Source organism: Vipera ursinii (assembly GCF_947247035.1).
Source record: "Vipera ursinii genome assembly, chromosome: 2".
Taxonomy (NCBI): Eukaryota; Metazoa; Chordata; class Lepidosauria; order Squamata; family Viperidae; genus Vipera; species Vipera ursinii.
In genome coordinates, this window is record NC_139513.1 from 16,292,777 (window position 1) to 16,348,138 (window position 55,362).

Sequence of the window (55,362 nt, forward strand, 5' to 3'; positions counted from 1 at the left end):
GGTCCAAGGGACTCTCGAGAATATTCTCCAGCACCACAATTCGAAGTCAACAGATAGATTAGATGTCTCTTAATGACTGCCTCGTTTGCCAAGCAGAGTTCCCTTAGCATCGAAAAAGTAACTTTACGACTGGTCCTCATAGTTAAAACCGGCCCAGCCTCCTGTGGTCACGTGCTCACCATTTGCATCGTTCACAGCTGGCTTCTGACGAGCAGAGTCATGGGGAAGCCAGCATCAAATTGCAAGTGGCACTCACATGACGTCTTGCTTAACAAAGCACATAATTTCACAATGGAGTTGTCAGTATCAATTGTGGTTTTTAAGCGAGGACCGCCTGTATTTATTTAACTTGTTCCTCCTGAATGCCAGTCAGGTTGCACACGTTTTGCATCCTTCCTTCTCTCCTATATTACAAGATGAAAAAGTTTGGGGCATAATTCCTCCAGAAGGGAAGGGATCCACTTCTAAGATGGGCCTATCCTGGCTTTCATATCACACCGGCACTTTCTTGGTGTTCCTTTGCTTCCTGAAAGAAAGAAGACGTCTCTGGTTAGTTAGCATTTCTATACTGATCTGGTGTCTAAAATCCAAATATCTGCTATATTTGCAGGCATGTCCCTGTGGGAGGTAAGCAACAACAACAAAAAAAAAATCAAGATGGTGGTCATGACATCGTTATTCAACCTCATTCCCTTTTTACATGGGTTGTGGCACATATTAAAAGACTTAAGGCAGGGGTAGGCAACCTTGGCTCTTTTATGACTCGTGGACTTCAACGCCCAGAATTCCTGAGCCAGCCATGCTGAGGGGAAAAGGAGAGGCTTCCATGCTAAGCTATGCTGGCTCAGGAATTCTGGGAGTTGAAGTCCACGAGTCATAAAACAGCCAAGGTTGCCTACCCCTGGCCTAGGCCACTTTATGACTCGTGGACTTCAACTCCCAGAATTCCTGAACCAGCCATGCTGAGGGGTAAGGGAGAGGTTTCCAAGCTGAGCCATGCTGGCTCAGGAATTCTGGGAGTTGAAGTCCATGAGTCATAAACGAGCCAAGGTTGCCTACCCCTGGGTTAAGGGCATCAGTTGCACTCACCGCTCCTATTCTTGACATGTTCACCTCTCCGCAGATGCCTCTGCTTACTGGCAAAGCATCCAAAAACTCAGATAAAGGGCTGTTGACATGATTAACATCAGTGGGATTCTTATAATGGCCAATCGTGTGTCCAAGAGATGTGATATCCTACGGAGCGAAATCCTCAGAAGCAAACATCTGGCTGCAGACGAAGCCTCAGCTCTTAGAAACAACTCCATTTCTGTCCCAAAGGTGCTTTTTCAAGAGACAACTGGACTCTCTTGTTTCTGTTTGAATATTTTTCTTGTGCAGAAAGCTTCTTCAGCTCAGTCAGCTGCCCACTTCTGTACCGAGAGCTCTGATGCTATTCTGGGATGTAATAATAATAATAATAATAATAAGTTGGAAGGGACCTTGGAGGTCATCTAGTCCAACCCCCTGCTCAGGCAGGAAACCCTATACCATTTCAGACAAATGACTGTCCAGTCTCTTCTTAAAAACTTCCAGTGTTGGAGCATTCACCACTTCTGGAGGCAGGTTGTTCCACTGGTTAGTTGTTCTAACTGTCAGGAAGTTTCTCCTTAGTTCTAGGTTGCTTCTCTCCTTGACTAGTTTCCATCCGTTGCTTCTTGTCCTGCTTTCAGGTGTTTTGGAGAATAGCTTGACTCCCTCTTCTTTGGGGCAGCCCTTGAGATATTGAAACACTGCTATCATGTCACCCCTAGTCCTTCTCTTCATTAAACTACACATACCCAATTCCAGCAACCATTCCCTATATGTGTTGGAGCCGTTCTCCCAGCTCAGAAGTCAGGGCCCCAATTTCTCCTGCCACCGCTGGAACCACTTTGGCCTTTACTTTCCACATCCTCCCGAGTTCTTCCTTCAGGCCCTGGTAACCATTTCACATGCTCCTTCTCCTTGATGTTGCTGTCACTTAACACCATTACATCTATCACCACCTCCGGTCTTCTGCTCCTTGTCTACTGCCCCAATGACAGGTTGATTGGTTTGTATCTGCTTGTCCATCTGCACTTGAAAACCCCACAAGATCCTGGTACTGTTATTCTCCATGACCTTCCATAGAATCTCCCAGCTGGACTTGGGAGGATCTAGCCCATACACTGTGCAGATGTTCCTGTACACAATAGAATTCTTTATTGGCCAAGTGTGATTGGACACACAAGGAATTTGTCTCCGGTGCGTAAGCTCTCGGTGTACAATGCCAGCTACTTGGTTGTGCCATTAAGTATTTGAGTGTGGGGATAAAACGAAATGAAATAAAGTGGAAATATAAAGACAGAGGAAAAACAATCAAAAATAGCTAAAATATAGGTAGAGATACACGAAAGAGTTAAAGGGGAAAATCAACCATTGAGGAATAGAATGGAAACCTCGTGATATAAATACCTTTAAATCAGCTGCTGTCTCCGCCTCATTCTTCCTCTCTCCTCCAGCAGGTGGCACCATCGAGAGTGGCGCCCCAGAAGCCCAATCCTTGCATGCTGCCTCAGCCTTGTCAAAACCGTGCTGCGGGGTGAAGAAGCCCAGCCCTGAGATCTGTGGGCTCAGGCAAGGCTCAGGAGGGGAGCCGCCCAGGTGGCCCATAAAGAACGAATCGGAGCTGCTCCCCGGTGGGAACGACGTCACCGACATCAGCCAAATCAAGATCGTTCAGGTCGAGAAGAAGCACGTGTGCCACGACTGTGGGAAAGCCTTCCAGTATAAATTCGAGTTGGTGAAGCACCGACGGACCCACACGGGGGAGAAGCCCTTCGAGTGCCTGGCCTGCGGGAAGCGGTTCTTCCAGAGCACGCACCTCAACGCCCACCGGCGCATCCACACGGGCGAGAAGCCCTACGAGTGCCCCCGGTGTGGGCGGAGCTTCAACCGGCGCTCCACCCTGACGGAGCACCTGAGGATCCACACCGGGGAGAAGCCGTACAAGTGCCTCCAGTGCGGGGAGAGCTTCCGCTGGAGGCCCTACCTGACCAAGCACCAGAGGGTCCACCTGGGAGAGAACACCTACAGGTACTTCGACAGCAGAGGTAGCCTCTATGGCACCTCTTCCTTCCCAGAGCATCAGGAGGACAATCAGCCAGGTAAGCAGGTGTTAGCCCTTCAAGGTAGCTTTCCCAGGTTAACCGGACAGGAAACACAACTAGATACATCCCAAAGGTGCTTTTTTTCCAGGAGGCAACTGGGCTTCCTTGTTTTTCTTTTAAGACGTTTCACTTCTCATCCAAGAAGCTTCTTCAGCTCTGACTGGATGGTGGGGAGTGGAAGGATTTATACTCCTTGTAGAGAGCTGGTCATTTGCAGTCTTTTAGAGAGTCGTTGAGGCCACTTGGAGGTTTATCTGTATCCTCGGGATCACCTGAGGAGTGCAGATGGGTGTGGAGCCTTCTTGGCTGCAGGATGTTTTTCTGCCCTGTGTCCCTTCAGTGTTGAAGACAGGTGCAGGCTGATGGGGTTGAGTCTGTGTGGTCTGCATCTCAAACTGAAGCGCAAATGGTTCCTGTAGTCTGCAGTGTGTCATGGTTCCGACAGATGAAACTCTTTCAAAGAACTTCGAGGCATTGTTTACCTTAAAGAATCTTTTATTCGAGAAACAGAGCATCGGCACTACATAGTCGAAGCCAAAAATTGAATTTCCCCCTCCATACACACACACACACATACACACAAAGAGTATCAAAGCACTATTCCCTCCTTCAATTAACAGCTGCAAATCACATTCCCCAATTAGCTTGAAGCGAGCTCGCCAAATCTTTTATCAGCTCTGGGCTCAATAACCTTGATTCCCAGGGCTGAGTACTGATGTTACGTCTCGTTTGTATCCCCCCACTCCCAGCATCATCTAACTCTGGACAACCATTAGATGGCAGCAAAGTATTAAAGTGTTTTGTATCTCTCTGCTGCCATCTAGTGGTCATCCAGAGCCACTCAGCTTGTACTACTGATCTGATAGCACTGCTCTGGGACTCTAGTCTAGGAGCTACAGAAGAAACTTTTGTGTTGTTGAGTGTTTGGTGTTCTTTGAGCTTGGTTGCTTGCTTGCAGATGTTTCTTTACCTGACTACATAATATTATTAGTGCCAAGGAGTATGGAATTTAGTCCATGTTTATATGCAGTAGCTTGCCCTACCAATGTTTGTTTTTTCCTTGGTACTTCCTTGATCAGGGTTTGATTGTTTGTTTTACATACTTCTGTACTTTACCACTGTTTACTTGAACATTAGTTTAAAAAGAAACCCTCTATGAATTTTAGCCGTGTTCCGTGTTCTTGGGAAAACCTTGCTAAAACATTAACAAAAGACTCTTAGATGAAACCAGATTATAAAATTTCAAGTGTTTGGTTTCCATCTACATCATTCCTCACCCTGCTGTCTGTCCAAAATCTGAACTTAAAGAGTATCCAAAATGTTCAACCGTTATTGGTCCCAAACATCTGGAGGATATCAAATGCAGCACGATAAACAAGCACAAATAATAAAATCATTTATCCCAATGACTGAACATGACCGATGCAATCGTGGAAGAATTTGTCTCCCCTGCCAAACCCCAAGTGAGATTTGTGAGTGTTTCGCAAGGACAGAATAATGAAAACTGTGGAGGAAACTGGAAAACTGAAGCAAGGGATGAAATAGAGGAAATCTTATATATATATATATATATATATATATATATATATATATATATATATATATATATATATATGTGTGTGTGTGTGTGTGTGTGTGTGTGTGTGTATATGTATATGTATATGTATATGTATATATATGTATATATGTATATGTATATGTATATATGTATATATATGTATATACGTATATATATACGTGTATATATATATATATACATACAGGGAGTGCAGAATTATTAGGCAAATGAGTATTTTGACCACATCATCCTCTTTATGCATGTTGTCTTACTCCAAGCTGTATAGGCTCGAAAGCCTACTACCAATTAAGCATATTAGGTGATGTGCATCTCTGTAATGAGAAGGGGTGTGGTCTAATGACATCAACACCCTGTATCAGGTGTGCATAATTATTAGGCAACTTCCTTTCCTTTGGCAAAATGGGTCAAAAGAAGGACTTGACAGGCTCAGAAAAGTCAAAAATAGTGAGATATCTTGCAGAGGGATGCAGCACTCTTAAAATTGCAAAGCTTCTGAAGCGTGATCATCGAACAATCAAGCGTTTCATTCAAAATAGTCAACAGGGTCGCAAGAAGCGTGTGGAGAAACCAAGGCGCAAAATAACTGCCCATGAACTGAGAAAAGTCAAGCGTGCAGCTGCCAAGATGCCACTTGCCACCAGTTTGGCCATATTTCAGAGCTGCAACATCACTGGAGTGCCCAAAAGCACAAGGTGTGCAATACTCAGAGACATGGCCAAGGTAAGAAAGGCTGAAAGACGACCACCACTGAACAAGACACACAAGCTGAAACGTCAAGACTGGGCCAAGAAATATCTCAAGACTGATTTTTCTAAGGTTTTATGGACTGATGAAATGAGAGTGAGTCTTGATGGGCCAGATGGATGGGCCCGTGGCTGGATTGGTAAAGGGCAGAGAGCTCCAGTCCGACTCAGACGCCAGCAAGGTGGAGGTGGAGTACTGGTTTGGGCTGGTATCATCAAAGATGAGCTTGTGGGGCCTTTTCGGGTTGAGGATGGAGTCAAGCTCAACTCCCAGTCCTACTGCCAGTTTCTGGAAGACACCTTCTTCAAGCAGTGGTACAGGAAGAAGACTGCATCCTTCAAGAAAAACATGATTTTCATGCAGGACAATGCTCCATCACACGCGTCCAAGTACTCCACAGCGTGGCTGGCAAGAAAGGGTATAAAAGAAGGAAATCTAATGACATGGCCTCCTTGTTCACCTGATCTAAACCCCATTGAGAACCTGTGGTCCATCATCAAATGTGAGATTTACAAGGAGGGAAAACAGTACACCTCTCTGAACAGTGTCTGGGAGGCTGTGGTTGCTGCTGCACGCAATGTTGATGGTGAACAGATCAAAACACTGACAGAATCCATGGATGGCAGGCTTTTGAGTGTCCTTGCAAAGAAAGGTGGCTATATTGGTCACTGATTTGTTTTTGTTATGTTTTTGAATGTCAGAAATGTATATTTGTGAATGTTGAGATGTTATATTGGTTTCACTGGTAAAAATAAATAATTGAAATGGGTATATATTTGTTTTTTGTTAAGTTGCCTAATAATTATGCACAGTAATAGTCACCTGCACACACAGATATCCCCCTAAAATAGCTATAACTAAAAACAAACTAAAAACTACTTCCAAAAATATTCAGCTTTGATATTAATGAGTTTTTTGGGTTCATTGAGAACATGGTTGTTGTTCAATAATAAAATTAATCCTCAAAAATACAACTTGCCTAATAATTCTGCACTCCCTGTATATATATATATATATTGTGGAATGGAGAAGATGGATTGAATATATTCAGAATAAATATGGGACTAAAAAGTTTCATTTAGCATTTGAATAAGTAGTGGTTTTATATGATGTATTATTAGTTATTTGTTATTTGTTAGTAATATAATTATGACTATGGAGAGTTAAAGTGCGATAGAATTTAATATTTTATTTTTGTTGTTAGCATATTTTAGCTTATGTTTGTAAGTCTATACCCTGTATTCAGCTCTGGGAAGTCGGGGAGGGGGGAGGGGAGGGTAAGGGAGGGTTCGGGAGAGGGGAGGGGGAGGAGGGAGTTTTTTTCTATTTAAAAAATGTATTGTAAAACTTTTCAATAAAAAAAATAGAGGAAAACTTGAGCAGCAGTGTTCTAGCATCCACGCCATTTTCTCTCTTTGTCTCTTTGCAGCACTTCTCTTCTTGCTGTGTTTTTAAATTCTGTTTTCCCTCCTTGCCAGAATATTTAACCGCCAACCCAGATTTAATCGCCCAGCGAGACCCATGGTGGCTCCAGCAGTCAGAGGAAAGGGAGAACAGAGAGAGTCGGAGTCGAGGCAAAGGGCGAGTTGGGCCATCTTGGATCCTCTCTGAGGGAGAATCTGAAGGCCGCGGTTCACCCACTGCTCCCCCTTACAATGGGGCAGGACCCAGAGATGCTTGTGAGTTGTTGTTTTCTTTGTATCCTTCCAACCAACAGTTGGATCATAACTGTGTCTGGAATCTGGACGGCTTCACTTTAAGATGGGGAGGGGATCTCCAGAGCAACGCTAACTACAGGCGGCCCTTGACTCACGACCACAATTGACTCCAAAATTTCAGTTGCTAAGTGAGGACTGTTATTAAGTGAGTTTTGCCCCACGTTAAGTGAACGGCTGCAGTTGTTAAGTTGGTAACACGGTTGCTAAGTGAATCAGGCTTCCCCATTGACTTCGCTTGTCAGAAGGTCGCAAAAGGGGATCGCGTGACCCCCCCAGGATACGGCAACCGTCATAAATGCAAACCAGCTACCAAAGCCTCTGAATTTTGACCACCTGACCATGGGGATGCTGCGACGGTCAGTAAGTGTGAAAAATGATCATAAGTCTCTTTTTTTCAGCGTCATCGTAACTTTGAATGACCACTAAAGGAATGGTTGTAAGTTGAGGAGTGCATGTAAGCCAGCGGCCCAGCCAAACCGCACCTCCCAAGCATTTAAAATAACTCGCAACAGCAACAAGGCTAGCCAGGCTTCCCAGCCCAAATGCTTGAGGGAAACAACGTGGTTGTCAACAGTTTTAGAAAAGACCTATAGCCATGGTGGCAAACCTATGGCACGCATGCCACAGGTGGCACGCAGACCCATCTCTGTAGGCACACACGCCATCGCCCCAGTCCTAGGCCTTCAGCTGGTTTTATAAAACCTTTTCACTTTAGACCTCCACCGCCGTGTGCAAAAAAAAAAGTTTCAATCAACTTCTAGCAGGAAAAAAAAGATCTTGCAAAGTTGGAATTGATTGATAGAACTTTTTAGTCCCACCCAGTCTGCCATTACCATCGGGGCCACGCCTGCCCAATGGGCCACACCCACCCAATGGGCCATGGCCACCCGGCACCCGACGATACACAAGTGGGTTTTGGGTTGCAGTTTGGGCACTCGCTCTCTAAAAGGTTCGCCATCACTGACCTATAGGGTGCAGGGGGGGGCATCTGGGTCCTGAGGAAATATTTTTCTGCAAGCCAGGTGCTGCCAGCGAAGGCTGGGTGACATCGTTTAATAGCGAGGACCTCAGAGCTTGGCCTCTCTGCTACGTTTGGTGGGTTGAGCAGAAATGATGGGAGGAAGTCAGTCCCACGAATAGACTGGCCCCATGCCACCTTCGCCAGGAGGTTCCCCCCTAGTTCTTGCGCTGAGCTAATGGTTAGACCACAGGTCGGCAACCTGCGGCTCCGGAGCCGCATGCGGCTCTTTGAGCCGTCTCTTGCGGCTCCCAGCCGCCCGGTGCGCACGCACCTCTTCCAACGGGCAGTGGTGCGCGCGCACCTCTCCAAATGGAGAGTGGCACCGCCCGTTTGGAGAGGTGCACGCGCACCTCCCCGAATGGGCGGAGGTGCGCGCGCACCTCCCCAAACCTTTGGAGAGGTGCGCGCGTACCTCTGCGCGAATGGGCAGCGGTGCCGCTCTTTCAGGAAGCCCGCCGCGGCCCGTCTGTGAAGCTGCCGAAAGCGGCAGCTTAGCAGACGGGCCGCGGCAGCTTCCGCAAAGAGCGGCGCCCCTGCCCATTCCGAGAGGTGCGCGCGCACCTCTCCGAACGACCGGAGGTGCGCGCGTACCTCCGCGCGAATGGGCAGCGGTGCCACTCTTTCAGGAAGCCCGCCGCGGCCCGTCTGTGAAGCTGCCGAAAGCGGCAGCTTAGCAGAAGGGCCGCGGCAGCTTCCGCAAAGAGCGGCGACCCTGCCCATTCCAAGAGGTGCGCGCGCACCTCTCCGAACGACCGGAGGTGCGCACGTACCTCCGCGCGAATGGGCAGCGGTGCCACTCTTTCAGGAAGCCCGCCGCGGCCCGTCTGTGAAGCTGCCGAAAGCGGCAGCTTAGCAGAAGGGCCGCGGCAGCTTCCGCAAAGAGCGGCGACCCTGCCCATTCCAAGAGGTGCGCGCGCACCTCTCCGAACGACCGGAGGTGCGCGCGCAACTCCGGTCGTTCGGAGAGGTGCGCACGCACCTCTCGGAATGGGCAGGGGCGCCGCTCTTTGCGGAAGCTGCCGCGGCCCGTCTGCTAAGCTGCCGCTTTCGGCAGCTTCACAGACGGGCCGCGGCGGGCTTCCTGAAAGAGCGGCACCGCTGCCCATTCGCGCGGAGGTACGCGCGCACCTCCGGTCGTTCGGAGAGGTGCGCGCGCACCTCTCGGAATGGGCAGGGGCGCCGCTCTTTGCGGAAGCTGCCACGGCCCGTCTGCAAAGCTGCCGAAAGCGGCAGCTTTGCAGACGGGCCGTCGCCATCAGGCAACCGGGAACCGGTTCCATCTCATTTTTTAAAAAATGGCAGCCGCGTGCGTCCGCGCATGCGCAAAAAACCTTTTTGCGCATGCGCGTGCATGGACACACGCACGCGGCTCCCTCTTTTTTTAATTTGTGATGGAACCGGTTCCCAGTGGCTCTTTTTCTTTTTTAGGTTGCCGACCCCTGGGTTAGACAATGGAGGCTGTAACCACATGCAGGTAAACACCTCGCTTACCGAGTGTCTTGTTTTGCGATCATTCAAAGTGACAGTGGCATTGGGAAAAAAAGACAACTTCATGGCCAGTCCTCACATTTATGACCCACGCAGCACTCCTGCAGTCACATGGTCAACAGTGAGGCACTTCACAACCGGCAGGTATTTATGAACATCTCAGCATCCAACAGTCGCGGGGTTGCCATTTGTGGGCTTTGCAACTGGTTTGCAACAAGCAGAGTTAACAGAGAAGCTGGCGATAAAATCGGAAGTTGTGACAATGTTGTCTCGCTTAATAACCCATCAAATTTGCAGACGACACCAAGCTGGCAGGAATAGCCAGCACTCCAGAAGACAGGCTTAAGATACAGGAGGATCTGGACAGACTCGAACATTGGGCGCTATCTAACAAAATGAAATTCAGTGGTGAAAAAAATAAGATTCTACATTTAGGCAAGAAAAACCAAATGCACAGGTATAGTATACGTCAGGGGTAGGCAACCTCGGCTCTTTTATGACTCATGGACTTCAACTCCCAGAATTCCTGAGCCATCTTGGCTGGCTCAGGAATTCTGGGAGTTGAAGTCCATGAGTCATAAAAGAGCCGAGGTTGCCTACCCCTGGTATAGGTGATACCTTGCAACTGTAGCAACTGTGAGAGGGATCTTGGGAGTCCTAGTGGACAATCACTTAAATAGGAGCCAGCTGTGTGCTGCAGCTGCCAAAAAAGCCAACACAGTGCTAGGCTGCATTAATAGAGGGATAGAATCAAGATCACGTGAAGTACTAATACCACTTTACAATGCTTTGGTAAGGCCACACTTGGAATACTGCATCCAGTTTTGGTCACCACGATGTAAAAAAGATGTTGAGACTCTAGAAAGGGTACAGAGAAGGGCAACAAAGATGATTAGGGGAGTGGAGGCTAAAACATATAAGGAACGGTTGCCGGAATTGGGTATGTCTAGTTTAATGAAGAGAAGGGCGAGGGGGGACATGATAGCAGTCTTCCGATATCTCAGGGGCTGCCCCAAAGAAAAGGGAGTCAAGCTATTCTCCAAAGCACCTGAAAGCAGAACAAGAAGCAACGGATGGAAACTAACCAAAGAGAGAAGCAACCTAGAACTAAGGAGAAATTTTCTGACAGAATAATTAATCAGTGGAACAACCTGCCTCCAGAAGCTGTGAATGCTCCAACACTGGAAGTTTTTAAAATAGACTGGACAGCCATTTGTCTGAAATGGTATAGGGTTTCCTGCTTGAGCAGGGGGTTGGACTAGATGACCTCCAAGGACCCTTCCAACATTATTATTATTGTTGTTGCTGCTGCTGCTGTTGTTGTTATTATTATTGACCAGAATGATTCACTGGCTGCAGCGCAAGTGAGATCATTAAATCTGTCATGGTCCCATGATAATTAGCCTAGTGATTATGATCGCTGAGCAAATGACTACTTATTATGGACCATAAATTTTTAGTTGAGACTATCCATCCATTCAAGACATTTGAACATCTGAATGTTCTTTCTTACTAGGTGGCAACGTGAGAGCCGAAGATCTGGCAGAAAATCAACCACAGAGTGGCCTTGAGATAGTCCGTGATGTCTTATCACGCAGCTCTGACAGAGATGCTTCCTTACAGCCTGGGATAGTTTCAAAAAGCAAGAACGCTTGAGGGGGGAAAATGGATTGAATCTGGTTAGTAGGATCAATGGATTCCACTTAAAAACACACACCATCCTATTAGGCTTTGTGGCTTCTTTCTCCAAGATGGCGGCCTTCCACCTGAGTGGACTTTATTCTCGTGAATGGCCCAGCTGGCTGGAGAATTCTCTGAGCCAAATGGATACTCAAGTTGAACAAGTTAGTTTATGGCTGTAGAAACACTCCCAAGGGGTTCTGGGAAGTTTTTTTATGAGCTGGAAAGGGAGAAAGGCATGGCTTTGGGATCTACTAAGCTGTTTTGTCTTTTGTGTGGCAAAGTCCTATATTTACCGGTCTACTATAGAGAGTGTCCTCTCGTATGGTATTGTGGTTTGGTATGCTGGTCTGACAGCCGCAGATAGGAAAGTATTACAGAGGGTGGTGAGTACAGCACAAGACATTGTGGGCTGTCCCCTGACACCAATGGATGACCTCGCCAGGGCTCGTTGCCTTGGAAGAGTGAGGAAAATTCTCAGGGATGACTCACACCCTGGACGGTATCTCTTTACTCTCCTACCATCGGGTAGGAGATACAGGCGTATAGCCAGCCGCACCAACAGGCTGAAAAACAGCTTTTATCCATGGGCTGTTAGGCTTTTGAATGAGAAATAACTTTTGTGAATTTTATGCAGAATTGACTTGGGAGGCCGGTGTGTGGTGTAGTTGGTTCACATGGTGTAGTAAGATGGAGGGTTTGTTGTCACTGTGTATTGGTGGGGGGGGGGTGGGAGCACGAAGGGAGGCTCAGCTAATCTCAATGTACACATAGTTGTACTTTGACAATAAAGGTTCATTTCATTTCATTTTGTGAGTGTATTTAAAAACTCTGCTTCAGCCATCATCTTGTACAATGCTGACAGGAACTCATATCTGATTGTATGCTCCTTCATGCAAACAAAGATGGGAACATATAGAAGGCTATCCTTTAGTCTAGGCAAGTCCAAGGTCAAAATAAGCCTGTGCTGAAACGTAGCGATGAGGTAAATTCACAAGAACTTGGTTGGGCAATTAATTTTGATAAGGGACTGTTGTGGAGGGCCGAATCAATAGGGCTGTTTGTGAGGGTGCGTAAATATACATGTGTACATTTTTGTAAAAAACAGTTGCTTTTGAAATAAAAGTAATCCACACAGGCCAGACAGGAAAAGCCAAAGGACCAGATGTGGGGCCGTAAAATACCCAGGTGTGCCCAAGAGGCAGCAGGTTGATTCCACATGACCGCGTGTCGGCCTCTCAGCAACCAGCTTGCATTTATGGCCACTTGCAGCGTCTTGCAGTCATGTGGCCCCATTTTGTGACAGCTTCGCCAAAAAACGGACATTTACTTCTGGTTGCTGGCAAAGCTGGTCCGTAATGAACCATCAGTCCAGTTAACGACTGGAACAGCAGAGCCATAAAAATCAGGTTCAGTCACATGGGTTGACTGTTTTTTGACCATTTTATTTATTTATTTATTTATTTTAATTCCATTTATATCCCGCCCTTCTCCAAAGACTCAGGGCGGCTTACAAGCTTAGCAGTAGCCTTCATTCTATGTCTATGCCTGCTTATTAGGGCTTTCACACACACACACCCCAAGTGGCATTATTACAAAGTCATCTTAATTGCCCCCAACAATCTGGGTCCTCATTTTAACTACCTCGGAAGGATGGAAGGCTGAGTCAACCTTGAGCCTGGTGGGACTCGAACCTGCACTAATTGCAGGCAGCTGGCAGACTCCATTATGGTGGTAAGCTGAGGATTGCCTGTCTTTTCTCTTTGCCTACAGACAATTTCTACACATAAGGCCGTTCCTGTCTTCCAGTTCCTGATTTTGCCTTTGGAGAAGATGATGATAGAGATGCCGAAACAGCCCGGCGGTTAAAAGACGACAGCATCCAGTGCAAAACCCTTTTTATCCAGGATAAAAAAGAAGAAGAAGAAGAAGAAAGGGAGGGGGGGGCTTTAGAGTCCCAAAGCTTTATACAACATCTTTAAAAACAAACTGGGGGAAAAACACAAGTGTTTTTCTGTCTCCTCCAGTATTAATGGCCATTTTACTCATCCAATTTGTACGGTTCTGGGGGCAGAGAAGGTGCCTTTAATCAGATTAAAAAATATAATTTTATTACTGTCAGAAAGACCAGCAAGCAGCATACAGAAATTTTGGAAAGTCCTTTTTTTTCAGCATAATAACAAAGATAATCCAAATTTTTGCTTCAGGTCTCTGCATTCCCCACTATATGTAGTCATTTCCGTTTCCCAGCTTATGACACACAGAATAAGCACGGACACAAAACGTGTCAGCAGTGCCCTAATTTTGGCCTGGTAGCAGTTACAGTCCTTAACATTCAGCCTCACTCCCTGACAAATGTTAAAAACAATCAGGAGAATAAGAGGAATGTGGAGAATATCACACACACACACCGTTTCTGCTTCTCCTGTCCCATTCACAGGGTGTCCTTAACTAAGATAATAATGTTTTTTGAATCCCATGTTGATCTTTTTTTTAAAAACAGCTTAATTCGAAAGCATGTTTTATAACCAGGGATACGCTGATATTTGTGACCAGAGGTAAAACCTTTTTTAAAAAAAAGTGAGTTGCAAGAGAAGTCAGCTATTAAGGTGCCATTGAGAGCAAGGTTTTTTAAGGATGTGTTTGTGCTCCTTAAGCAAACAGAAGCGTCAAGGGCTGAATTTTGCACATGCTGAAAAACAAATTAGATGGGTTTCTTAGCCTTTAAGTCTAGGGTAGTCAGTCTTGGCAATTTTAAGACCTGTGGACTTCCAACTCCCGGAATTCCCAATTCTTGTCTGGAATTGAAGTCCACAAAGTCTCAGAGTTGCCAAACTTTGATACCCCTGTTTTAAGCCATAAAGAAGATAATAAGCTGTGAGAAGATGAACGTCCTTGCACAGAGAGCTGTCGGAAGGAAGGAAGGAAGATTTTGCAAAAAAATGCAAATATACAACTGTCTAGCATATTCAGGATTCAGAATCCAGCTGTTAGTAATGTCACTTGAATATAAAGATTTTGATTGTGAGGTTCAAAAGTGAACAGCTATTCTGACTCCTATTACTTCCACTCTCTCCCCCCCATCCTCCCCCACCTCTCCTGTTTTTGAACGTCTCTTGATTCTTTCCCTTACCTAAGGAGTTTTATTCTCACATTCCACGCAGTCAAAATCCCCTTGGAAATTTCTTCCTGAGCATTTCTTCCATAATTGTTCTCCAATTATGAGATTGAGAGAGAATTACGCTATACTACAAAGTGTAATAAAAGTGTAACATAGGGACGCGGTGGCTCAGTGGGTTAGGACGCTGAGCTTGTCGATCAGATGGTCGGCAGTTTGGCAGGTCGAATCCCGAGTGCCGCGTAACAGAGTGAGCGCCTGTTACTTGTCCCAGCTTCTGCCAACCTAGCAGTTCGAAAGCACATAAAAAATGCAAGTAGAAAAATAGGGACCACTCCGGTGGGAAGGTAACAGCGTTCCGTGCGCCTCTGGCGTCTAGTCATGCCGGCCACATGACCACGGAGACGTCCTCGGACAAGCGCTGGTTCTTCGGCTTTGAAACGGAGATGAGCACCGGCCCCTAGAGTCGGAAACGACTAGCACGCATGTGCGGGGGAACCTTTACCTTTACCTTACAAAGTGTAAAGTTAACTCGGGAGTCGGGTTTGACACCTACGGACTCTGCATTTTTCTTGACGAAACGCAGAAAGAGTTTTTGCGGTTTGCCTTTTTTTACTGGGGTCTTTCCCAGCTTACAGCTCTGGCTCTCCTGGTGGCCTTTTGTCCAAACCTGAACAAGATTCCAGCCTGCTTTAACTTCTGAGCTCAAGACATTCAGCCAGGTCCTGCCACCTCCTGCAGTTTGAAGTTCTCCTACAAAATTATCAGTTCTAGGACTTCCTCGTATTTGGTAGAAGTGACATTTTTTTAAAAAAAAAGTGATTGCAGAAATGAAGTCTGCCTTGTTGAATGTACCGTGTCAGACGAGAATTAATGAAACCTGAGCACCAGGGCTTGAGTTACTTTGCAACAGCCGACAACGTGTAATTGATTTTTTTTCTCCATTGGAAAAAGCTAATGCTGAATAATATAACTGACAGTTACAATGAGGGCTAGTGTTTTTCTTTATTGATCTGTTGTCAGCTCTGTGTAGGGGACGGGGGGTGTATGCAAACCTACTTGCGCATTAAGAACTTCTGGTAATAGATATTTAAAATGGGGGGGGCAGGAAGTGATCTAACAATCCCATTTAACTGCTGCCTTTTTAGATGGTAAAGAATAAGGAAGTTTTGAAAGTTTGAAAGCAAAATCTGTTCAAGGATTAAACATCCAATTGTTTTACCATTCTGATTCCTGCACTGGAAAGACTTAAGATTGGCATTATCATTACTGTGGATCATCAGTTGTCATCATGCTGCTTCTGCTTGTTTCCAAACAGCCAAAACTGTTTTCCATGCCTTAATGGAATCAAGAACAAAGGGTTCCATTTTAATGGCTATATTAAAATAGTAATAAAATTGAAAAGGTTATCGTATCCCCTTTCACATCCCAGTCTGCAAATGACAGAACCACTAATACAATTGGATTTCTAACTAAAGTTGTTATTAAGAATTTAACTACTAAGACGGAAAGTGTCTTTAGAGCAGATCAGAGTTCTCTTGAGATCATCTAGCTCAACCCCTTCCTCAGTGTATTTTTTTATTTTATTTTATTAAATTTATATACCACCCTATTCCCGGAGGACTCAGGGCGGTGTACAGGGAGGATTAAAACAAACATACAAAAATTAAAATCAGATTAAGACAATTAATTAAATGAAGTCCCTGAAATTTAAAACTAAAACCCAATAAAATTTAAAACCCCTCAGCCTGGGCCAGACAGCTCAAAGAGCCAAGTTTTCAGGTCCCTGCGGAATGAGCGAAGGTCGGGGGCAGTCCTAAGTTCCATGGGGAGTTGGTTCCATAGGGCCAGCGCGCCCACAGAGAATGCTCTTATAGTGTAGGCTCCACTATAACATCTTTTGACAGATGACTTTTTAGCTTTGAAGATATCTGGTAGAGGAGGACTCGCCAGTTCATGGAGCAGCCAGTTCCCCTGGCTCAAACTATTGAAAAATTCCTCTTGGTATCTAACTTTAAATTTCCTTCCTTGCAATTTTAACATCTTGGTTGTAGTCCTCACCAAAGCATGATATGATTATTTTTTCTTCTTCTTCTTCTTCTTCTTCTTCTTCTTCTTCTTCTTCTTCTTCTTCTTCTTCTTCTTCTTCTTCTTCTTCTTCTTCTTCTTCTTCTTCTTCTCCTTCTCCTTCTCCTTCTCCTTCTCCTTCTCCTTCTCCTTCTTGTTGTCAGGCCGATCCAGGTCTCCAAAAGGGATTAGCTTGAAGCTCTGGAGGATATACAGTTTCTAGCCTGCTATTTTAACCACTGCACTAAACTGGTTCTCATTTTAAATAAGCAGGTCACATTATTGAAATACAGAAATTGCTTTTACCGCATTTTAATTGCTTTTATTCAGTTGCTTTTCGAAGACGTACATTATACTGAAGGTCCTGGTGGGAAGAAAGGTGTTTTGGAAATATTTTTTTGATATTAAGAAACCAGACCTCATGAGGTAACCTCTAGTCCAGGGGTAGGCAACCTCGGCTCTTTTATGACTCATGGACTTCAACTCCCAGAACTCCTGAGCCAGCTATGCTGACTCAGGAATTCTGGGAGTTGAAGTCCATGAGTCATAAAAGAGCCGAGGTTGCCTATCCCTGCTCTAGTCCATCCTGAGTGGTTTTCCTCAGCCTAGTCTTCCATGATTACCTTCCCAATTTTAAATTTTTCTTCAGCTACTTCTGGAGAAGAAGGAGCATCCACTTGAAAAGGCTGGTATTAAGCTTCAGCAGAAATAGCAGAAATGATACAGGAGACAGCAAGACCACATCCCCCAAATTTACAAACTTTATTGGATATTTTCAAAACTTGAAGAAAAAAAAACAATCCAAGAGCGATTCTGCATTTTTTTAAAAAAAAAACCTGTTTAAACAACCTTCCATACTGTAAAGATACATAGGGGTGGTCTGGGTGTAGGAGGAAAATAAGATCAGGTAAAGTATGTCCTTTTGGATGAATCTTGCTAAAGAGTTTCAAAACGCTACTTTTCCTTAGACTGCTCGGATGTCTGAAAGCATGTTAGCCTGAGGATCCTGGCTTTCAAACCTTTTTGCCTCCGGGTGAACTATTTTCATGGGGAAAGTTCTGCAAGAAAACCCCTGAGCAGTTTCTCAACCTCCACAAGTTTAAGACGTGTGGACTCCCAGAATTCCCCACCCAGCCATGTTCGCACCTCTTAAACTTGGTGAGGTTGAAAAAGTACCTCTGAGTGTCTCTTGCAGAAGTGTTGGGTGCAGCAAAGCAGAGGTCCCCAACCTTTTGGGCACCTGGGACTGGTTTCGTGGAGAGAGGTTTTTCAATGGACCGGAGGGGGTGTGGTTTTGTGTGCAGCCTGCATCTCGCGGATGGGGCTTTGTTTGTGGGCCTGGTTTCTGGCCCGCTGCGGCCCAGTACTAGTCCACGGACCAGGGTTTGGGGACCCCTGCAGCAAAGGATTTGGGGAAATGATCCTCTGCAGAGGATTCTGGGAAAATAATACACACGTGTGCCATTACATGCACCAATTTCCTTGCTAGGCCATCAGGACCTCATCCAGGATCCTTCTGGAAAGGCCCCTCCTTGGTGTGGCAAGAAAAACAGGCCTTTGAGGCCTCAACCAGCTCAGGCTGCAGATGAGGACTCACAAGGCAAAATACGCTCATTGCTGTGAATAGAAAGCAAGGATGTCAGGGAGAAGGCTGAGCTGCCACAAAGAAGAGGGAGTCAAGCTATTCTCCAAAGCACCTGAAAGCAGGACAAGAAGCAACGGATGGAAACTAACCAAGGAGAGAAGCAACCTAGAACTAAGGAAAAACTTCCTGACAGTTAGAACAACTAACCAGTGGAACAATCTGCCTCCAGAAGTGGTGAATGCTCCAACACTGGAAGTTTTTGAGAAGAGACTGGACAGCCACTTGTCTGAAATGGTATAGGGTTTCCTGCCTGAGCAGGGGGTTGGACTAGATGACCTCCAAGGTCCCTTCCAACTTCTTCTTCTGATGATGATGATGATGATGATGATGAGTGTTGTTGCTATCATATCAGCTTTTTACACACATCAGCTTTTTACACACAAAGGGATTGCCATGTACTTTAGGGAAGCAAGCAGGTCACATCCCAACAAAATATACCTCCTAGATATTAAACCCAGCAGCTTGCTAGGACTGAGCTGCAGCAAAAAAATGTTTTGTCCCCAACTCATCTTGCTTACTAAGACCTAGAATACTGCATCCATTTTTGGTCAACATATTATAAAAAAAATGTTGAGAAAGCACATAAAAGAGCAACAAAGATCATCAGAGGGCTGGAGGCTAAAACATATGAAGAACGGTTGCAGGGGACTTCCGGTAGCGCTGCCGCACCGAATGGCGGCGTTTCTGAAGCCGCCCGATCTTGGGATGCATTAGAGCAGGGGTGTCAAACTCAATTTCATTGAGGGCCACATCAGCATTGCGGTTGCCCTCAGGGGGCCAGGTGGGTATGGCCAGGGTGGGCGTGGCCTACTGGGTAGGTGTGGCTAGAGTGTGTATGGCCTACTGGGTGGGCGTGGCCAGCTCTACATCATTCGCATCAAGGGTGCCTATGGGGGCCTGGGCAGGAGTGGGACAGATCTGAGGGTCTCTGGCAGAAGGAGGGTCTCTGGGCCAGGGCCAAGGCAGTGGGGGCCGTTCCCTCACTGTTTCCAGGATGGCTTCGTGGGCCACATGAAACCACTTTGCGGGCCGGATCCGGCCCCCGGGCCTTGTGTTTGACATGTCTGCATTAGAGCGCCCGGAGGCAGCAAAAATCAGCTGTCCCGTGGCGCCAAAGTCTCTCCCTCGGGAGAAGAAGGAGAAGCGAGCTTGTTTGGGTAGAGGTAGAGCTCCTCTGTGATTCCCCCAACGAGTTTGGGGGCTAACGGAGTGAGTTCCCTCGGAGCCCAGGCTTTCTCCGCTCCCAGGGACGCTTTCACTCCATAAAGGAGTGGAACTAGACGCGACAGCTACATCTGCTGCTTAGATGGGACTGTATTTTTTTTTCTTTGAGAAGCAGGCAGAGCAAAGCAGGAGGATTTGAATTTTCAAGTTGGATTTTAACTTTAACTCAGACTCATTATCTTCTTCAAGTTTTAAGCTGATGGAAATGGAGTAAAAATGGCGCTGGAATGTTGCTTTCTTGTGTGAATTGACTGTTTTGGAAAATTGTTATATTTTGCAACATAGCAAGAGAAACAATTTGCAACTGATTCTACCCAGTATCCGATTTTGTGTATTTGAAAGCTTGTCCTTTTTTTTTATTGAAGGATAAGGAACTTTGGGAGAAAAACTTTTATTTTTTCTCCCTTCTCCTTTCTTTTTTCTTTTTTTCTTTTTGAACTTTGATTCTGCTGGGAGAAAGAGGAAATTGAAACCTAAGAGATGGCTGCGAGGCATGGGGGAGGCCCTACAATCTCTAAAAGTGTTATTTCTTCACCTTTACCACAAGCTGCAGGGCAGACTACAATGCAACCTACAGTACAACCACCTTCCCCACCACCACCTGCATTTACATTGGCAGACATTCAGCAAGTTGTGATGCAGTCAACACAAGTATTAACACAAGTATTACAGCAAGAAATAAAGGAAACAAAGGAAGAATTTGTTAATCAAAACAAACAGATGAGGGAGGATATAGTGCTTGCACTTCAGGGCTTGGCTGCACATACTGAACAGAAAAATTTACCTAGAGATGTAGTGATTTACTTTTCCAGGAGATCAACTAGAAATTCTATTATTGAAATCTTTTTATCGGGAAAGATTTCAAATTGCAGGCCAAGATATTATAATTTTAAAGGAGATACCTCCAAAAATTCTTAGAAAAAGGAAAGATTTCACTTTTCTGTCCGATGAGCTTAAGAAGCGACAAATTCAGTTTAGATGGGAAATACCCAATGGAATTGTGGTGAATTATGCAGGGACAAGGTACAGGTTGAATACAATTTTAAAAGCAAAAGATTTTTATACTAAGGTCCTTAAAGCAGGCTCACCACCGTCTCCTCGAGTTAAAAGAACAGAAGTAAGACAAGAAGACAAACAATTGAGTGAAGGGGCAATGTCATTGCCTCTTGAGGAGATGCGGCAGGCTGAGATTATGGAGCAGAGTTTGGCGTTAAAGGAGGACCCGAAAGAACAGAGGATGACTAGGGCTGCATACAAGCGTATGGAAAAAGAGCAAAAACAGAAGCTTGTATCTCGTCTAACTACGCAAGATGCAGCTGTTTCAGAGCCTGTGGGAGGAGCACGTCCAAAGAGAGCAACAGGTGATCTTCAGGCTATGTTCCAAAGGCTCCTGGTCACCAGAGATGGTGAAGTTCCTGACATGGAATGTTAATGGCTTAAATTCACCACAGAAAAGAAAGAAAGTATTTTATTATTTGAAACAACATAAAAATGACATTGTTTGTTTACAAGAGACACATATTGCATTAAAAGACCAAAAGTATCTGGCTAATTCCCGATTGGGAACACATTTTGTATCTTTTGCTCTGGACAAGAAGGCTGGAGTGGTCATTTATTTAAGAAAAGATTTTTCGGCTAGATTAATTGAATCGGACAAACAAGGGAGATGTGTTAGTATTGAATTAAATTAAATTAATAGGTTTTGAAATAGTAAAAAAGGTTAAGTATTTGGGAGTGTATATTGCAGCTTCAAATGTAAAATTATATAAGAATAACTATGAAACATTATGGTTGAAGATACAAAGGGATTTAAATAATTGGAAAAAATTACAATTTTCTTTACTGGGAAGAATCGCAGTTGTTAAAATGAATGTTCTGCCGAAGCTTCTCTTTTTGTTTCAAATGATGGCATCTGGATCCCAAAAAGTTGTCTAACATGTATCCTAACTTACAGTCTAAATGCTGGAGATGTGGTAGTTTAGAAGCCACCTATTTTCATATGTGGTGGACTTGCAGAAATATAAAAGCTTTTTGGGTTAAAATTTGGTGGAACATTCAAAAGATTTTTAAGAGAAAGATAAAGTTATCTCCGCAATTGTTTTTATTCGGCATTGTTGTAGATTGTGATGTTAAAGAAACCAATTTGATGTTGAATTTGATAACAGCAGCACGGTTACTGGTGGGACAATACTGAAGAAGGATAGTTTGCCTACTATAGAAGAATGGGTGTTTAAAGTATCGAATCTTGCAGAAATGTCTAAGATTTCTGCTTATTTGAAGGATCATTCACAAGAAAGATATATTTCAGTTTGGAGGAGATGGATAGATTATATCATATGGGACTAAAAAGTTCCATTTAGCTTATGAGTAGATTTTAGAGGGATATTGTTATTAATTTTAGTGTTAGTACTTTGTATGTATCTATGTTAAAGGGGAGTTAAAGCACATTATGAATTTGGTTAATTTTATATTATGGATAATTTTTAGTTAGCATATGATTATTATATCTATAACCCTGTATTTAGCTCTGGGAAGTGGGGGGGAAAGGGGGGTGGTTTGGGGTGGGTGGGTTTTGGGGATATGTATTGTAAAATCTTTTTTTGTAAAACTCTTTAATAATAATAAAAAAAGAACGGTTGCAGGAATTGGGGATGGGCCGTCTAGAGCAGACATGTCAAACACAAGGCCCGGGGGCCAGATCCGGCCCGTGAAGTGGTTTCATGCGGCCCGCGAAGCCATCCTGGAAACAGTGAGGGAACAGCCCCCCGCTGCCTTGGCCCTGGCCCAGAGACCCTCCTTCTGCCAGAGACCCTCAGATCTGTCCCACTCCTGCCCAGGCCCCCATAGGCACCCTTGATGCGAATGATGTAGAGCTGGCCACGCCCACCCAGTAGGCCATACGCACTTTAGCCACACCCACCCAGTAGGCCACGCCCACCCAGGCCACACCCACGCGGCCCCCTGAGGGCAACCGCAATGCTGATGCGGCCCTCAATGAAATTGAGTTTGACACCCCGGTCTAGAGAAAAGAAGGACGAGGGGTGACAGGATAGCAATGTTCCAATATTTGACGGGCTGCCCCAAAGAAAAGGGGGTCAACTTACTTTCCCAAGCACCAGAAAGCAAGACAAGAAACAATGGATGGAAACTAATCAAGGAGAGAAACAACCTGGAATTAAGGAGAAACTTCCGAACAGTGAGGACAATTAAGCAGTGGAACAGCTTTGCCTTCAGAAGTTGTGGGTGCTTCATCACTGGAGGTTTTCAAGAAGAGACTGGACAGCCAGTTGTCTGAAATGGTATAGGGTCTTCTGCCTGAGCAGGGGGTTGGACTAGAAGACCTCCACGGTCCCTTCCAACTCTGTTATTCTGCTTGCTGTTCACTGCACTTCTCTCTTCTGCCCTAATTTTAAAGGACCCAGGCCTTTTTAAAAAAAAAATTGCTAGCAGACATTTTTCCACAGTGGAATTATTAAATGTAATATCAGTTCCAGATTTTTTTGGGAGGGAGGAGGAATAGACAAAAAACAAGGGGTCCTGTTCTCCCATCCACTTGCTTTCCCCAGGCCCAATTGGCACCAAGGAGTTTGGGGTGCAGAGGCTGCAGTTCCCTCTCTTTGGCAGATAGAATAAGGAAAAAGAGCATCTGACTCTTCCAGTAGCTGGAAGGCCTCTCCCATTTCTAGCCCTGGTTCTGGAGAGATGCAAACCTCTGGATCCGTCTCATCTAGGCTTAGCAGTCCTAATTGAGGGTGCTCTTCTGCAGTTTGCCCAAATTCCTTCACCAAGTTTTTGGTGCCAAAGCAGTGACACACACATAGCCATTGGTGTAAGGGTTTAAAAACACGACTTCGCAGCTAACAACAACAATCCTTGACTTGGGACCGTCTGTTTAACGACGGCTCAAAACGATGTTCCTGAAAAAAAGCGACTTACAAACCATCCTCCACATTTACACAGGATCCCCTGTGATCACATGACTAAAATTTGGGCACTTGGTATCCGGCACGTATTTACCTCAGGGGCAGTATATGCCATGGTTATGGTATCACCGTTTTCGATCCTCCCTGAGGGGTTTCCAGTGAAGAAAACTTAGTGGAGGAATCTGAATCCGCTTAAAATGACCACCGCCAAAAAAAAAAAAAGCTAGTAAAACTGGGCACGACTCATTTAATGACCACAGTTCGTTTAGTAACTCTTCAAAGTTAGAACGGCGCTGGGGGAAAAAAATAACTTATGACCGTTTTTCAGTTACGGCCTTTCCAACATCCCCACGGTCCTATGTTCAAAATTCAGAGGCTTGGCAACTGAGTCACGTTTGCGACCATGGCTGTGTCCCAAGGTCACGTGATCCCCTTTTGCGACCCTCTGACAAGTTGACGGAGACGCCAGACCCACTTAACAACCCACGTTGCTAACTTAATTAACAGCACGGGTTCGCTTAATAACCGGGACAAGAAAGGTCATAAAAACAGGGCAAAACTGACTTAACGGATGTTCTCCCTTCACAGCAGAAATTTTGGGGCCGACTGTGGTCGTTAATAGCTTGGCGCTGTAGTGAAAGGCGCCAGACAAGAGTTGCAAAGTATCTGGACCACTGGAAGCAATCCAAGTCCCCCTTTTTGGAGGGAGGGGGGGGAAATCCCTGATTTAAAGCAAATAGAGCTGGTGTGTTCAATCTTGGCAACTTTTTCCAAGACCTGTGGGCATCCAGCACCCAGAATTCCCCAGCCTGCATGACAGGCTAGGGAATTCTGGGAGTTGCAAGTCCAGAGGTCTTAAAAAGACTAATTCAGGAATATATCACTCCAGGAAGTTTCCTTGGGGAAACATCCTTTTCCACAAATCATGTCATTCCCCATGGAAGCCCCTTCCCCACTTCCACTTAAAAGGCTAAAGTGGGGCCATTTGCTGCTTTGGAAAATGTGAATCCAGGTTTAGGCAGTTCAACTCAGTTGACTCAGCCTTCCATCCTTCCCAGGTAGGTAAAATGAGGACCCAGATTGTTGGGGGCAATAAGCTGACTTTGTAATAATGCCGCTTGGGGGTGTGTGTGAAAGCCCTAATAAGCAGGCATATACATAGAATGAAGGCTACTGCTAAGCTTGTAAGCCGCCCTGAGTCTTCGAGAAGGGCGGGATATAAATGGAATTAAAATAAAAAAAATAAAAAATAAACCTGCCCAAGCCACCAAAATCCAATTTCCTCCCTTTGCCACCAATGGAACATTTCCCACCCCCTTTCCCTGTTGCTTTGAGAAAAGGTGACCCGCATTTCTCCTGGGGGGGAGGGGCACTTGGATGCCTCAAAGCAGTGATGGCGAACCTTTTAGAGACTTGAGTGCCCAAACCGCAACCCAAAACCCACTTATTTATCGCTAAGTGCCAGGGCTGCATCAGCATTGTGGTGCCCTCGGGGGGGGGGGCAGGGAGGCGCCTCTGAGTGCCACCTCCGGCATGCAAAACCCGAGGGTGCAAAAACGGCTGCCGCAGCGCCACAAGGTGCAGATACACCGCGCAACAGGGCAGGGCTAGCGAGTATCATGCAGGCACTAGCCCCGCCCCATTTGCAGCGCAGGCGTGCTCGCGGCCCCGCGTGCGCGTGCACGCATGTAAAATGCTTCATTTTCCCTTTTCTTCCAGTCCACCAATCCAGGGCTTTTCAACCTTTTCACTCATTGTACCACTTTTAAGATATGGCAATATCTGAGTACCACTTCACCTAGCAAGGCGTCAAAAACTTGGTGACTGAAAAACAAAAAAGGAAAAAAGTGATGAAGTACATGTAGTCCTCGACTTACAACAGTTCGCTTAGTGACTGCTCGAACTTACAATGGCACTGAAAAAAGTGCCCCCCCCAAGCCACAGCCGAGCAAGACACCTGCCTGCCTGCCCGGCAACGCTCTTCCTCCTGTCTTGAGGTTTTCATTGTTGTGAGGATTTCTGTTGAGGATTGGCAGTGGGGCTGGAGTGGGGGGTGTTTGGTTTTTATTTTCCCCCACCCCTCTGCTGGGTGGTTGCAGCAGATTTTGGTCACTTCACATGACCCTGGGACACTGTGACTATCAAAAATATGAATCAGTTGCCAAGCATCTGAATGTAAATTACAAGACCTTGGAGATGCTGCAACATTCCTGCTAAGCTTGTAAGCCGCCCTGAGTCTTCGGAGAAGGGCGGGATATAAATGGAATTAAAATAAAAAATAAAATAAAATTCCAGTTGACTGGTGCTTCTTCTGGGCTCAGAAGTGCCAGAATCAGTGCCGAGCTCCAGCTGGAGCCTGGCGCTGAACCTGGCGCTTCTGCTGAGCCCTGACAGCCCTGCAGCTCCAGCCGTCTCTCGCTCAGGCTTGTGCGGTGCTGCCACTGGCTCAGCTCATTCCCCTCCTCTGCTACCACTTTTCTAGGATGGTTGCGTACCACCTGCCAGGTGGCAATGTACCACAGATGGTACCCGTACCACTGGTTGAAAAGCCCTGCACCAATCGACAATGTTTGGTGACCTCTGCTCTACCACCTCTACTCGAGCTTGCTAGTTGGCTGCTTAACCCCCTTTGTGCTGGGTGGGGCTCCTTCTCCGGGTGGCGGAGGCCTGGTGGACCTGCTGCTGGCGGTGGTGGCACACGTGCCAACAGAGAGGGCTCCGAGTGCCGCCTCTGGCACGCGTGCCGTAGGTTCGCCACCACTGCCTCAAAGGGATGACCGTGCTACAGAGGCAAAGGGGCAGTCTTGGACAACGTAGTTTTATTTATTTGCATGTATAAACATGGGCACCCCAGCCACGCTGCAGCTGGCTGGCTAAAGAGCACTAATTGAGAGCAGGAAATTGGGAGACAAGCCTTGAGATCCTCAGACGCAACTGGAATTGTGGTTTGGGCTCCTTGATCCAGGCCAGCCGTTCATCCCCCAACTTAAATCACTTCCTGGGCTCAGCAGGACTTTTACCTTGCAACGCCAAAAGTCATTTAAGATCGGAAAATGGTGGGCCTTGCCATCATCCCCGGCTCCTTTTTAAGCCTTTCTATTGGGGACAAAGTGAGCTTAAAAAAAAAACAACCCCAAACACACAAATGAGAAACAAGAGCAGAAAAGTCGTGGTTCTTTTGCTGTCCGTTTCAATGGGAGGTGTAAAATGCGATGTCCAGAATCCAGGCAACAAGCTGGCTAATGTTCAGGTTACTGGATTTTTTTTTGGGGGGGGGGGAGTATTTAATTTTTTGAAGTGGAAGAAAAAGAACTAACTTGTCAGCAAAAGCAGGGTTAAAAATAACAGGGCTGGGAACTCTTTACATTGGAAAATATAAAGTTAGCCTGCCAGAAACAGCCATTTATTTCAAGATGTCCTCCCTCGCTGTAGAACCAAACAACGATGCACTTTTTTTTTAAAAAAAAGAAAAAACAGTATTAGGATCTAGAAAAACAAGACAGCCCGATGTAACTGAGACTTGGGAGAGGAATGTTAAAATGTTTTTCAGCAATCCAGCCTGATTTAAGATCTGCCAAAAAGGGGCGTGTGTGGGGGGGGGGATGTATTCCAGAGGTTACAAAGGATCTGCCCATGAAGTCGGAAGCCACCATTTTGGAGGTCGGGCTGGGACCTAAGCTCCAGATGTTTTGATTTAAAAACATTTGGCACACCTCGAATCCTCCAGCCTCAGTCCCTGCCCTCCCATCTGCAAAATGGGTATAAAAGGGATCTCCCTCAAAAGCAGCAGCTCAGTAAATACTGTACTTTCCCCCACCCCCCATCACTGTTTTAACTTTGCAAGCCTGTATATTTTGATCGTTGGAACCAACCGGGTTCTTCAATATTAGGCCGTGTGTGTGTGTGTGTGTGTGTGTGTGTGTATACATACATACAATAAATATAATAAATAAATTGTAATTGAGAAATGGGAAGACGAGTAGCGCCTCTTATGGCCATTTGAAGAGCTGGTACAATTCCCACCGCCTTCTTTTAATTACCGGAGAAGTAAAATGACCTTAATAGTTATCTGCTGTTTAAGTGACTATGTAAACAAGTGACTATTTTGCAGATGGGCAAATGCAACTTGCCCCAAAGCTGCACTGTTATTTAGTTCTACCTCCCACAGATCAAACTCTTTGCTGCTTTCTTTTCTTTTATCATCTGCAACCACGTGGACTCGGAAGCCGGCAGCAATCCTTCTTATGGGCCTGAAGCTCTGCCTTACACTTTCTTGCATAGATAGATGGGCTGTCCTCCTAACACACTAGGGACAGAAAGAGAGAGAGAGACACACACAGTGGGGGGGGTTGTCTGCCGGGCTGGCAACGGGAAATCAAATTGAAAAACTACCAGGTTTTTTTTTTTTAAGAGCGAGCTACGTGTCCTCAGTCCCACGTCTTCCTTTTGGTGCCCCTGCCGGGCCTGGCATCAAGGCCACGGGAAGCGGCATCAGAAGTGGAAGGCTTTGGGGAGTCAGGCGCAGCAGCCTCAATGGGTCCAACGGTGGGAGATGGCTCCAGGACTGGGTCACCGCTGCCACCAGGCAAGGCCACAGGAGGCACCGGGCAGGGGACGACCGGACCGGTCACCGGCTCGGATGGCATGCCAGGGATGTGGCCGGACGGTACTGGAGCTCCAGGCTCCGGAGGGCCCCAGGGCGGGTTGCCGTACCCTGTGTAAGAGCTGTAGTTGGCATAGGCGCCTTGGGCAGGTGACCTCTGACCCGTAAACACCTCTGCAATGGCGGCCATGGTGGAGGTCTGCCTTCCCAGGAACTCCGCCAGGTCGCCGTGGGAACGCTCAATGGCGTCGACCATCAGCTGGGCCGTGGCGCGATCCTGCCGCCGCTCCTGCTTGCGGTACTGCCTCTCTTCCTGCCTGGCCCTCTCGAAGGCCTTCAGATCGTGACAGTGGAGGCCCCGCATGGCATCCAACAGCATCGAAGGGGCCCGAGAGGCCGACTCCACCAGCTGCATGCTGGTCTCCAGGCGCTGCTTCCGGTTCCTCATCCTCCGGTTCCGCATCCGCTCGGCGTTGGTGAGGGGCCTCCGGAACTCCTGGATGGGCCCTGAGGGGGCAGGATTGGGATGGGGTGCGGGGGGTGGGTGGGGGGGAAGACGCAGAAGGGTGTCCAAGGGGAGAGGGGAAGGAAAACAATTAGATTCCTGTTGGAGACCTGAGATTTACAGCAGTGGAAATCGTTTCTCTCTTTAATCTCCCATCCTACGGACAGGGGAAAAAAAGCATTAAAAAAAATGCAATGTTGGCTTGTCTAGTTCCAAAGCCGAACGCTGGGGCTTCTTGGAGGATGACTGCCCTGGGGGTGCCCTGCCTTCCTAGGAACCCCCAAAACCTCTAGTATCAATAGGATTAAAGGTACTCCTTGACTTGCAGTAGTTTGTTTAGCGACCGTTTCAAGTTACAACGGTGCTGGGAAAAAAAACGACTTATCATTTTCCACACCACCGTTGCACCATCCCCATGGTCATGTCATCAAAATCCAGACGCTTGGCAGCCGGTCCGCATTTATGACAACGGTTGCCGTGTCTTTCCCCCCTCCCCCCCCGGGGCACACCATCCCCTTTTGCGACCTTCTGACCCTGGGACACCGCAACTGTCGCAAATATGACTCCACTGCCAAGCCTCTGAATTTTGATCGCGTGGCAACGGCGATTAAGTGTGAAAACTGGTCATAAGAGCCTTGGTGGAGTAGTGGGCTAATGCCTCCTTAAGTAACACCAGCTGCCTGCAATTAGTGCAGGTTCGCATCCCACCAGGCTCAAGGTTGACTCAGCCTTCCATCCTTCCGAGGTAGGTAAAATGAGGACCCAGATTGTTGGGGGCAATTAAGCTGACTTTGTAATAATGCCGCTTGGGGTGTGTGTGAAAGCCCTAATAAGCAGGCATATACATAGAATGAAGGCTACTGCTAAGTTTGTAAAGCCGCCCTGAGTCTTCGGAGAAGGGCGGGATATAAATGGAATTAAAATTAAAAAAATAAATAAAATAAAGTCATTTTTTTCGGTGCCGTTGTGAACGGTCTGAACGGTCGCTAAACAAACCGTTGTAAGTCAAGGACTACCTTTAGTGGATTTCTTCCCTTTGCGGTCAAGATAGAAAACCACCTTTTTTTAAAAAAAAAAAAACCTAATTTTTCAAGACTGGTTGAGAAGTAGATCCATTCCAAGACCCCAAAAGATTGATTTCCCGGCTTGAGGCACGGAAAGATGCAGCTCCAAGCCCATGACTCTCAACCAGCACAGCCCTGCCGAAGGAGGTTATGGGAGCTGGAGTCCCAGCAGCAGAGGTCTGTAGCTCCCCTAGAACAAAGGTCCCCAACCTTTCGGGCACCAGGGACCGGTTCCGTGGAGAGAGGTTTTTCCGCAGAACGGAGGGTGCCTGGTTTTGTGTGCTGCCCGCATCCCGCGGAGGGGGCTTGCTTGTTTGTGTGGACTGGCTGCTGGCGTGCCGCAGCCCAGGACTGGTCTGCGGCCCGGGGGTTGGGGACCCCTGCCCTAGAAGATCGCCTTACCGTAAGGGCGGAGGGCGGCGCCATCGTCTGCCACCGACTTCCTGCTGATCATCCTCTGCCGAGCATCTGTTGGCACTCGCTCCGCCATAATAAGATGGGGAGCCGACTGCCCGATGGCAGGGTACTGGGACTGCGGTGCCAAGGGTGGGTACTGCATGGGCAGCGCCACCATGGGGTAATGGACCTGCTGCGTCATGGCCGGATACTGGACAGGCGGTGGGCGGGTAGGGTTCACCAGGACCTCATCGAAGGACCACATCACCTGAAAAGGGCAAGGTAAAGGTAAAGGTAAAGGTTCCCCCGCACATGCGTGCTAGTCGTTTCCGACTCTAGGGGCCGGTGCTCATCTCCATTTCAAAGCCGAAGAGCCAGCGCTTGTCCGAGGACGACTCCGTGGTCATGTGGCCGGCATGACTAGACGCCAAAGGCGCACGGAACGCTGTTACCTTCCCACCGGAGTGGTCCCTATTTTTCTACTTGTATTTTTACATGCTTTTGAACTGCTAGGTTGGCAGAAGCTGGGATGAGTAACAGGCACTCACTCTGTTACGCGGCACTTGGGATTTGACCTGCCAAACTGCCAACCTTCTGATCGACAAGCTCAGCGTCCTAACCCACTGAGCCACCACGTCCCTGAAAAGGGCAAGAGGGGAGGTTAATTCCAGCTTGCTTCTCTCTTGGGGGAAAACGCTTTTCTCTGAGGGACCTGGCATAATAACTAAATGAAATATACACCCACTCTCTTCAGTCACTTTCGCTTCCACAAATTAGCTTAATCCTGCCTGATGATGCAAGTAGTCCTCGACTTACATCCTTAATGGAGTCTGCCATTTACGACCTCTTTTTGTGGCGGGCGTGAGGTGAATCGGTGGTTGTAAGCTGAACGCCAGGATTGTTACGCAAACCCATTGATTGTTCCAGGGCGTTTTTGCTGAAAAACAGAAGTAAACGCCTGTTTTTCGGCAAAAAAATATTAAAACAAAAAATCATCAATTGCGGATGCTGCAAGCAGCCCTAAGTGAGGCCGCTTGCCAAGCGCCCCAAATGCAGTCATATGTTGGGGTGGGTGGGTGGGTGGGGTGGCCGTCAGAATTTCAGAATCGGGCTGTGCCTTTTGCGGGAGTCTGTCGTAACTCTGAGCGCTTGCCAAGCAACCGTCTGTCGTAAGTCAAGGACTACCTGCTAAGGTAAACTCGACTAATAACTATACCTATTTTACCTCCTAGCGCGCGCTCTTAACTGTTTCGCTGCTAGTTGTGGTTCTGATGTTTTACATCGCCCTGCAACCAACCCGGGGAACGAGGATGGTTTTTGAGCAGATGGGACCGTGCGCTCAGGTTTGTTACCCGTTGCTCTTTCCTTTGGCTCTCTCTCTGCCGCACCAGGAACTCTTCCGAGAAGGCCACCGCTTGGCTGCAGGTCTCCGGCCCCCGTTCCCGGACCCAGCTCTGCATCTCCCTGGGCAGGATGGTCAAAAACTGCTCCAGGATCAGAAGCTCCAGGATCTGCTCCTTGGTGCGTCTCTCTGGCCGGAGCCACTCGTGACAGAGTTCTTGCAGCTGCCGACAGGCTTCCCGGGGACCCTCGGCCTCCTGATAGCGAAGACGCCGGAAACGCTGGCGCCGGATCTCCGCGCTGGCCGTCCCTTCGGTCAGAGCTTCTTCCTTGAGGCCCCCGTAGCTCCTCCGTTCCCGCTGCTCCTGGCCGCTATAGACTGGCGGCGTTCCCCTGCTCAGGCCGGGCAGAGTCTGGCCTCCCCATCCTCCCGAGGGCCAGGGGCTGGGGCTGGCCGGGGGCTCGTAGGGGGCCTGGAAAGAGCTGTTGTCCCAGGGCAGGGCCTTGGGTAGGGCTGGGTTTTTCCATCCCGACGGAGGATACTTCGAAAACTCCTGTCTGGCGGGAGCCCAGGGGTGGGGCAGGAGAAGTTCATCCGGCTCCTGTTTGACCTGGCGCGAAGCCTCTCCGGATAAGAACTCCCGCCTGGAGCCGATCTGAAGGAAGCGGGAGACTCCGCCCCGCTCCATCTCTTGTGCGGCCGTGTCCTCCATCTTTGGGGCCGGCCGCCGGCTCGGCTCGGCAGCCCCCTGCAGCTGGGGGTGAAGGGCAGCTGTTTCTCCTCTCCCTGATGCCATTTGGTCCCCGGCAAGGGAGGCCCGCGTCTCACCTCGGGACGAGCGAGGTGAGGCCCTGGGGCCCTGGCGGGAAGGAGGGCTGGCCCTGCCCGGCGGCCAGCGGGGGGTGCAGTGAGAACTGCAGGGCACGGAGAAGATTTTGCCTATGGGTTCCTTCTGGAAGGGAGGGGAGGGAGAGCCGCTCAGGCCCACCCACCCCCTCCGCCCTCTCAAAGCAGGAAAAGTAGCCGGACCCCAATCGCCAGAGCCGCCGTTTTCGGCCTTGCCCCTGCCTTTACAACCGAGGCATCGACGGCTGGGTCCAAACAGACGGCATCGTTCCCAGGCGGGGTCTCATGGTCTTCATGAGAACTAGCAGCAGCCCGTGGAGATGTGTGGCTCCCTAAAAACCTAAGGGACATAAAACGTTGGGAGAAAAGTCTTTTATTTCGACAGAATCTATCTCCGGCTGCTTCCGTCCCGCTGCTCTGGAAGAAGGTTCTGGACTCTTGAGGGGGGTGAAATGTTTAACAGGAACAAGTTAAAGCTATTCCTGTGTTTCTGGGCGGCCTTGTGCAACTGCTCCCTGATCTTAGGGAAGATATAACAGAATAACGGAGTTGGAAGAGTTGGTCTTCCTAGTCCAGGGGTGGGGAACCTTGGCTCTTTGATGACTCGTGGACTTCAACTTCCAGAATTCCTGAGCCATCCATGCTGAGGGGAAAGGGAGAGGTTTCCATGCTTAGCCATGCTGGCTCAGGAATTCTGGGAGTTGAAGTCCCCGAGTCATCAAAGAGCCAAGGTTCCCCACCCCTGTTCTAGTCCAACCCCCTGCTCAAGAAGGAGACCCTACAGCAGGGGTAGGCAACCTTGGCTCTTTGATGACTCGGGGACTTCAACTCCCAGAATTCCTGAGCCACCATGGCTCAGCTTGGAAACTCTTCCTTTCCCCACAGCATGGCTGGCTCAGGAAGTCTGGGAGTTGAAGTCCACGAGTCATCAAAGAGCCAAGGTTGCCTACCCCTGCCCTACAACCATTCAAATGAATGTCCAATCTTTAAACATTTAAAAATACTGCTTTAAACCAACGTTTGGTTTACAACAGTATTTTTCAAGCCCAGGTTGGCTGGGGAATTCTGGGAATTTACAATTCTATATTTCTGGGAGTTCACAGATCTTAAGTTGCTGAGACTGAGAAACACTGCCTCGGATGCCCTGGGGTTTATCTTCTACAGGTAGTCCTTGACTTACAACAGCTCATTTAATGACCGTTCAAAGTTACCACAGCCCTGGAAAAAAGTGACTGACAACCGTTTTTCACACTTATGACCACTGAAGCATCGCTGTGATTACCAAACTCAGACGCTTGGCAACTGACTCTTATTTATGACAGTCACAGAGTCCTGGGGGGGGGGGGGGGGGGGGGTCATGTGATCCCTTTTATTTATTTATTAATTTTATTAATTTTATTTGTATACCGCCCTTCTCCCGGAGGACTTCTGATGAGCCAGGTTGAGGGGGTAAGCCTGATTCACTTAACAACCATGTGACTAACAACCACTGCGGCGATTCTCTTCACAACTGTGGCGAGGAAGGTCCTAAAATGGGGCAAAACTCATTTCGCAAATGTCTTGCTTCACAAAAGAAAATTTGGGCTCGAGCGGGGCCGTAAGTCAAGGACCACCTGTAGTGAATTCCACGGTATAAGAATGTCATCTGCTGACAAAGACATTTCTAGTTTCCCTCCCATTTCTGTCAGGATGAGTTTTGTGAGCTGGATAACTAAGGGACTATTCAGCTGGAGCAGGGGTGAGGAACATTGGCTCTTTCATGACTTGTGGACTTCAACTCCCAGAATTCCTGAGCCAGCCATGCTGAGGGAAGAGTTGGAAGAGTTTCCAAGCTGAGCCATGCTGGCTCAGGAATTCTGGGAGTTGAAGTCCACGAGTCATAAAAGAGCCAAGATTCCCCACCCCTGGTGTAGGGTCTCCTGCTTGAGCAGGAGGTTGGACTAGAACAGGAGTGGGGAACCTTGGCTCTTTGATGACTCGTGGACTTCAACTCCCAGAATTCTTGAGCCAGCATGGCTCAGCTTGGAAACTCTCCTTTTCCCCTCAGCATGGCTGGCTCAGGAATTCTGGGAATTGAAGTCCACGAGTCATAAAAGAGCCAAGGTTCCCCACCCCTGGTGTAGGGTCTCCTGCTTGAACAGGGGGTTGGACTAGAACAGGAGTGGGGAACCTTGGCTCTTTTATGACTCGTGGACTTCAACTCCCAGAATTCCTGAGCCAGCCATGCTGTGGGGAAAGGAAGAGTTTCCAAGCTGAGCCATGCTGGCTCAGGAATTCTGGGAGTTGAAGTCCACGAGTCATCCACGAGAATTCCTGAGCCAGCATGGCACAGCTTAGAAACTCTCCTTTTCCCCTCAGCATGGCTAACTCAGGAATTCTGGGAGTTGAAGTCCACAAGTCATATAAGAGCCAAGGTTGCCTACCCCTGAGCAATGGGAGGGCTAAAAAGTTTTGTCCTGTGGCGTCTTCTTATTGCCTATGCTCTTCATTTCCTGTATAAACCACACTGGAGGTTTTAGGTGAGAAAGCGGACTGAGGGGGGGGATGGGAAATAATGTAGATTAAAAGTCTGTTTCTTCTTCAGCAGGGCCTAACTACGACTGTTGGCTAAGTAGCGGCTGAATCATTTAATGACTTGCAGAGCCCAACCAAAAACGTTTAACCAGACGGCAGCAACCCGGTCTTTCAGCCATTGGCTTTCAGTGGGGGAAAAAGCATCCACGGAAAATGGAGGCATTTCTAAAAATGGGCCCAGGGAACTTTGCATAGGTTTCATTCGCTAATAGCAAAAGCCACTTCAGGCTGGTATATTGTTTCATCGTGCTTTACAGCAGGGGTCCCCAACCCCTGGGCTGCTCACATGCCTGCCGTTCACACAGAAGCATCCCCTCTGCCCCTCCCCACCCCCAGGCCGCCAAGCTGGAAAGGTTGGGGACCCCTGCTTTACCGCACACTCTGAGTGGTTTACAATCTCAACCCATCGTCCCCAACAATCTGACTCCTCATTTTACTGACCTCGAAAGAATCGAAAGCCGAGTCAACCTTGAATGTGGTCAGGATCGAACTCCAGGCTGTGCGCAGAGTCAGCCGACAATACTGCACCACCGCTGCACCACCAAGGCTTAAGGGAAGATTTTGGTCTCTCCAGTAAAAAAAAAAAAGACGATCTGATTAAGTTGTTGTCATCCCCCTGCACTGTCCTTAATTGCTCTATCCTCCCCCCCCCCAAAAAAATGTCTCCCAAAATAACAGGCATCACTGGAGCTTTTCAAGCTAAGTTGGATAGCCATTTGTGTAGGATAGTCTTAACGATTTCTGCACTGGGCAGGGAGTTGGACTAGATGACCTCCCAGATCCCTTCCTGTAAAAGATGACCAGGCTGAGCCTTAGGGAGGGGTCAAAGCTATTGTAAGTCACAAGTCCCTGCATGCCTACAAGAGATCGAAATCCAGCCCACCTTGAATGCCTCTTTTATTCTCCCCCCCAAATTTCCCTTGACCACTAGCTGCTCAGATTCTTTACAATAAATTTTTATACTCATTTATACTGCCTGAGTCTCATGATTTCCCCGGCACTTGACACTGCTAACATGGGTTTTGTGAAAATTTACACACACCTTGCCCAAATGTACAGTTGCTGGCTATAAAAAAAACACGGGGGGGGGGAGAACTATCTCACCAAACAAAGCAGCTCAAACCCTGGCAATATTTCTTGCTTTCCAGGAACAAATTTTTCCAGCCATACCCCGATCAGGATCTGCACAGAGAATACAACTTTGTCCTCACGGGATGTTCAGCATGTGTATATTAGCATGTGTGTGTATATTGTTCCTGGTGTGTGATATTGTAGATAGCGTTAAGATAAACCACCATTTAATACAAACCACTGTTTACTGTGTTTACTCCTGGGTTATCTCAGCGCAATAAGACTGTGCGCGCTCTGACAGGTTATGGGCCCAGAGAGAGGAGAAAGCCAGTGAGAGCTTGAACCCAGAGCCAGAGGAATTGTGGTTTGTAGTGGCTTCTGGTGGTAGCATGATACACGGACTCCATCAGCGTAATGGGAGGAGGCTTCATAGTATCTCGTCTGAATGAGACAAACTACCTCTCCTGGTGTCTGAAAATGGAGATGTATCTGCAAAGGGAGGAGTTGTGGATGATAGTTACTGATCCACCTGCAGCCCTGGATGATGGGGACCGGAGAAATCAGCAAAATCAAGGTGGTCATTAACTGACTCGCACCCAATTTTATGACATTTCTGCTGCAGCTGTGAACCAAATCACTGCGGTTAAGTGAATCATGTGGTCCTTAAGCAAGTCTAGCTTTCCCCCCCCCCCCGCTGACTTTCCTTCTCAGGAAGACCTGAGGTGATCACGTGACCCCAGGACACGGCGTGCGTCATAAATACATACCAGTTGCCAAGCACCAGAATTTTTGATCGTGTGACAGCAGAGATGCTACAACCGTTTTAGTACAAAGGCCTGGTTGTAGGTCACTCTGCTCCGTGCCATTGTAACTTCAAATACGTTTTCCCCCAAATAGGACTTACCCTGATTTGGGGGGGGGGGGTACGGCTAATATCCGGCGCGATCTTAAAACCCATCTCTTTAAACAAGCTGGCCTGGCCTGATGGGACGGGGCGGGATTTTTATAAATGAACTTCAATTTTTAATCTGTATTAATTTATTATGGGCATTGTTTAATCACGTTTTAACAGTTTTTAATTTTTGTATTTACTTTTTATGTATTGCCCTGTTCACCGCCCTGAGTCCACCGGGAGAAGGGCGGTATATAAATTAAATAAATAAATAAATAAATAAATAAATAAATAAATAATAAATAATATAAGCCCCTCCCCCACCTGCCTCGCCTCACAACCGCAGCAGAAGCAGGCCGGCAGCCCTGCAGGCTCTTGCTGGACGGGGCTGTTGATGCCGCCGTCGCAAGGTGAGGCAGCTGTCATGAAAAATATAAGACACCCCCCAAAATAAGATCCAATACCTCTTTCGGAGGCAAAAAATAATATCAGACCAGGTCTTACTTTCAGGGAAACACGGTAGTAGCTAAAATGAATGAGATCATAAGTTGAGGACTTCCTGTGGGCTGCACACACACAGCAACCTAAATTCAGTCTGCTTTAAGCTCCTGGTTGGTTTTTAATCCTTTAATAAACTGTAGAAAGCCGGTTCAATTAACTGACACCTCAGTGTATTGTGCAAAGCGGTATTACGGTAACTTGTAATTGTGCAGGTTTTGCGCAATTACAAATTACAGGAGGATCCAGCCATGGAGAGGTTTAATGGAACTAGCGCCATCTCCGTTTCCTATCGTGACAGCCAATACGGATCCAGGAACCCCCTAAGGTTATGAAAATAGCAGCCTATTCATTTTGGTGCCCTTGTATCAAAACACGCTAGAACGTGTGTGGCTATTTAAATGTCCTTATTTATAAGAGCCAAACAGTATGCTTTTTTCCCTCTAATAATCCATAAGCTGTTTTAAAAGCCATATATTGGAGTCAGAAGACTTGTAGGGAAAGTCTCTGCTATATTATATTCCTGACAGTTAGAACAATTAATCAGTGGAACAAGCTGCCTCCAGAAGTAGTGAACGCTCCAACGCTGGAGGTTTTTAAGAAGAGACTGGAAAACCATTTGTCTGAAATGGTGTAGGGTTTCCTGCCTGAGCAGGGGGTTGGACTAGATGACCTCCAAGGTTTCTTCCAAATTATTATTATTATTATTACTATTATTATTACTATTATTACTATTATTATTATTATTATTATTATTATTATTATTATTATTGTTAATCATTGCAGTCAGCCAGATGTTCAGACTGGATTTGGCATTTTTGTCTACCTATCGAGTCCTTACCAAGGACCTGGGATAGGCAGATGTGGATGTTTGATGGTATTACAGATATCGTCGCAGGATGAAAGCAGTTCCTAGCAAGGCCTTTTGCAATTGACTGATGGCCAATTTGTCAATGCCAATGGTGTTCAACTGGTGCTCCAGTGGTTTTGGGATTACACCCAAGGCGCCTATTACTATTGGTACTATTGCTACTACCCATAAAAGGCCCAAGTTTGAGGGAAAAAAACCTCAAAATCAACTGCAGAAACAGCTTGTGGAAAGCAGACAGGAAAAGTATGTACTCAAAGATAGCATAAGCGACAAAAGGAAATTATGGCAGGAAGCAGATGGTATCAGAAGGCACTTTACCCCGTAAGAAAGAATAACTGGGCTGGGTGCCAAAACAGAATAACAGAAGACACCTTGGAGGTCTTCTAGTCCAGCCCCCTGCTCAGGCAGGAAACCCTGTACCATTTCAGACAAATGACTGTCCAGTCTCTTCTTAAAAACTTCCAGTGTTAGAGCATTCACCGCTTCTGGAGGCAGGTTGTTCCCCTGGTTAATTGTTCTAACTGTCAGGAAGTTTCTCCTTAGTTCTAGGTTGCTTCTCTCCTTGGTTAGTTTCCATCTATTAGTCTTGCTCTCATGCGCTTTGGAGAATAGGTTTTCCCTCTCTTCTTCGTGATAATCTCTCAAATACAGGTAGTCCTCGACTTACAACAATTCAGTTAGTGACTGTTCAAAGTTACAACAGCACTGAAAAAACTGACTTATGACCTTTTTCCACACTTACGACTGTAGCAGCATCCCCCATCATCAAAATTCAGATGCTCGGCAAATGGTTCATATTCATGACCATTGCTGTGTCCCAAGGTTAACTTCTCCACTGACCTACAAAGTCACTGGGGCACAGATTCACTTAACCACCATGTTATTAAGTTATCAACTGCAGTGATTTGCTTAACAACTGTGGCCCGAAAGGTCGTAAAGTGGGGCAAAATTCACGTGACAACTATCTCACTGAGCAGCAGAAATCTTGACCTCATTTCTGCTCATAAATCGAGAACTTCTGTATTGGAAGACCCACCATCGTAAGACTCCAGCCCTCTAATCATCTTTGTTGCTCTTCTCTGCACTCCTGTTTCTAGAGTCTCAACATCTTTTTGGTCGTGGTGACCAAAACCTGATGCAGTATTCCAAGTGTGGCTTTACCAAAGCAGTATAAAGCAGTACAAACACTTCACATGAGCTTGATGCTATCTCTCTGTTGATGTGGGCTAGGCTTTTTGGGCAGCTGCAGCACCACCTTGCTGGCTCATATTTAAGTGGTTGTCCACTAGGACTCCTAGATCCCTCTCGCATTGTACCTGTTGAGCCAGGTACTTCCTAGTCTGTATAGTGCATTTTGTTTTTCTTGCCTAAGCACAAAAACCTTACTTTTCTCGCCACTGAATAGCATTTTGCTGTTCAGGTCTGTCAAGATCTTTTTGCATCTTGAGCCTATTTTCTAAAATGTTGGCTATTCCCCCCCCCAGCTTGGTATGGTCTGCAAATTTGGTAAATAACCCTTCTGTTGCTTCATCTAAATCATTGATGAAGCTGTTGAAGAGTACTGGGACTAAAAGAGAACCTTGGGGTATTTATTATTTATTTATTTTATTAAACTTATATACTGCCCTTCTCCCGTAGGACTCAGGGCGGTTCACAAGGTTTTTTAAAAACAATGCAACAAATTACAAAAATTAAAAACAATTAAAATGATTACACTAACCTTGAAATAAAAACCCAATTACAATTAAAAATACAATTAAAACCCCAGTTAACACTCTCAGTCTAGGCCAGAAAGCTCGAAGAGCCAGGTCTTCAGGTCCCGGCGGAATGAGCAAAGGTCAGGGGAAGTCCTAAGCTCTACAGGCAGCTGGTTCCAAAGGGCAGGCGCACCCACTGAGAAGGCCCTATCCCTGGGTATTGTCCACCGGCAATCTTTTACCGGCGGTACCCTGAGAAGACCCTCCCTGTGGGAGCGCACAGGACGAAGGGAGCTTGATGCCAGCAGCAGGTGTTCCCTCAGATATCCCAGACCCAAGCCATTTAGGGCTTTATAGGTCATCACCAGCACTTTGAATCTCACTGCATACTCACAGAAATGGAAAAGAGAGCAACAGAAATCTTGCAGTATTTCTGCAAAGGGGAACAAGCAACTGTAAAGAAATAGCGCTTTCTCCTTATTCGGCCGATAAGTAGCTTTAGGCAATAGCATCATTGCATAATCTTGACGTTGGAATATGCAAGCAAAAGACAGCAGGTAAAGTTATCTTGCCTGCCTTTGTGCTCACATATTTCCTTTGTGCCCCACATGTTATTTCCTCTCTCCTTGTCACCCAACCACTTCTGCTTTTATTATGTTGCTCGGATGACAGGATGCCGAAACCAGCCAGCCAACCGACAAAGCTACAGGCGTGCTTGGCTGCAATGTCCTTTATTTGTATCTTCTGCATTTTGTCTATTTTATTAAGAGTCTCATAGGTGAGATAAGCGACTATATCAATCGAACGTATTTATTGATGCATTCATTTTGTACGTCTCCCACCTCAGCAAAGGACTCTGGGCAGTGAAGAGTCTGCAAATAGATTTCCATCATAAGGACCAGAAAAACAAAAAAGGGGTAAAAATTAAAATACACAGCAGCCAAAGATCGTTACCATCATCTTCATCCTTTCTTCTAGTAAAGAATTCTATCCTATTCTATTATTCTATTCCTTCTGTTCCGTTCCTTTCTATTATTTCTATTTCTATTATTTCTATTTCCTATTCTATTCTATTCTATTCTATTCTACTATTCTATTCTATTCTACTATTCTATTCTATTCTACTATTCTATTCTATTCTATTCTATTCTATTCTACTATTCTATTCTATTCTACTATTCTATTCTATTCTATTCTACTATTCTATTCTATACTATTCTACTATTCTATTCTATTCTATTCTACTATTCTATTCTATTCTATTCTATTCTATTCTATTCTACTATTCTATTCTATTCTATTCTACTCTATTCTATTCTATTCTACTATTCTATCCTATTCTATTTCCTATTATCTATTCTACTCTACTCTACTCTACTCTACTCTACTCTACTCTACTCTACTCTACTCTACTCTACTCTATTCAAGGGTGGGACTTTCTTTCTTTGGGATGGGGCGATCCTCACTCCTTTCAATACTCCCACCTCAGCCGGCGCCCTGTCAGGCATGGGGAGCAGGTGGACTACTAAACCCATCACCTCCAGCTAGTGAGGCTGGGAACGTTGGGCTCTGCATCCTACAGAACTGGAAGGCACCAAGTTGTTGGGGGAGGGGGGGTTGCATGCGAGTTTCCCCCCCCCCTTCGCCTTCTTCGCTGCAGGCCCGTCCCGTCCCGCCTCCTCCCGTTTCGCCGCCCGCCGAAACTCACCTCCTGCCAAGCGGAGGCCGCCGCAAACGGGCCGGCCTCCCCCGCCTTCCGCTGCCCAGCGCCCAACTTCAGACAATCCGACAGGCTTTCGTAGCAGCCACTTCCTCCCAGCCAAGAGGAAAGGACAGGAAAGGGAAAATGAACGCCGCCGCTCGCACTTCCGGCCTACTCTAGGCGACGACACTTTATGGCAGGGGTCTTCAAACTCGGCCCTTTGATGACTCGTGGACTTCAACTCCCAGGATTCCTCAGCCAGCGTACCTGGCTGAGGAATTCTGGGAGTTGAAGTCCACGAGTCATCAAAGGGCCGAGTTTGAAGACCCCTGCCTTATGGCTTTAACTCTTTCAAAGGCGAATGAAAGAGGGGCGGGGGAAATACCTTTATTGTCAACCCCTCATTTTTTCTCCCCCCCCCTAATTCTCGGATATAGAGGCCTACTTTTTTTAGGTTTCATGTCTCTGCCTGCTTTAATTTAGGGGGGAGAGAGCACGGGGGGGGGAAGGCTCAGCTAATCTCAATGTACACATGTTGTACTTTGACAATAAAGGTTTATTATTATTATTATTATTATTTAATGGGTAAAATATTGTGTAGGTTGTTTTTCTGTTCTTTAGGTCAGCGTTTCCCAACCTTAGGAACTTGGCTGTGGAATTCTGGGAGTTGAAGTCCACGCATCTTCAAGTTCCTAAGGTTGGAAAACGCTGCTTTAGGTAGGGAAACCATTTGCTTTGATCAGGGGTAGGCAACCTCGGCTCTTTTATGACTCATGGACTTCCACTCCCAGAATTCCTGAGTCAGCTGAGTCAGGAATTCTGGGAGTCGAAGTCCATGAGTCATAAAAGAGCCGAGGTTGCCTACCCCTGGCTTTGATATAAGCACTCAGTCCCCGCTCAGTAATACAGGTAGTCCTCGACTTAACGACCACAATTGAGACCAAAGTTTTATGTTGCCAAGTGAGAAATTTGTTAAGTGAGTTTTGCCCCATTTTATGGCTTTTCTTGCCGCATTTGTTAAGTGAATTGCTGCAGCAGTTAATTAGTAACATAGCTGTTAAGCGAATCTGGCTTCCCCATGGACTTTGCTCGTCAGGAAGGTTGCAAAAGATGTTCATATGAACCTGGGACCCTGCAACTGTCATATATGTGAACCAGCTGGCAAGCATCTGAATTTTGACCACGTGACCATGGGGATGCTGCACAATGGTTGTAAGGGTGAAAAATGGTCGTAAGTCACTTTATTCAGTGCCATTGTAACTGGGTGACATTAAAGGAGTAGTATTTTTAGAAAATAATAAAGCAGACCATGATGGCTGAAATCTTTTTTGAAATTTTTGTGATGAAAATGTTAAAGAGATCTCAGAATTGAGTGCCCAAACAGGTTGCTAACTTCTGAATTGCACATACTTACCATCCTATTTGCAGTCACACATCAAAGTCCATCACAATATTTTTCTTGTCTTCAAGCCAGAAAAGGAAAGGAAAGACATCGTTTTTAACCCATTGACAGAATTAATCCACCAACTGACTTGTTGCAGAAGCAAGAGACTCAGATCTCGGAATCAAAAGAAGTTTGTTTTGTTTTGCGCGCAAAAGGTTCAGAGCAAAAAGCAATGTCAATGTCTGAACACCTTTTCATAGAAAAGCAAGTACATGTATAGTCTCCAAAAGCAGTAAAACACGGAAATGTAACTTATGAGCTCTGATTGGTTACATGAGTTCTAGGCCCCCTTCTAGCTCACCCCTAGTCCCCCCCTTAGCGATGCTAAATTGTAGCTAAATGTCTTGCAGCCTTTTCTCTGGCATAGGTCACAGGTGTCTTGCTAAGCATCTAAGTTTCCGGCCTTCCATTTGTGGTTTAGCTACAAGTGAGACATATTTGGTTAGCTGTAACTGAATTTTGTGGTGGCCTACAAGATGTGACCTACAGTTGAACTTGTGGTTCAGCATTCTCCATTTCCTTGTTCTTCTAACTAATACACGCATTTTCTTTATGTCTCACTTTTATGTCCTACCTCACTTTTATGACATGCAGCATTTTTATGTATTCTTTGTATCTTTCTTTATGGCCTGCCTCACACTAGCAGTTTTCATAAGGCAGAAGCCATCTTACGTTGATCAGTATCTATTATAAGCCATGACGTTGTCCAAGCAATGTGCATCTTGTCACCCCATTGTGCAAATGACAGAATCAGATATGTTCTTTGTACCGTTTGCCAAGAACGTAATATGTGTCTTTTGCACAATGCAGAATGATTTACATGTCACTATTTCTCCTTCAGGGACATCCACGTTCCTATCTAAAACCAATGTATATTTTGGGACACACGTCATTTTATCAAAGCTTTGAAATTGGCCACATGGTTAATATTGCTATGATACTGGCTGGGGGAGAGCTGGTGTGGTGCAGTGGTGAAGGCACCAGGCTATAAAACAGGAGATTGTGAGTTTTAGTCCCACCTGAGGTACAAAGCTAGCTGGGTGACTTTGGAACAGGTGCTCTCTCGCAGTCCTAGGCACCAAAGGCAAACCACTTGTCAATGCTGCTAACATCGGATGTTCTTGCTTGACAACATAGGGTGATGTAGCCTTCCTTGAACTCTTATATTACTTTTAGAGTTAGAATTAGTGGACGCTGGGGAGAGTAGGAAGACTGTTTCTCAGGACTGTTTGCAATAAGAGAAAATACGAATTTGGCGGGTTGTTAAACAGGAGGGAAAGTTTGCATTTTAAACTAATTGGAGAATGTGATTTATGACCTTTAATTAAGGGAGGGAATTGTGCTTGATACGATGTGTTCAGGGGTGGAGAATTCAGATCTTGGCTTCCAATATGTACGTGCCGAAGCTATGCAACTATATTAAAAGATTCTTTAAGGTAAACAAGGACTTGAAGTTCTTTGAAGCACTGCATTTGTCGGAACCATGACACCACTTCCAAAATCTTGTGAAGAAAACTGCAGGGACTTGTCCAGGCAGTCCTCAGCAGTCAACACTGGTTGAAAAGAAAAAAAAAATCAAATCAAGAACAAAAAAGACTTGCTAGGGATGTCAGGCTTGCTTTCTGGAGGCTATGGAGCTTAGCTCCTTAGGACTTTCACATTAACCCCTTAATACTGCGGGGGGTGGGGGTGGTTTCTTGGTGATCTCTGACACTAGTCATTTTCTTGCACACATTTCATTACTTGACTAGGTAACATCTTCAGTGCTAGAAGGGAGTGGGATTTGTTCCACTGACAGAAAGTTCTCGACTTACAACCATTTGCTTAGTGACCATTTGAAGTTACCAGGGCACTGAAAGAAGTGAGTTATGACTTGCTTTTCACAATTAACCCTTGCAGCATCCCCATGGTCACATGATCACAATTCAGATGCCTGGCAACTACCGGGTATTTATGACTTGAAGGGATTTTATTATGCTTAAATATATATATATATATATATATATATATAATAATAAGTTGGAAGGGACGTTGGGGGTCATCTAGTCCAACCCCCTGCTCAGGCAGGAAACCCTATACCAGAGGTCTTCAAACTCGGCCCTTTTATGACTCATGGACTTCAATTCCCAGAATTTCTCAGCCAGGCATGCTGGCTGAGGAATTCTGGGAGTTGAAGTCCATGAGTCATAAAAGGGCCGAGTTTGAAGACCCCTGCTTATACCATTTCAGACAAATGGCTGGCCAGTCTCTTCTTAAAAACTTCCAGTCTTGGAGCATTCACAACTTCTGGAGGCAGGTTGTTCCACTGGTTAATTGTTCTAACTGTCAGGAAGTTTCTCCTTAGTTTTAGGTTGCTTCTCTCCTTGACTAGTTTCCATCCGTTGCTTCTTGTCCTGCTTTCAGGTGCTTTGGAGAATAGCTTGACTCCCTCTTCTTTGTGGTAGCCCCTGAGATATTGGAACACTACTATTATGTCACCCCTCGCCCTTCTCTTCATTAAACTAAAAAAAGGTAAAAGTTACCCCGCACATGCATGCTAGTCGTTGCCAACTCTAGGGGCCAGTGCTCATCTCCGTTTCAAAGCCGAAGAGCCAGCGCTTGTCCGAGGACGTCTCCGTGGTCATGTGGCCGGCATGACTAGATGCCAAAGGCGCACGGAACGCTGTTACCTTCCCACCGTAGTAGTCCCTATTTTTCTGCTTGCATTTTTACGTGCTTTCGAACTGCTAGGTTGGCAGAAGCTGGGACAAGTAACAGGCGCTCACTCTGTTACGCGGCACTCAGGATTCGACCCGCCAAACTGCCAACCTTCTGATCAACAAGCTCAGTGTCCTAACCCACTGAGCCACCCAGCAACCGTTGTGCAAGCAGCTTTGTACGTACTTTATATTGGGAAATTAGTTATATAAAAGCAAATGTTTCATGCTTTAGGTACAAGGGATTGCTTACATGAAAAGAGCATGGTAAGGAGAGGGGAGAAAGGAGTTATGGTGGAGCTGTGTATGAGTTATCATCTAGGAATTATTTTTCTGTACCTTTTGGCTCCTAGTACCAAGACCCGATCTCTTTGTTCTAGAAAGGTATAAAAGGTGGAAGACATCTTTCCTGGTTGTTGCCTTCATCTCTCTACCAGCCACGAAGAGAGATGGGGACACCCAACTCTATTTTGATTGAAATAAAAGTTGTTTGCTTGCTGAAACCTCAGCTCAGGAGTTTCTTTTGGCTCTTTTAAATTCCCGAGTAATGCTGGGGCAATTGGGAGGCTAAGTGGGAAACCTTACAGTAGTCTAGCTGTATAATGAATACCATGCTTTCTAGTTAAGTGGGTGGAGCTTTCACAATTTATTACAGGATTTCCTGGCTGTGTGCCAGGCGGGTAACTTCTTCTTTGTTCTAACCAACTATGCAACACACAACCTCCAGTATAGCTGACATGGGGAAATCACTCCCTTTTTTACCTACGAAAATGGACAGAAATGTTTGTACCCGACCAGTACACATCAAAGTAAGTTTTGCCTTGATTATCTGGAAATAAAACCTTTCTAAACCATCTGTTTTCATTGAGTTATAATAAAAGATACCTGGAATTATAAAGCATCTTGATTTTGGTAGTCAAAACAAAAGCCCAAGAAGGTATAAAAACCCACCCCTCCCAGCTACATGTGGTCAGCTTTCCCAGAGCCACCATTTCTGTTTGGCTCTGCTCTTCAATAAACTCCAACCTTCCTTCCAAAGCTGTCTCCATTTTGTTTATTCCTGGCTTGGACTGGACCCTGATGAAGATTTTTCTTTCACCGATTTGGCATCTTTCTCTGGGGTTGTTGGTGTGGGGTTGCTATCCTCCCATATACATCTCCTAAGCTCATAGTAAAAAGGTAAAGGTTCCCCCGCACATGCGTGCTAGTCGTTTCCGACTCTACGGGCTGGTGCTCATCTCCGTTTCAAAGCCGAAGTGCCAGCGCTTGTCCGAGGACGTCTTTGTGGTCATGTGGCCGGCATGACTAGATGCCAAAGGCGCACGGAACGCTGTTACCTTCCCACCATAGTGGTCCCTATTTTTCTACTTGCATTTTTATGTGCTTTCGAACTGCTAGGTTGGCAGAAGCTGGGACGAGTAACAGGCGCTCACTCTGTTACGCGGCACTCGGGATTTGACCCGTCAAACTGCTGACCTTCTGATCGACAAGCTCAGCGTCCTAACCCACTGAGCCACCACGTCCCTAAGCTCATAGACAATGGTAAAATGTAAAACTTAACCTATGAGAAATGCATACAAATGAGGGCCTTTTCTCTCTCTCCTGTGGTTTTCTTAAATTCTCACACAAACACTATCTGTCTCTGAAGCTTTTACAATCTGTAGTCCCACTGTAGTACTTACAGGAGTGTTTTTTCAAACTTAGCAAATTTAAGATGTGTGGACCTCATCTCTCAGAATTCCCCAGCCGGCATGCCTGACTACGGAATTCTGGGAGTTGAAGTCCACACATCTTAAAACTGCTAAGTTTGAAAACAGTGATTTGCACAGTTGGGTTCTTTAAAAGTAGAAAGCTCCCACCCCCCACCCCCAGCTTTTTTATTTTCATCAGAGACCTAAAAAGCACAGCACCCCACCCCACCCCATAGATCAGGCATGTCAAACTGCCGACCCGCGGGCCGGATGCATCATACTGAAACCACACCCACCCCATTGCCGGCAATGGGGGGAAAGTCACAATACGTCGCGCGATGTCACATGATGTCGTGAGTTTGACATGCCTGCCATAGATTTTCACACTGGCCCAGGAATAAAGGATGGAAATTAATCAAAGAGAGAAGCCACCTGGAATTAAGGAGAAACTTCCGAACAGTGAGGACAATTAACCAGTGGAACAGCTTTGCCTTCAGAAGTTGTGGGTGGTCCATCACTGGAGGTTTTTAAGAAAAGATTGGAAAGCCACTTGTCTGAAATGATATAGGCTAGGGACTCCTTCATGAGCAGGAGGCTGGACTAGAAGACCTCCAAGGTCCCTTCCAGTTCTATTCTAATTCTGAATCATTGATCTGAACCCTGAATCTGTGAGTTTGTCTGTTCCAATATCTGAGGGGCTGCCACAAAGAAGAGGGGTCAGCCTATTTCCCAAAGCACCAGAAGGAAATGTTGTGATTCAGGGTCAGCCTGTGGGTTCAGCAGTTGGGTTGGACAACTCAGAGGAGGAGGGGGGTGTTGAAGAGCTTGCTGAGGGGGTTGAAGATCTTGCTGATGAGAGCCCTCAGCCAGGCCCCTCCCACCTGGTCACGACGGAGACCCAGCTGTGTGAGCCTGACAGCGTGGATGAAGATGACCTACAGCTGGCCCTGTTCAAGGACGCCCGACGCAGGAGGCAGTCAATCAGGAGTAAACAGAGGAAGGCAATGGGGCACCTCGGAAGGAGGCAGAGAGAAGCCACGCCCTGAACTGTATAAAAGGGGAATGCGTGGGAGGGCTGGTTTGCTGAAGGCAACCGCTTGAATAGTTCCTGTTTTATAGCTCCTGTTTCATGGTTGGTGTCTTGTTTTGCTCTGTTTTATGTTAATAAATTTGGCAGGCTTAATTCCAGCCTCTTGCCGTTTGTAAAGGGGTTGTCCCTGCCTTTTCTGCAGGGCCGGTAGCAGGCAATACAGGAAATACAGGAAGCAACAGATGGAAACTAACCAAGGAGAGAAGCAACCTAGAACTAAGGAGAAATTTCCTGACAGTTAGAACAATCAGTGGAACGACTTGCCTCCAGAGGTTATGGGCGCTCCATCACTAGAGGTTTCTAAGAAGAGACTGGGCTGACATTTACTCAGAACAATATAGGGTCTCCTGCTTGAGCAACGTGTTGGACTAGAACAGGGATAGGCAACCTTGGCTCTTTTATGACTCATGGACTTCAACTCCCAGAATTCCTGAGCCAGCATGGCTCAGCTTGGAAACCTCTCCCTTTCCCCTCAGCATAGCTGGCTCAGGAATTCTGGGAGTTGAAGTCCACGAGTTATAAAAGAGTCAAGGTTGCCTACCCCAGGACTAGAAGACCTTCCAACTCTTGTTAGTGTGTAAAAGGGCAGAAGGAAAAAAAAATAATCCGGAACACCTCCCCAATGCCCTTATTACAATCGAAAAACAAATATAATTTTATAAGCGTGCTGCCATTCACAGCCACCGATCCTCTGAAAAACCACAAATATGGCAAAAATTAGAGGCAGAAACTCGGTTCTTGAATGGTTAAAGTTCAGATTAGTTTGCTAGAGAGGATGAGCCTCAGGGAAAGGGGTGGAGAGAGTTTCTTTCTGTTGATCCGTCCTGCAAATGTGCAAGCGGGTTCTCATGCTTTCAATTGCAAGCCTGGATTAATTAGAAATAAAATTGGGTGGAGGGTGTCTTATTGCACAAGTGCGCTTTTATTTATGGCCAAAATTCCCGTTGCGAGGAAGATCTGTTTACTCAGGATTGCAAGTGAAGGAGCGGGGCCAGGCGGGAGCAATGGGAAGCGTCGAAAGAAAAGGGGTGCATGCCGCACCACCTCCAAACGATCTTTGATTGTGTGCACAGGATTGACAGTGGGTGAAGACGCATGGTGAATTTTATTTTTATTTTTTTATTTTAATTCCATTTATATCCCGCCCTTCTCCGAAGACTCAGGGCGGCTTACAAGCTTAGCAGTAGCCTGAATGGCTTTCCATTACATGAATCAAGGATCAGGGAGAAACGAATGAAATGGAAGCTAAGCAGAAGCAAGCATAAACGCATGTTTAATTCAAATGCAAGCCCTAATATAAGCGGTTTACAATTACATTGTGTGTGTGTGTGTGTGTGTGTGTGTGTGTGTGTTTCCCCCTCTGGGAAGTGAGAATGGTTCATTTGGGGTGAACCACAACCCTGCAAGGGAGGTCCGATTGAGAACAAAAGTTGGCCAGCAATTAGCCAGGGAGCCCCACTAGCAAGTGATAATCTGAAGGCAACTGTTTATAGCAGGGGGTCTTCAAACTTGGCCTTTTTATGACTTGTGTGGACTTCAACTCCCAGAATTCCTCAGTCAAGCATGCTGGCTGAGGAATTCTGGGAGTTGAAGTCCACAAGTCATAAAAGGGCCAAGTTTGAACCGTGAGTAAAAACACACACTTGAACATACACACACACACACACACACACACACACAAAACTTAAACAAGTAAATCAGTTTGATTTTTGCTTACACAGTAACTTGCCATTTTCTCTAAAAAAATGCAACAGCAAAAAATAACCTATTCCCACATCTGATATCTTATAAACACATTTTGGTTTCATTTTCATTCCTGAGTTGGAATATGGGTACCAGAAGTCCCTGAACTGATTTGCTCTTCAAAATGTAGAACTTGCCCAATCTTTTCATATTCATATAGGACGCCACTGGAAATAAAATATAATATGGAGATAACACATCTCCTTGGGGAACAGTCATACTGACGCCTTGTCTGCTGATCATCTTACTTGGGAAAGCTGAGGAAACCTTAGCCTGGTACTTTATTGGCCTGCTATATATTATTATTATTATTAGCTCATTCACAGCAAGGGTTTAAGGAAGGGGGTGAGTTCACAGAAGGGCTACAGTTCAGTGGAAATGATTATGAAGTTGCTTCCTGTGCTGTGTTCTGTACCAGCCTGCTACCGGCCCTGCAGAAAAGGCAGGGACAACCCCTTTACAAACGGCAAGAGGCTGGAATTACGCCTGCCAAATTTATAGCTACAAAAACAAACAAGACACGAACCAAGAAACAGGAGCTTTAAGAAACATGAACCATCCAAGCGGTTGCCTTCAGCAAACCAGCCTTCAGCAAACATTCCCCTTATATAGAGTTCAGGGCGTGGCTTCTCTCTGCCTCCTTCCAAGAAGCCCCATTGCCTTCCTCTGTTTACTCCTAATTGACTGCCTCCTGCGTCAGGCGTCCTTGAACAGGGCCAGCTGTGGGTCATCTTCATCCACGCTGTCAGGCTCACACAGCTGGGTCTCCGTGGTGACCAAGTGGGAGGGGCCTGGCTGAGGGCTATCATCAGCAAGATCTTCAACCCCTCAGCAAGGTCTTCAACACCCCCCTCCTCCTCTGAGTCGTCCGACCCAACTGCCGAACCCACAGGCTGACCCTGAATCACAACATGCTGTAACTAAAACTAAAATCAGCTCAATCTGCACCGTAGTAATGGTACTGTCGAAGGTCCGAATCCCAAGTGCTCTCCAAGGTCCTGAAAAAAACCATAGGGTGGCATTTGGGGTGCTTTCCTGGGTCTTCAATCTTCAATCAGAACAGAGCTGGAAGGGACCTTGGAGGTCTTCTGATCCAACCCCCTGGTCTTGACCCAAGTCTAGCCTGGCATCTGTAAAGCAATCAAGGATCCTTAATGACTCCACACGTTTAGCTGCAAAATACATTCTGGGTAGGCATCTGCAAATATTGTCTAGGATCCTAACCATACGCTCTGGGGCTGGCATCCCTAGTACTAATTCGGCCCTGCTCCTATTTTCTGGGTCTACATTTGCCCCACTGGTGCATCCTATCTAACCTCCCATTTTCTTTCTTTGCTTTTGCCTCCTACAAACACCATCCTCCCAGAATCGACTCAAAGGTGTTTCTTCAAACAGGCAACCAGACTGTTCTTTCCTTGAGGAAGAAGAAGAAGAAAAGGTTTTGCTTCTTGCCCAAGACGATCGTGTTGCCTGATGTTCAACTGATGAAATAAATAAATAAACCTTTATTGTCAAAGTACAACATGTGTACATTGAGATTAGCTGAGCCTCCCCCCATGCTCTCTCCCCCCAACACACAGTGACAACAAACCCTCCATCCTACCACACCGTGTGAACCAACTACGCCACACACCGGCCTCCCAAGTCAATTCTGCATAAGATTATGTCCCATTTAAAAGCCTAACAGCCCACAGATAAAAGCTATTTTTCAGCCTGTTGGTACGGCTGGCTATATTCCTATATCTCCTACTGGATGGTAGGAGAGTAAAGAGATACCGTCCAGGGTGTGAGTCATCCCTGAGAATCTTCCTCACTCTTCCAAGGCAACGAGCCCTGGCGATGTCATCCAGTGGTGTCAGGGGACAGCCCACAATGTCTTGTGCTGTGCTCACTACCCTCTGTAATACTTTCCTGTCCGCGGCTGTCAGACCAGCATACCAAACCACAATACCATACGGGAGGACGCTCTCTATAGTAGACCGGTAAAAGAGGGTCATTAGCTGTTGTTCTACCCTGTTCTTCCGCAAGACCCTAAGAAAGCTTCTTGGATGAGAAGCAAAACTTTTTGTTCTGCTTCCTCAAGGAAAAAAAAACCCAGTTCAGTTGCCTTTTGAAAAAGCATCTTTGAGACAACTGTGGCCTGGAGGACTGAGAATCTCCACAGACATCGCTCCCAGAAATGTTAAGTCCCCACTTCTTTCCCCTGTTCCTTTCACACACCTATGTCCAATATAAAACCTACCACAGATTGGTTTCGACAGATAGTGGAAGGAAGATTACCCTCAAAGCTTTGCTTCAGATACACTATTGGGGGGCCTCTATCCCCACTTTTCTAGAACTCTAGCAGGCAGGAAAATAGGGTATGGTGTGATCCATTTTCTAATAATGGATTTTTGTTTTAGGATCCATAATAGAGCATAGTTTGCTTTTCCTCCTCTGTGTTACTGCTACTGTGTCATTAGATTGTTTGTTTTCACAAAGTGGATGAATTAATAAAATCAAGCCTTCATTTTAAAAAAAAGCAATTATGCCACATACCCAAAACCTTTTATGATGACTTCCTCTGCCAATCTATTCATTTGATATTTTGTACCCTAATTTGCTACCTTCTAAATATATATATATGGAACTATAAAATAGTGGGGACATAAGATATGCTTCCGATGATTATATGTGCTATTATAAAGGACAGTCCTTTATTTCAGAAATCCACCGAGTTATTTAATTTAATAATATGGGCCACCCTAGGGCAGGGGTAGGCAACCTTGGCTCTTCTATGACTCGTGGACTTCAACTCCCTAAAATTCTTTATTAGCAATTTGAATAATTTACACAAATAATGAGCTGTCATAAGTTGTGATTATATCCTGTGGCTAGCCTTGAGTTAGGCCAAACAGGAAAGAAAGAGTTAATTAGCAAGGCATATTCAAAAGACTTGACAAATATTTAACACATATATCTCCCTTGCTTCCTAGCTAATAAAAGAGAGAAAGAACCTGTGGCTCAGGAAGTTAAAGCAACTGCCTAATCAGCCCAGGTTCGAATCTCAGATAAAAAGGGTATGACTGACTGATGAGAACATAAGAAGTTCGAAATGATCATTTCAGCCTCCCTAAAATTGTTTATTAGCAATTTGAATAATTTACACATACATACATATCTATATACTTACACCCTTACATATAAATATTAATCACTGTCCATCTTGAATACGTAGCGGAAAAGGGAAGCTTGAGAGCTCAAAAAGTTGATGCTGTATGGAACAAAACTTTGACTGAATCTGGATGTTCTTCGGATACCACGAAGCCTCCTCCCAGAAGGTAACAAGGAAAACAGGTCATGAAGAGGATGTGTAACGTCCCAGACGATACTGCGGACCCTTAATAATTGACAATACTGTGGACCCTTAAATCTTAACGCTTGATTCCTCTCCCCTACTCACTGGCGTCAGCCATGGGGATAAATCTCTGTAAAGTGGTGGCCTGGCATCATAACCAAAGCCTTACCCCTTTTACACATGCGTGCCACACACAAGTTAAAAAGGCACACATCACAATGTCCTGCCCACCATCTTGTAGACTTTGTCGCACCCATTCCCAAGGATGGGCCTGCCTTCCCATTTCTTTAAGTTGGGTCCCTTCTGCATTTGAAGTAATTTTGAGGGGAGGTGGTGAATTTTTACCATCTCTGCTACTGAGAAGAGAGAGCAATGTCTAAATGAATTAAAAGAGGGCTATAGACATCTTCATAATCAGGTTAGATGCCTCAGAAGCGACATAGAGATCAGGGCAGATCCCTTTGAAATATTATTCCAAAAATATTTAAAAACAAATCTTTATGATCATCTTTTCCCCTGGAGAATGAAGATCAAAACTGATCCTTTCTAGTCATGGTTAGCACAAAGTGACACACAAGGCAGAATTTAAAAGATTCCTTAATAGATAATTTTATTTGTATCAAAAAAAACCCAAATAAAAGGAACTCAATTCACGCCAGGAAGCTACAAGTGTTTCATGGATCTGGTTAAACGTGTCGAGAGGCTCTGTTTTATCTTTTCCACATGCCAGACTGCGAATGATTGCAATTTTATTATTATTCCGCTCCGGGGCTTTTGGTATGATGCGTTAATTCACCTTCACCCTGAAACTTTGTCATTGCACCACCCTAAAACTTACTTGCACCCCAAAAGTTCCCCTGCCCCAGAAACCTCCTCCCGCCATCGCAGCCCAAAAGCACAAAAGAAAATCAGACAGGTCCGTATGAATTTAAGCGCCAGTTTCCTGATATGCGTGGCCTCTCTAGGAAACCCGGCTCTGTAGATTTAATCCTTTTCATTATCTCAGTGTTTCCCAACCTGGGCAACTCTCTCTGGAGGGATCTCGCTGAGAATTCTGGGAGTTGTAGTTCACACATCTGATTGTCTAGAATCGAGAACATTTCTTTATATTGTAGAGAAATATTCTCTCAGAGACGCTTACCAACTTTTCAGTTAGCTCTCACTCCCATGCCTTTAAAGCAGCTTGATGTCAAAATCAGTGGGTTTTTTTAAAACGTGGCAACTTTTAGAGGTGTAAACTCTAAACTCCCAGAATTCCTCAGCCAGAATGCTTGGAGTAACTGGAAGTCCACTCATCTCAATATTGCCAAGGTTGTAAAACATTGGCCTAGAGTAGACAGTAACTACAAGTGGTTTTATTATATTGTAACACTAAAAGCAATAAACAAGAGCACCACAGTTAAAATATAGAACTAATTTTAGTCTTATGTTTAATATAAGGGATCCGATCGATGTCTTTCATTTTATCTCAACCTAATGGATTGATATGACAATAGACAGGACCATCTTCAAAAATGTATTTCTGAGAATGGGAGACTACGTGGTAAAGTGAAAAACAAAGCAAAGACCAGCAGATGTTGTTATGAGTGTCCCAGGCTATTCAGACCTAAGATACATTGAATAAAATGAGATTTACTCTAAGATTGGCGTCCATAGAAGTACTGTAGCAAGATTTATATTTAAATTTAGTTAACATTCAAAACAGTTAATACTGTATTATTATTTTCTAGTCATTTTATAGCATTTCCCTGATCTTATTAAATCTGGGGATTGAAGTCCGCATGTCTTAAACTTGCCAAGGTTGGGAAACATTGATCGAAGCAAATAAACTGTGCTCATACTGGCCAAAAAAAGATGTCTTTCATTGCTGAAGTGTGGTCTGGCTTTTAACACATTTCTCTTACTGACCTTGCCAAGTCACAC

At 46.0% G+C, this 55,362-nt stretch overlaps 2 protein-coding genes across 2 annotated transcripts; one reads left to right on the top strand and one right to left on the bottom strand.

The window, feature by feature from the left end:
* Positions 1-2,059: 2,059 nt before the first annotated feature.
* Positions 2,060-15,507, top strand: LOC310633349 (uncharacterized protein; the record flags this gene model as incomplete). Its single annotated transcript, XM_083351051.1, has 5 exons — positions 2,060-2,066; positions 2,526-3,167; positions 6,972-7,172; positions 11,237-11,399; positions 13,174-15,507. 4 exons carry the CDS (start codon positions 2,060-2,062, stop codon positions 11,374-11,376), a joined length of 990 nt encoding a protein of 329 aa, XP_083207177.1. The 3' UTR covers positions 11,377-11,399; positions 13,174-15,507.
* A 10,672-nt stretch (positions 15,508-26,179) lies between these two features.
* On the bottom strand, positions 26,180-41,601 carry LOC310635351 (uncharacterized protein). Its single transcript, XM_083354196.1, has 5 exons — positions 41,445-41,601; positions 35,149-35,275; positions 31,298-32,473; positions 29,952-30,213; positions 26,180-28,487 (listed from the first exon to the last, which is right to left on the bottom strand). Exons 3-5 carry the CDS (start codon positions 32,081-32,083, stop codon positions 27,805-27,807), a joined length of 1,731 nt encoding a protein of 576 aa, XP_083210322.1. The 5' UTR covers positions 32,084-32,473; positions 35,149-35,275; positions 41,445-41,601; the 3' UTR covers positions 26,180-27,804.
* Between the last annotated feature and the right edge of the window lie 13,761 nt (positions 41,602-55,362).

What these genes read in the sequence shown, in the direction of transcription:
- LOC310635351 (XM_083354196.1), bottom strand. Translation starts at nt 32,083, where the DNA reads ATGGCATCAGGGAGAGGAGAAACAGCTGCCCTTCACCCCCAGCTGCAG. An exon ending in GCCAAAGGAAAGAGCAACGG is followed by an intron (nt 30,214 to 31,297) that starts GTAACAAACCTG and finishes TGCCCTTTTCAG; the next exon opens with GTGATGTGGTCCTTCGATGA. An exon ending in CGCCGCCCTCCGCCCTTACG is followed by an intron (nt 28,488 to 29,951) that starts GTAAGGCGATCT and finishes CTGCCCCCTCAG; the next exon opens with GGCCCATCCAGGAGTTCCGG.